This window comes from Ambystoma mexicanum, chromosome 2q (genome assembly GCF_040938575.1).
Source record: "Ambystoma mexicanum isolate Mex_15411 chromosome 2q, UKY_AmexF1_1, whole genome shotgun sequence".
NCBI lineage: Eukaryota > Metazoa > Chordata > Amphibia > Caudata > Ambystomatidae > Ambystoma > Ambystoma mexicanum.
In genome coordinates, this window is record NC_090924.1 from 899,295,137 (window position 1) to 899,367,225 (window position 72,089).

Genomic DNA, 72,089 nt, shown 5'->3' on the forward strand with positions numbered 1-72,089 from the left:
TGGAGGGGGGTGGGCTGAACATCCAACATATCTAGAATTCTCAAATCATCCCAATTTTTACTGTCCCAACTTCCCCAACACAGGCATTTAAGTGAGGGGGGGGTCTGAAAACAAACCACTAAATCACCCTGTTCTTATTTTAAAGCAAATGTCTGGGTGAAATCATAATTGCCGTATGCATTTGTACCAACCTGTGAACCAAACTGCTAGCCTTTTAAGCACGCAGGAAAACCGAAATTGCACAGCACTGCATATGTAAATTGCTATTGTTCATTGAACAGTGTTGATTATTTCTGAAGCAAAATCTGTAGAAAGTAAAGTATTGTGAATTGTGTTTTTTCCAACCAACTTGTGCGATTTATTCGTCTAACAAGAGGTTTAATTGTAAGACACAAAGAAAGTGGCGTGTGTCGTTTTAGTGTGATCTCTATTACCTATATTCCAAATAAATACAAATATATTTCCAATACCCTGGTTCTTGACTCGCTGTAGGCACAAGGGGGCAGGGGAATTTGTGGGACTCTATATGAGTCTTCAGTAAGGCCAGCGCTAAAAAATTGAAGCAAGTATTGCCGGACTCTTGAAGGCACTCCCCAGGTTAAGGGTGGTCTCAATATAAAGAAACACCCTGAATGAAACAGGTCAGGGGGTTGGGGGGTGTATACATTATTTCTGATCCAGAAACCTTCTAAGAATTATAAACCTGCCCTGGACCGCAATTGGGTCAGTTGTTATATGACATATTCCAAGTTGAAGAGGATATCATTGCAGGCCATCATTTGCCTGATGCATCTGCGGGAATGTCTGTTGTCCATAGACCACAGAGACCCCTCCCTTCAAGTAGCAATCAAGGCTCCTCATCAGCAGCTTTTGCTGCAAGGACAAACACCTTAGTTCTCCATTTTCCTTTTTGGCCTCTCATCTACCCTGAAGGCATTCACAAAAATTGTTGGCTCCACATTCCTGTTGCCTTTGGAGGGTGTCAGGGCCTTTCCATACCTGAATGTCTGGCTAATCATAGTTCCTTCTTTTTTAAGGCTACAAAAGAGGTCACAAAGGTTTGGGGTCTAATCCAGTCCCATGGATTTCTCACCAGGTGGGAGGAGTGCAGCTGATTCCCTCCCAATCTCAGACATTCATCGGGACGCAAATCTTGGCATCAGAATTCAGACTAGTCCTCAGGGAGGACAGGGCTGCCAGGTTACAGAAAAATGTGCTGTCACGTTTGGAAAAAGAACTCCCATCAGCTAGGGAATGGCTCAGGGTTAAAAGGAATATGGCAGCTGCAACACAAGTTGGTCCTGTGGGCACAATCACATCTAAAACCCATGGTATACCACCTACTGGGTCACTGGGTCAGCATGCCTACAGTACGAGATGAGGGTTTCTTGATCACTTGCCATCAGGGAAAGCCTACAGTGGTGACTGTCCCTAGTCCACCCCCCCGAGGGTCTCTCTACTCCTACTTACAAATGCAAGCCAAATGGGTGGGGCAGTGGAGGGTCCCGATTTAGTGAAAGCAAGATAGTCCAACTGCTGTTTTCTTTGGTGCCATCCCCAGAACCCTTCTCAATTAAACTCCCCAGCTAACGCATCTGGCAGTCTCAGTCAGGATAGACAACCAGGAGGCAAAGTCCTGTGTCAGTCACCAAGGAGGTAGGAGATGCAGCTATGATAGCTCAGGAGATTTGTCAATGGGTGGAGCAGAGTCTGCAGTCTCTGACAGAACCTTATCTTCTGGAGAGGAATAATATGCCTACCAATCAACTAAGCTAGAATGCCTCTGCCAAGTACATTGTTATCTGTTCTTCCCTGCTCCAACACTTGTGTCGTCTCTACAGACACCCCTAGTGGACCTATTCACCTTGGAGCAGGATCACTTGTGGTGAATGCTCCATCTTCTGGAGCATGACAGCTGCCCTGCTATATGCCTTCCCTCGGTTCCTCAAATTCCTAGTGCTTTACAGAAAATTGTGATGGAAGTGGCGCAGGTCCTGGCAGTCATTACCTTGGTTTCTCGCTTTCAGCATTAGTGCATGGAAATTTTACAGTCCTGCCTCTTCTTCCATCTCCCCTGCACTCCCTTTAATTGCACTTCACTGCATCCCCCAACCTCCATCTTTTGGCTTGCACTCAGGAGGCAAGAAAACCCTCCATATTGCAGATATTTCAGTTCCATTGATGCAGCTCCTCAACCTGGTGCACAGAGAATGGGTTGTGCCTACAGAGGTGGATCTCTTTTTGATACTGAATTTTTAAAGGGATGGATTTGGCAACTTTCACCCTGAGGTGCCAATGGGTGGCAGCCAGAGATCTTTGGGACAAATAGGGCCCTTAGTAGCACGATTATTCTATGGTTTGGACTCATCTGTGTAGTTACACACTAAGTGGTACTTCCTTGGGATTTGTCTTTGGTTCTCAGCGCTCTCCAATGCCACCCCTTCAAGCCTTAGACCAGATGCCTCTCAACCTCTTCTCAGTCAAGGTGGCGTTTCTGAAAGCTATAACCCGAGGTCGCAAAATGTGGGTGATCAGCACACTGATGTTCCATTAACCCAATCTTCAAATCGGAAAAGAGACGATGGTGCGGCATCTCCCGTTCTCCTTTCATCCAAAGGTGATGTAGCCCTTCCACCTCAAGCAGGACATTGTACTCCCAGTTCGAAGCGAACAGGGTCCTGGTGGGGAGCAGAAGGCCCCCACATGCACTCACTAGATGTCGCAAGAGCTCTTACTATGTATTTGCAACATACCACATAATTCAGACAGTCAGACTCCCTCTTCATCAGAATTTGAACTGCCAAGAGAGGCCATAAGCCCACCCCTTCCACCCTTAGTAGATGCATTAAGTTTGCCATCACAAAAGCTTACGGAGTGTCGGTCATTCCCTTGCCCATAGTCATTCAGGGTAGGTCCACACGAAAGTGTGGCTGCATCCTGTGCATAGTTTGGTGCACCCTCACTTGATGACATTTGCAGGGCAGCTACGTGAGCCACCCCCACAACAGGTATGCACCATTGCAAACTGCTGGTGGGGGAGCTCAACGTTTTCAGACGTTGGAACACCTGTTTTGGCTTCCGTGGCAAATTGTGTTGCAACATTAAAGCACAGTGTGTTCAGTGAAGATCATGTGTGACACTTTCTCTACTTACTGGGATACTGCTAGGTTACGTCTCGCATAATGAATGACCGTGATGAGGAAGATGGACAAGTGGGTAATGGACTGATTACTTGGGGGTTCTCTTCATTACAAAGAGTTCTGGACTCCCTCATACCAGACTTAGTAGGGAGAGTCTCTTTTGTGAGACTGTGCCTCATGTAAATAGGAACTGTGATGAGTAAGACCAGAAGTCTGTGTAATGATGTTTAACCGGTAAGTAATTAGGCAAGTTTTTAATGAATTATACATGTATGTCAAATCTCCCAACATTGATCTAATAATACATTTTTTCACTTGATTTCATTCTGAAATGTAACCAATATTGTCCTGTGTCATTTAATGTTTAAAATAAACATATCCTTTTTTTATAACCAAAAATAGAAAATGGCTGAAGAGAGAAAAAGAATGAATGCTCAAATTGAGAAGCTGCATAAAGTTGCTGAAGAACAGAGGGTGTTTATAGAAAGGTATCTTGTATAGTACACATATATAAACTCTTTCAAATCAACACATGATTCTATTGTTTTATAGTATACCTTCTTTTTTGCATTTTAGACTACAGAAGCAGCTCGAACAAAATATCAAAGCCTCTGATAAGAAAATAGGAATTATTAAGCAAAGGTATGGACATTCGATATGGTAGGGCGAGCTAAAGCAATGAGGCAAGCTATTATTTCCCTGTTGGTGCTATGAAGCAGAATGTAAATATGTAAATAATAATATTTTTGCTAGCTTTACCCAGTGATTAATACGCCGATCTAACTTTGTGAACAATCTCTCTTTCACATTCTCTCGCTCTCTCTTTCACTCTGCCCTCCTTTCTCTTTCTCCGTACTTCTCTCTTCCTCACTCTATGTCTATGAGCCTTCCTATATGGTTGAGAGTCAAGTTGTCAGGTGTGCGTTTGCTATGACCTGTTAAATAGCACCATAAAATCAATGAACATTTTTTGGAACATAATGGACAAAGATCCTGATATCTGGAAAGTGAATCTGTGATAAATGTCTGTCTGCTTTAATCACAAAATATATAATGATTTTAGTGCTATTTTGTGACAGCACTCCCCCTAAAATTAAAATGTTGGTAACCATGAACCATATATCTTGATTTGGGAAGCCGTATAGAGTAGGTGTGAGGATAAGGTTGGATTCTCATCTGTGTTTTCTCTCTGTATACGAACCCCCTGCTTCTATTTGGGTTTTACCCGCCTGTCCGTTTGTGTATTGTGAATGTTTCGTTTCGAAGCGCCCTTAAGCCCTAGGGTACCCAGTGCGCTATATAAATGGTAAACATAAAACATAAACATAAAACATAAAACGGTCACTCTATTGATGTTCAGGATGTCCTGCTCATACCTTCCGGAGAGAATGTTACCTTACCCAGCTCAGACATTTGGAAACGGAACGGCTGAGAGGGGAGTGTCTCAGGATAAAGATGACTATGCACATGCTCAGTGAACAAAGTACTTCTCCAGCACAGGGTCTGGCATCGGTTCACATGCTCATGCATATTCCCCATTGTCAGCCTGGGAATCCTTAGGAAAAGAAAAAACAGTTTAATTTTAGCTTTAAAACTGTATTTTTCCTCTAAACCAATCACTGTCCTCTGGGTCATACTGTCCCCATCCAATGACAGTCCTCTCCCTAAGCGCAAACCATGGTGGCCATCAAAAGACTTTTAGCACATGCTTCAGTTCTGGGCATCCTCTTGTTGCTCCCCGAGCTATTTCTTCATATTTTGACAAATTATGAGTACATTTGGACCAATTTATGTCTCATCGTTCGACCAGACGTCGACTACCGACAGCGGGTATCTGCTATCGGTGGAGATCATACTACATCGCAGATCTTTCATCTAGATTCAAGAAGGCCCGGGCTTGGGCCTACTTTGCGCCTTTTCACCATGACAGAAGAAAAGAGGTGCCTCTTTAAACTATGCGCGAAGAGTGGATTGAGGAATGTATTTTTTGAAGATCGACACCATAAGTGCCTGGATTTTATGCATCCGGACCATGATGAGGAGAGATGCGAGGTCTGTCGGGGATTTTTTAAAAAGGCAAAGAAAGACCGCTTCAGCAGGCTGCCAGCTTGGTTGAAGTAGAGTAAGGCTTCTGACTCCTCTTCAGGACACTGTCATGCTTCACCCAGGACCGGCAGGTACCAAGAACAAACGCCACCAGAAAAGAGGTTGAGGTCCTTTGAGGATGCCCAACTCCCGGGGGTCGAAACGAAGGCCAGGCTGCATGACGTTGCTTCCACTGGTTTTGCTACATTTGTGGGTCTCAGAGCGGGAAGGACAAGGGCGCCGTCACCAACTATTTCTACTGCAAGCCTACCAGTGAGGGCTGCTCCCTCTAAGAGAAAGTCCTTGACTCAGTCAAAACTCTGCTTACCATCGGCTGATAAAACATCGGGGTGGATGTCTTATCTGCCAATAGTTCCAAAGATCGAAAGATGGCCCTTCTCTACCACCACCGGCCACGCCATCATCATCGGCAGTTCAGCCATCAAGAACAACTTTGCCACCGGCGACCACAGCCACGTCGATGAGGCTCCAACCACCCTGTCGATGATCTCATCGACGGCCATCACCCCTTCGCCGAAAGCGGGGCTGGACACGACAGTGGTGTCCACGGTCACGACCACAGCTACTCCTAGAGTGTCACTGCTACCAAGACGTGAGTCAGCTTCTGCGGCTCCTGTGAAGGACCCCGGAAGGGAGGCAGCTCCCCTGGCCGCTCCTCCCCAAAAGTCTCTGGAGAGGGGAAGGGGTAAGGCTCCTTCTGATCTTAAGAAGGGTACAGGCTTGTGGGCTGCCCCAGAGAATCCGGTGCAGATTTATACCAGCTCAGATGAGGGTGAGGATGATCTGCCTGAAGATTATTATTCAGACCTAGAAGGCGTTCTGGGACCTGTTAGGCAGAATTATATGCAGTACCCTTGGGGAACACCACACACAATTAAGACTACAAGTGACAGCACAAATTCACCTTTGGTACAAGCCTTTACTACACAGTAAAGTGGTAGTGATGGCTGAGCAGACATACTTTTCTCAAGAGCAAGTGAGCAGTATCAATAGTTACACAAAGGACAGCAATTACTATGATTCAAACAAACACTGACTCAAGGTTTCTGAGTAAAAGAATATACATTTATGTATACGTCAGTTGTAAAACATTTCACTAAAGTAAAGCAGTTGAAAAGTCACACTCTTATTATACCACACCACTCCCAATAGATTCTAGACAAGTTAGACTCAAAATGAAGTATGAGCGAAATGGCACTCCAGTAATTTAAAAAAAAGGGAGGGAAAGACAAAGTTAGGTAGGAATTGAGCAGCACCACAGGTAAGTAAGCAGGGCAATCTAGAAAGAGGAACTGCAGTGAGGGAATCAAATCTAAAAGGCTTAGGGCCAAAATCAAGATCACACAATTCAGGGTAGTTCGCGGTTAAGTCGTTGCCAAGAGTTCTGGACAAAGTTGGTCGGCAGAAAAGTTAGTTTAAAGAGTAGCGAAGGACAAGCCCTCGGATTGGCGAAAGGTTTCACACACCACCGCGGCTGGACGAAACTAACAACCGGATTTGCACAGTACCTTTAAATGGAGAAGAAGCTGTAGCTGAGGCGGACGTTCCTGGCAGTTCCTGCAGGCTCACGGTTCCTGAAGCGACTGTCGGACTGACATGAAGTAGGAAGACTGGAGGGTCCTGCACTGCCCAGGGAAGAAACCAGCAGCAGAGCAAAGCAACGAATAAAAGGTGTGCTCTTTAAAACCCAGGCAGAGTCTGACTTTCCCGGCTATCCGGTTCACTGTAGCTCTGTACAGCAAATTCGACCAGAGGAGGGAGTCCTGCCTTGCAGTTTGGGTGAACTGGTTGGTCCCACCAGCTCAGGGAAAGAGGATTCCTGGTAGATCTTCTCTGTCGTTGGAGCTTGAAGATTCGGACCTGAGGCAGGGCTTCACTGGGCGGGTCAGTCATTGTAGGGGTCCTCTTCTGTCAGCTCCTCGTCGGTTCTTTCGTTCCAGTGGCGACTCTGCCTTTCCAGACCCAGAGACCTGCTTTTTATGCAGTTTTCCCCCATTCACACAGCCTGGCTGTCAATCACACAGCAGGGTGGCTGTCCTGGCAGGACAGTCACCTAGCCAATCAAACAGGAGTACGACTTGGGTTATCAAGGGAACCCATGGCAGGGGTCCTAAAACCCCTCCCTCACACCCTGCTACCCAGACATTTAGGCGCCCAAGGAAGGCTTCTGTGTAGAAGCCTGCGAAAAGACGTTGAACAAAGGAACCAAACCTAGTTTGGCGCGCGTAGTAAAACACGAGAAAGACATTGTCAAAAAGAAATGGCGAATAAGCCCAGCCGGAACCGTATACAAACGTATATGGTCTAGTGGGTTTAAGTTGGAGGCTACCAAGATAGCCTAAAACAATACCAAGGTTATTTAAGATAACTGCAGTAGGAAAAATAGATTAGTTACCACTGCCACCAGCCAAGTCTTGATGAAAAGGGAGCGAAACAATTCTCCAAGAGAGGCAAACAAAAAGGGATAAGTATTAACCCTTTCCAGTACACTATGGGCCTCATTACGAGGTTTGCCCGTAAGGCAAAATGATGCTGGTATGGTAATACCGGCATCGTTTACTGTCCCATCGCATTCCGACCTGCAAACCCGGTATTAGCGGCACCCTAAATAACGGTGCTGCTAATAGCGGCATAGGCGCATACACGCGCCCCTTCAGGGAGCAAATACCGGCATGCCGGTAATAGGGGGTAATTCCAACCCAAGCATACATGCAAATACCGGCATCGTGAAGCCGGTAATCGCGGGCTGCACGATGCCGGTCATAACAACCCGCAAACAGCAAGCAGGATACAAGGCAGCTGCCACAGGTGCACACAATCCCCACAGGTGGAGTCAATGGAGGCTGTGCCAGTATAAACTGAGCACACCCACACACCACAACCCCCCCCCCACAGGTGTAGGCAATGTTGAGTGGCCCAGTACAAAAGGAGCACACCTACACACCACCCCCCCTTCCTACACCAAAATGCTACCACTAGCAGTTGCAATCATGGCGCTGGAGGACATGCCTATACTGCTACAACTACAGCAACAACAGCAACAACAGCAACAGCAACTACAGCAGCAACAACAGGCAGCACAGATAAGACGCAGGAGGAGAAGGAGGGTGAGACAGGCCCAGCAATTACCACCAGCGCAGCCACCAGTGCCTCGTAGGCAGCCAACAATCCCTCGCACCAGACCCAGCCCATTCAACCTAACCCCTGAGCAGATCCACACCCTGTACCGGTTGGACCGTGACACCATCACCACCATAGTGGACATGATACAGAACGACATTGCCAGCCACATAGAAATACGCACTGCCATCCCCCCACTACTAAAGGTGCTGTCTGTGCTACACTTCCTGGCCACAGGCACCTACCAACACACAGTGGGCCAGCTGCATGGCATTTCACAACCACTATTCTCACGCATGCTGGACCAAGTGCCTGGCTGCTCGGTGACTTGCACAACAGGCCCATGGCCATGCTGTGGGGTACTGATGTGTGCAGATGCAGACAGGGGGGGGCCTACTGTGCCCGGGTGGGAAAGGGGGGGATAGTGCACCTGGGTGGCAATAGGCAGTGATTGGGGAATGCATGCAGATCTAAACACACCTCACCTGAACCAGCCAAACAGAACATGACACATTACTGGGCCACATATTACAAATAATGCATATGGATGACAACAAGTAAGTGGCACAACCAGGGCACCATGGTGATGGAAAGCAATGCATGACTGAAAAGGATGGCAACTGTGGCAATGCGGTTAGTGTGACCATGCATAGTAAAGAATATACAGCATGAATTGGAGGCTAAACATTGTTGCACTACCACAGCACATCTGCCTCAGCATGCATGATTACACCCTCCATCATCTATTGAACCCCATCCAGTGTACAGCACCTCTTTACAGTATACATTGCATATAGGTGACTATTTTGTACACGTACTGGGACATGTGCATGCCCTCACCAAATAGCTGCTGCCATGACTGTGCTCCCTGAAGGTGGCAGTTCAGAGTGACACACACCTATTTGTATCTGCTTGCAGGTGATGGAGGATATCCCTTGAGGCTGTGGCTACTTACCCCTGTGCGGAACCCGCAGAACAGCCATGAAGAGAAGTACAATCGTGTGCACACTCATACCCGTGTTGTGAATGAGCAGACCTTTGGCCTGTTGAAGGCGCGGTTCCGCTGCCTAAGCAGGTCTGGTGGGGTACTCCTATATAGGCCTGAAAAGGTGGCAAAGATCACCATGGCCTGTGTCATGCTGCACAACATGTGCGTCCAAAGGAATGTACCACTGCCACCTGACATTGACATGCATGGGCCGAGTGAGGATGAATGGGATGGAGACGGAGGCGAAGGAGCCCCTCTGCCAGTACGTGATGCATGGGATGAGGATGCTGTATGCCAAGCACTAATTGACGAATACTTTTGAAATGCAGGGACCATGAAAGTAATGTGCCTGTGACACACTGGCTGCATGTGGACATGCACACTTGTTTTGTCAGAAGTGCCCCACTGTACACCATCACACATCAAATGTACATGCACAAAAAGAAATATGTCCAGCCAATGATTTTCTTGCACACAACGGGTGTATTTTCCAGACACGTGATAATGTGAACATAATCCCCTCACAACCCCCAGTAAACTCCCTCACCCACCCTACAAACCCCAAAAATACCCAAGTAAACTCCCTCACCCGCCCTAAAAACCCCAAATGTCCCCATATGTACAACAAACACTGGTCCCTTGACCAACGTACATTTTCCAAATGTCATTGTCTGCCCACTCTATTTCTTTGCTATTTTGGGATCTGGGGGTGCCATGGTCAAGCGCTGTGCACTCCTCCGCGGCAACCGCACCCGGCTCGATTGGGCCAAGGTAGAAGGGGTTGTGGCAGTGGAAGTGTCGATGGTCAGTCCCATGCCTGCCCCAAGGTGTGGGCGCTGCATATGAGGCAGGTTTGCAAGCAGGGCCTGCGTAAGTGCCCCCAGACACTCCCTCATGGCACTTGTGGATGCCTCAACAGCAGCAGTGTTGGCTGCGATGGCTGTGGCAATGGCCCTCATGGAGTCATTTCCATCTGATATTTGTTGCCGCATCAGTTGGAGCATCGACTCCTGTCGTGCCTCAACCCTTGACAGGCAAGCCTCGAAGGAGTTGTTGGCTGCAGGAGTGCTGGTGACCGGGATGGTGGTAGGCAGGGTGCTGGTAGGCAGGGTGCTGGTAGGCAGGGTGGTGGTCAGCAGGGTGGTGGTCGGCAGGTTGGTGGTCGGCAGGGTGGTGGATGGCAGGGTGGTGGATGGCACCTGTGTGGGGCCCACGACCAGGGCACAGTCCTCCTCAAAGAGGCCTATGTCTGAGTCTCCAAGGTCCGAGTTGTGGAGGCAGGGATCGTCAATGCTCTCTGCCTCTGTAGGGGGGGGGAGTAGGCTGGTAATGGGGCTTGGGGTGGGTGTGCCGGACATGATGTCACCCTCATTCTCCACCTCTGTATCCACAACGTCCGCGGTGGCTAGCAGAGCGGGAATGGAAACGCCTCCCACGGTTGTGGGTGGCTGCTGCTGGACTGTGGCTGCAGGTGTTTCCTGCAGGGTTACTGCCCGGTTTGGCACACTGCCTGTTGCTCTGGGCAGTTTCTTGGGCCCGGGGGTGGCGGTGGCCCTGGTCCCTTGCTGTGCAGTGGATGAACTTGCACCCCTGTCCTGCATTCCATCTTCCTCATCGGTGCCTGGGGGATAGAAGAGATGCAGGTCATCAGTGATAGTGTCACATGGCAGCTATAACGTATTGCGCTGTGATATGTTCATATATTCATGCATCAATTTATTCCAGGGGTGTGGCATTTGGTGTTCTGACGGGGCATGTAGGCAATCAATGCATGGCTGGTGGCATGGCATTGGTATGGTGCCTGTGTGGTGAGTTCCATGGGCAGGGTTGGGTCATGTTGCACTTGTGTTGGTATTGGGATTGGCACTCAGCATGCGTGTGTTGCAGGGTGTGGCACACATTCTTGACTGGATATGTTGATGTGGGCCTGGGACATGCATTGCCTTGCCCAGTCTCACTTCCACATCACTTGTGCCACATCATGGTTTGGCCTACATGGATGTGATGGGTCACTCACCTTCTTCTATGGATGATGCGGCGCCCACCTCCTGGTCTCCGATTCCCTCTATGGATTCAGGATCTATAAAGGTACTGGCGGTCTCCTCCCATGCTGTCAACTTCACTGGGTAGTGTGGACCACCGCCTGTCGCCATTGCAGCCCTCCTGTTTTCCACCAGGATCTTCCTCACCCTGAGGCGGAGGTCATCCCACCGCTTCCGACAGTCGCGCACACTCCTTGAGGTGGTTCCCACTGCCGACACTCTCTGTGCGACCTCCTGCCAGACTTCTTTTTTCTTGGTTTGGGCCGCATGCTTCATGTCGGTGCTCCTGATCGTGTCCGCATGCTGGGCCAGGGTGTCTGCGAGCATACTTAGCTCAGCGTCTGAAAAACGCTGTTTTCGCTTCCTGGGGGTCGCCTTCCTGGTAGCCTTGGACATCCTGCTTCTAATCTGCCACAGAACAACACAAAAGAACTGGTGGTTGTGGAGGATGGCAATGGATTGTGTTTTTAAAGATGGCCGCCGGCCCATTTCCCGTTCCTGCGAGATGACGTAATTTCCGGGTCTGTTTTTTGCAAGCACAGTAATACCGTGCCGGTATTTTGGGGTTGGTATGAGGCTGTAACGCTATGGGCGGGCCACGCAATGCCGGTATAGGGGGGTTGGTGGCCCTTTACCGGCATGGCGGTATTGCCACTACCGGCAGGAGGGAACGCGCCTGCTCGCGCACTCGTAATCACCCACTGTTAGCAGGTTCATACGAGCACGGACCCGCTCATTCCGGCATGCCGGTAATGAACCCGCTTTTACCGGGCAACTCGTAATGAGGGCCTATGTAAGATAGTTTGTACTGGGTCTGTGGTTTTAAAGGACTAATAACGTCAATGGCAAATTTACATGTTCTGGGAGACAGTAGTCAGTCCCAGAAAATGGAGTCTGAGTTGGGAAATCTGAAAGACAACCCTGTGTCACTGCTCTGAGGGTGCTGTGTAACACACAGTAAAGAGATGATGCCTATGGAGTAGATGAGGCTCCACAGTCTATGAACACAAAAAAAGTTAAACACACACTGCAAAACACATGTAAGAGTGGGAAAAAAGGCTCACACTCTTACCAGGTGAAAAAAATAAATCCTAGAAATCCAGCAAAGCTGCTGAGGGACTCAGTAGGTAAGGGAAATTAGCCACTCTGGAGAATTCTCCCTAACACTCGCCCCTCCAGACTAAGGGACAGGAGGATTTAATCCACCCCGGGATGAATCTCTACCTCTAGTCGGTTAAAAACATCCTAGAGAGACCCTCAGCATTTTGGTGGTGACATCCTGCTCTGCTCAATGGTAAAATCAAACCCTTGCAGGCAGATTGACCATCTCAGACATTTTGGGTTTTCCCCTTTCATTTGCATTAACCATCCAGAGGGTTGGTGGTCTCTCTGAATCACAAAAGTAGATCCGTACAAATATGGTCTAAACTTCTTCAGAGACTACACAATGGCAAAACATTCACGCTCTATGGTTGCCCACCTTGTTTCTGGTCCTTCAGTTACCTACTGATGAAGCAAATGGGGTCCTCCCTACATTTCTCATCCAGTTGACTAAGGACTGCACCTATAACTGTATTGGAGGCATCTGTCTGCACCACAATTAAGGTTTGGTGATAATCAGGAGCTCTTAGGACTGGAGCTTCACAAAGGGCTTTCTTTAGGTTTTCAAAGGCTTGAGTGCACTCCTCATTCCATTTAACCTTTTTATGGAATTTTGGAGAGGAGATCACATTGAAGGGAGAAGCTATGGTCCCAGAGTTCTCTATGAAATTCCTGTAGTACCCAGTGAGACCTAGGAAAGTTCTCACTTGGGTTTGAGTAGTAGGGGTGGCCCAGTTTTGCACAGCTTGTACTTTGCTGGGCAATGGCCTTATTTCACCTCCTCCTACCTCATGACCAAGGTAGATCACTTTGCTCTGACCAATTTGACATTTGCTTGCCTTTATGGTCAGATGGGCGTGCTCAAGAGCCTGCAAAACATATCCCAAGTGATCAATATGTTCTTTCCATGTAGGGCTGAGCACTGCAATGTCATCCAAGTATGCCATGCAGAAGTCCTCCATTCCATTTAGAACTTGATTGACCATCGTTTGGAATGTAACAGGTGCATTCTTTAATCCAAAATGCATAAACTTGAACTGGTAAGGCCTGCTGGGGTGGAGAATGCAGTTTTCTCCTTGGCATGGTCTGTCGGTTCCATGTCATTTCATCGCCTGTAATTTCATCCCCTGTCATTTTAACGTGCACGTTCCATTGAAAATGGTCACCATTTTTTTGGGGGGGGTTCCCAACCCAAGCTCCCTACCATACTTATTTTTGGCTATTGCCTACCCGCCCAAACACTTATCTGCCCTTTCCCAGCCCCCCTAAAATATTCGGTGAGCATTTTCAATGGAATGGGTATGTTAAAATTCCAGGGGATGAAAATGCAGGCGATGAAAGGACGCCGTACCGGCCTGTCAGGGCTATTTGCCAATAGCCTGACGTTAGATCAAATGTACTGAGGTATTTGGCTGAACCAAGTCTATCCACCAGTTCATCTGTCCATGGCAAAGGATGGGCCCGAAGGGGTCAAGCCTGGTGATAGTGAAAGCAGGAAGGCAAACTGATTTAACAGAACTTTGCACTCCTCCTCTATTGCTCAGAAGTCAGTTGAGGTCTGCCCAAGTCCACCAAAGAGTTCACCTCTCCAAGTTTGCCCACAACCTTGAAGGGTCCTATCCATTTGTCCTGCAAAGCCCTCTGCCTTGTTGGCACCATAACTAATACAAGCTGGTCTTGAGTAAACTCAACCATGCTGGCCTTCTGGTCATGCCAATGTTTGACCAGAGCCTGACCTGGTTTTAAGTTATCACTAGCTTCTGCTATCATGTGTGACATTCTCCTCCGGAGACCTATCAAATAGTCAGTCACTCTGAGTGGATGGGGGAAGGAGCACTCTCCAACCCCTCCTTATCAGGGCCAATGGACCTCTGACTGGATGGCCATAGAGACGTTCAAAGGGACGTTTCCAACTCCCTCCTCAGGGACTTCTCTATAAGCAAAGAAAAGGCATGGCAGTAGAAGGTCCCACTTTTTTTAAGGGGTTCTTCTAAAGCACCTATCATGCTCTTCATAGTAAAATTAAACCTCTCTACCTGTCCATTTATCTGTGAATGGTATGCTGTAGAGAACTTGTAAGGGACAACACAGTTTTTCCACATGGCTTGCATGTAGTAGGACACAAAATTGGATCCCCTGTTGGATATCACTTCCTTAGGAAACCCTACTCTGGTAAACAATACCAACTAGAGCCTTAGCCACAGCCTGAGCCGTAACAGCTTTCATAGGTATGTCTTCTGGGTATCTTGTAGCGTGGTCTACTACAACCAGGATAAACCTGTTCCCTGAAGATGTGAGAAGGTCAAGGGGACCAACAATGTTTATGCCCACCCTCTCAAATGGAGCTCCCGCCACTAGGAGAGGCACCAGGGGTGCCACATTCTTGGCTCCACTCTTGCCAGAGGTTTGACAAGTGTGAGAGCTCCTACAGAATTTGTAAACTTCTGAACACATTTGTGGCCAGTAGAAGTATAAGGAGAGCCTTTCCTTGGTCTTTTTGAAACTCAAATGACTAGCCAAAGGTATCTCATGGGCCAACTGTAGGAACTGGACTCTGTTGGCAACGGGCACTATAATTCTTTTGCAGTCCCCTGGGATAGACTCAGTCGGTTCACTGTAGAAGAGGCCATCTTCCCAGCTTAACCTATGCTTTCCAACTTCTTGCCCATCAAGTTGGTTAAAAGCCTATTGTCGAAGACCTTCGAGAGTAGGACACTCTCTTTGTCCTCTGCTGAAGTCTGCCCTGTTGGGTCCACCTTCTGCCAGTAAAGACTGCAGCTCAGGATGGTCAACAGGGTCAAGATCTCCAACTGAAACAGTGTCTTCTTCCAGATCTGATTCTTCAGAAACTGGCTCAACCACACAGGGTTGTACCTCAGACTCTGCCTCAGCAGGTGGAGGGATCGCAGGTGTGATCTTCGACAATCTTGGGGATGTCCTTGTTGGTAGCACAGGAGTGCTGCCTGACTTTTTCTTTGAGGTCTTGGGTTTCACCTGTGCTTCTGTCTTTCTAGAAATAGCAGTGAGCAACTCCTGTGGAGTGGCAGTGATAGTTTCTTCTATCAACTCCTCGGGAGAGCCTCTTAAGGTCCTCTCCCTTGCAGGCCTAGTGAGCAACTGTCTCCTTTTATTTGGAGGCCTGGGGGTACTTGACAAAACTCCAAGAGTTTTTAGGTCATTACCCAACAGAACTCTCCCAGGCATTTCACGCTGCACACTAACAGGTATCTTGACAGTCATATTATTACACTGGATGAGAGCTGGTAACTGGGGAAGCATTTGCACAGGGCCTCCAGCTAACTTGGTGAGGTGTTTGGGTGCCTTAGCAACATCCTCCACCTTGAAAAATGAGTCATGCACCACAGTTATACTGGCTCCAGTGTCTCTGATGGCAGGGGTCTCCTGCCATTTACAAGAACACTATCTTATGTTGTTCCCACAAGCCCAGGGACACTAAAGAAACACTAGCTGGACTCTCATGGGTTGCTCGGCTAGTAGGTGAATGTTTCCACTTGCCATAGGTACTTCTTCCTCTGGGGAGAAGGCTAAGGAGACAGTGTGGACCTCTGAAGGTTTACCCTTACAGCTGGAATCCCCTTTCACATGGTCAGTTGATCCACAAACATAACATCTCCCAAATGTTTTGATGAATGGGGGTTTGTTCTGACCTCCATCTGGTTTGGGTCCAGATGGTGCACTAGCCTGATTCGGTTTCCCTTGTGGTTTACCCTTATGTTGCTGTTTGTGGCCCTCTTTTGGATTGGAGGTATTAGAATTCTCCTTGTTATCTTTCTTTGGCTGCTTTCCCTCATCCTTCTTCTGAGTTGCCCCAGATTCCTTGTGAGTAGCCCTGTTGGCAACCCACAAGTCAGCAGCCTTAGCTAATTTCTTTGGATCTATCTCCTTAGAATCAGCCAAGTGCTGTCTGAGCTCAGGAGAGCAGGCATCATAAATTGACTCCAACATAACAAGATTCCTCATACGTTCATAAATGTTCACTCTGTAACCCTTAACCCAATCATTTACGTTTTTCAAACATTCACATACCCAGGTAGCCCAAGGCGTACCATCATGCTTTTTGAGGGTTCTAAACCTCTTAAGGTACTGGGAAGGGGTCTTCCCAAATCTAGCAATTAAAGCTAGCTTTGCACACTCATAATCCATCCTATCCACCTCCCCCAACTCCATTACAACATCAGATGCAACATTGGGTAGCCTGGGAAGCAACTGATTCCCTGTAAGACCTTGAATCCCATGGTTATATTCAAACATTGCCAACCAATCCAAAATATTAAGCTTAACCTCATACCTACCCACAATTTCTTTAGGCATACAGGGTCTCTTAGGACTGGAAGACCTAGAAGATTCTGGGAGAGAAACATTTTCAAGAGATAACTTTTTCATTTCGAGTTCATGATTCAACTTCATTTCTCTGAGCTTAAGTTCTTGGTGCTGTTGTTCAGTTTGAGCATTTAAACATTTGTATTCCAGTTCAAGCCTCATCTCTTCTAGAGCAATTAATTCAGGACTGAGTGTAGGACCTGATGGGTCCCAGTGGACAAGGCTTGAGGTTGTTGAGCAGGTGAGGGAGCAGTGAGGCCTACATTAGGAGACACATCTACTTCCTCTAACTCATCAATAACAGACACATTATCATCCTCATTATTTTCCACATTTGCTGGAGAGTCAGGCATTTCAGACCTACTCCCCAGACGTTGGTTCTTTAACAACTTGTCAATCAATTCAGACTTTTTGCCTTTGGCAGAGAGGTTCCTTTCTCTACACAGATGTTTTAAATAATCCACAGTGTAACTAAGGAGGGTCTCCTGACTGTAGCTTTCCATATCAGACATGATTAATATTGCTTTTTAGTGATGTTTAGCCTTGTGGTAAATTGATCCAAGGTAATAGCAGCACCCTAAGTGTAATTACTATACTTGATCCTCACCGCTGTACACCAGTGTTAGGCAGAATTATATGCAGTACCCTTGGGGAACACCACCCACAATTAAAACTAAACTACAAGTAACAGTACAAATTCACCTTTGGTACAAGCCTGTACTACACAGTAAAGTGGTAGCGATGGCTGAGCAGCCAGACTTATCTCAAGAGCAAATGAGCAGTTTCAATAGTTACACAAAGGAAGGCAATTACTATGATTCAAACAAACACTGACTCAAGGTTTCTGAGTAAAAGAATATACATTTATTTACATGTCAGTTGTAAAACATTTCACTAAAGTAAAGCAGTTGAAAAATCACACTCTTAACACAGCACACCACTCCCAATAGATCCTGGACAAGTTAGACTCAAAGGGAAGTATGAGCGAAATGGCACTCCAGTAATTTAAAAAAAAAGGGAGACAAAGACAAAGTTAGGTAGGAATTGAGCAGCACCAACAGGTAAGTAAGCAGGGCAATCTAGAAAGAGGACCTACAGTGAGGGAATCAAATCAAAAAGGCTTAGGGCCAAAGTCAATAGTACAAAAGTCTTTTGCTCAAGATCCCACAGTTCAGGGTAGTTCGCGGTTATGTCTTTGCCAAGAGTCCCAGACAAAGTTGGTCGGCATAAAAGTTACTTTAAAGAGTAGAGAAGGACAAGCCCTCGGATTGGCGAAAGGTTTCACACACCTTCACCGCGGCTGGACGAAATGAACAACCGGATTTGCACAGTACCTTTAAATGGAGAAGAAGCTGTAGCTGAGGCAGACGTTCCTGGCAGTTCCTGCAGGCTCATGGTACCTGAAGTGACTGTTGGACTGACATGAAGTAGGAAGACTGGAGGGTCCTGCACTGCCCAGGGAAGAAACCAGCAGCAGAGCTCCCACGCGTTGGCGAGCAAACACACGATGAGGACCTTTCGTCTGCTGACGGATCTGGGATTTCCATAAATTATCCGAAGTCCTGCTTGAAGCCATCACAGAACTCTCTGTTGCTGGGCGCCCGACTCAACACAGTAACGTGTCTGGCATCACCCTCAGAAGTGAGGGTGGTAGCCATCCTGGGAAAGATACAGCACCTGTCGGTGGCGTACTCAGTGATGGTGCGAGCAGTCAAGTCGCTGCAGATGAAACCTCTCCAGGAGTTTCTGGATGCAAGGGGGCTGCAGGTCTCAGCATCGTGGATGGGCAAGATCACCTTCAACAAGGAGTTCAATCAGGCGATACAGTGGTTGGGCATGTGCCCGCACCTCTCAGACAGGGTTTAGTTTCAAGTTCCACCGTACCAGGAGACAGTCACCATGGATGCTTCACTGGAAGGTTAGGGAGCCCACACCGGACAGTTGCACGCCAGAGGCCTCCTGCTGCCAGAAGAGAAGGCTCCTCATATCAACATCCTGGAGCTTTGAGCCATCTTCTGGGCCCTCAAGTCCTTCCTGCCTTACTGAAGGGCAAGGTGGTGAGGAACTTCACGGACAACACCACCACCATGTTCTACATCCGGAAGCAGGACGGGGCGCACTCTTCGGCTCTCTGCAAGGAGGCCCAGGAGCTGTGACGCTGGGCTGTTCGTCAGGAGATGTTTCCCGTCCCTTTCCATCTAGCAGGTCCCAAGAACACCATTGCAGACTCACTCATCAGGGAGCTATGTTCTTGCCGCAAGTGGGAGCTTCACCAGGACCAAGTGGATATTCTATTCCGTGAATGGGGTCAGCCCCAGATCGACCTCTTTGCGACGGCTACAAACTCCAAGTGTCAGAGGTTCGTCAGCAGGTTCCCGCAGCCGAAAAGTATGGGGGATGTTTTCTCATTCCCATGGGAGGGACTCTTCCGTTACACCTAGCCTCCATTCCCACTCCTGCTATGAGTGATCAACACACTCAGATAGTGTCACTGCAGGATGATACTTGTCACTCTTGCGTGGCCGAGACAGATATACAGCTGGTCAAGTGGCACAGCGAGTAGAGCGCTTGCTTTGACATCCATGCAGAGCCTGCTAACACAGGTTCGAATCCCGGCGGGGCCAAACTCAGCCTTACATCCTTCCGAGGTCGATAAATGAGCACCACACACCGTGGGTAATAATAAGCAGCGCTCAGTTAACTGAGGGTTTGTAGCGCTATATAAGTGCCAAATTATTATTTATATGGTATCCAGACCTGCTATGCCTGTCGAAGGTGCCACCCATCTGGCTGCAGCAACTTCTCGATCTTCTCGCCAGAGAAGGGGGAGCGATTCTACATCACGACCCAGCATCGCTGAACCTCAAGGCCTGGCTCCTGTCGCCGTAGAATTTGGACATTATTCTTTGCCAACGGAATGTAAGGACATCCTGGCCATAGCAGGGCCTTGTAAACGTTAAAGGTCTACAGCCATAAATGGAAGCGATACTCTGTATGGTGCCAGGTGCAGAAAATCACTCACCTGCAGCTCTTGCCATACCTACTTTTCTTGGCCAAGGCTGGACTGGCTCACGCTTCTAGCAAGGTGCACTTTGCCGCCATATCCCATTACACCAGAACACTGGGTAGGTCTTCTCTGTGGTCTCACAGACTTGTCAAGGAGTTCATCGGGAGCCTCTTCAGAACCTTTCCGCCGGTGAAGGCTCCGGCTTCAACTTGGGAACTCAATGTGGTAGTGACTAAACTCATGGGGGCACCATTTGAACCAATGCATCAGGTTCTTCCTCTTGTGGAACACGGCTTTTCTTGTGGCGATCCCCATGTGACCAAGCATTACACGTGCCAATCTAACCATCAGCATTCCAGTGCTCAATAAATCAAGACTTGAAACATATCCAGGTGTATTTAACCTTTTCAACCATTTATTACCAACAAGATGTGAATGTACTCCTGCGCCAATACAAAAAGTGTTTCCAAACCAACTTGTATAGCGGGATGAGACCAATCTCGTGTCTCACTACCTGTATCAGGGTTCCCTGGGGGAGCTTCAAAACTCTTCTCCAGAAGAGACCCTCCAACATAGGCTATTTGGTATATGGAGTTGAAAAACAAATTCTGCGCCATATGTCAATATGGCGACCACCTTCATCTTGTGGAAGGTCATCACTGTTGGTATGCAGTGATGTTATCAAATAGATAACAAAGAATTCAATTTTAGACAAACCCAAAACATGGAAACAAAAAATAACGAATTTTAGAAGACTAATTAAATGTGGTTGGGAATGTGAATATTACTTTTAGGGTTGGGGGAAAAGTATTTATTGTTAAATTATTAATCGTTATTCTTTTTAGATAGTTAAAAATTGATTCTTTGTTTTCTCATTCGAGAAAATCACATGTAACCACCACTGGTATCAGTGAGGATCGGCAAAAGCGTCTCAATAAAATTAAGCCCTGAGAGGCTACATTTTTAGCTTTCGCCCTTAAATGGACCACCCTTGGGATATCGTTCTGGCTGATATTTAATAACATACCCAAATAGGTAAAGGACTCCACTTTAGTAATTTCTTCTTGATTGAGACTCCGGGTCATGGTTTTAGCTCTTCTACCAAGTGGGCTACTATACATTTTGTTTTATCATGTTGATTCTTAGTTTGTTACTTTCAACATATAGCTGTAAAGCATTCAGTTGGTGATGTAGCCCAATTGATATCTGGTCAATGAGGGCTACATTGTCTGCGTAAAGGAGATGCCCCACAGGCTTGCCACTCGATCTCAGGGGAAATGTTTTAAACACTCCCAAAGTATTCTCCAAATCAGATATGAATAAAATAAAAAGGGCTGGGACTAGGCGGCATCCCTTTTTCAGACCTCTCCTGGTTGCTATAGATCTTGATAGGTGTCCGGGACTGTCGAATCATACTCTCAGCAAAGTATCTGTGTAAAGTGCTGTATCATTAATTTGGGCAATAAAAAGGTCCCTGTCTACTGAGTCAAACACCTGTTCGAGATCAACAAAAGCAAAATATGCTTTCCTTTATTCATAATGGATTGAGTCTTCAATATATTTAACAGGAAAACATTTAAGCTCATATCAACCGCTTTTACAAAACCTGATTGATATAAATCATATCGGCCAGAACTCAACACCCAGTTGGACAGCCTCTCTAGAAGCATGGAAGCTAACATCTTACCCACCACATCAAGAATGTTGATAGGGCAGGAGCCCTCGAGTTACTAACCCTTTTTATCAAGGCAATCAAATCTTCTTTATCAAGGCAAAATTACCAATCAGCCATACCACTGTCTCCCGGTGGCTCATAGTTCTCATTCCGATATACCAAACAAGGTTGAGAAATGTTTTATCAAAGCCTCTCCAGAGACTGCGTTTAGTTGTATAGTTTGTTGGGGTGTTCCAGTGGAGTTAATCAGTTGTCAAATTTCACCCAGATTCTTATCGCAAATTTTCAACAAAATGCTATCTGCATCTTCGTGTACGATTTTATGCTTGTGGGCCCTGACCCAATTATTATATATGTGTGTCTCCTTTTTAAGAGGCCTAACATCTCAGGTCCTAAAGCTAATTTTATCTTCCTCAGATCCGCTATAAGTGCCCCTTTTGCCATGTTTATAGGAACATTCTTTCCTGTTATCCATACCCACAGAAACGGTAAAGTCCACCAAGAACAGTTCATATTCAATGTAGGACAGTGAAATAACATTCTTTTGGTCGTTTAAACCTGCCAACAATTTATGGTGCAAGGAGGCTATGTTGTGTGAGTTCATCCTTAAGCGGTTATGCCCTCGGGTAACCTCAATCTACGCTGCGTAAACCAATCTAGCGACCACATTCCTCGTGGACCAGGTGATTTTTAGAATGTTGGGATCACTGCTATTTGAGTGTTGGACTTAAAATCTAGTTACTAGTGGTAAAAAGTTCCTACTTACGAAAATGAAGTTGATTATTGCACTCTGGGCTCCTCGCTTCCAAGTCGCACATACCGGTATGTCTCCTTCAACTAACCCATTTAGCATGTGCACATTTCTGCTGCCCACTTCACCCAACCACAGAGCCCTCCTTTTGTCAGCTTGGGTTGATATAATGTCATTCTCCCCCTTTACCTCATTTTGACCCATCAAGCATGACATATTTAGATCCTAAAAATTACAATATTATGGTCATACAATGGCTCACAATATTCATTTAGAGTGTCCACAAATGTTTCCATGAATTCTTGATTGGTGATACCGTTAGGGTTCCAATACTAATTGCATATTACGTACCAGGCACACTCATTAGGTACCCTTGAGTTTCTCCAATCACCAGTATCTGAATGATAGGGTTCTGATGGTGTATTGAAAGTACCTCCATTTCTAATCCCCACTTCAAAGCCATTAATAGATCACAACACGGCCAGCTCTTCAACCCTTTGATAGCAGGGTTCAGGAAGACGGAGTACCTGTCGAGAGACGGCAGTGCAAATAGCCAGGTCTCCTGAAAACACAAGAACTTCAAGTGAAACTCTCCACAAGCAAAAAGATACTTAAAGCCTATATTCCAATTGGCCCAGCTCACTATCTCTTGCTCAGGTAAGGCCTTCAGCTAATCTTTTTTTTGTTCAAGACCAAGGCCTGTGGTAGCCATGCCCATGACTCTTCAACTTTGAATTCGCATTGTTCTTCATCCCCCCACACCACCATTCTTTGGGCGCCTTCGTGCCCACCCACTGTTATTGTAAACAGTAGTCTTTGATTAGATGTGTCCGCATTTTTTATGTTCCCAGTCAGATCCGTATCCCCTGATGTTACAATTATGGGAACTCTGTCTTTACCTAAACAGTCTAGGGTTCTGTCCCACATCTTTTTCTGATCGTCATAACTCCCCTTCGTATCCAAAAGCCGATACAATTCTGTGCTTACCTCCATTAAATCAAAATCAACAGGGAGTAAACCTCCTGCCTCCTCTAAAAGCATTTTTTTCACCAGGTTAGAGGACAAAATTAGCAACACCCTATCCAAATGATTACCATTAGGAAATTCCACTAGCTCTATATCCATTGGACCTATTGATCTTAATTCAGGTACATGGTGAAAAAGCCTCAAGACATTTCCCCGATTCAATACTAAGGCATCATCAACATTGAACAGTCTTTCTAGCCAAACACAACAACATAGAGAGTTATACGATTTAGGTCTTGATATTTGTTGGACACTTGACTCTTTTGTGGTGCTAACACTTATTGAATTTCTTTACATTTGAGCACTCAATGTTTTTGTTATGGCCAGACGTTTTTGTTCTAATGTTTGAAATACCAAATTGGAATTGGCTATTATATCTTTTTCTTCCTTTAAGGCACTCAAAGTTTTTGTAACAACCAGTCGTTTTTGTTCCAATGTTTGGAATAGCATGTTAGAATCAGATGTTGCAACCTCTGATGTACTATCTTTTGACTGGTTATGTCCTTTAATTATTGGTCCCACCAGCTGGTCACAAGGATTGGCCGATACAACTTGTGACTCAGGCTCTTTCAAGACCACTGTTGATCCATCGTCAATTGAGTACGTTGATAAGTTCATTAAAGCTTTCATTGAAGCCGTTGGCAAAAGGACCGGCCTGTTCTCACTCCTAATATTAGGGGATAGGGTGTCCTCTTTGACCAACAAAGCCAGGCACTCAGCACCCTGAATCATTTTAGACATTTTCTCTTTACTCGTTGTTGGTTCATTTGTGCTTAAAGCAATCTATACATTTCTTTAAAATGTCCTTGAGTCGTTTGATTTACATTTTGTACCAAGACCCACATTTTTAGTTTTTGTGACTTGTTGTTGAGGTTGTTTCAACCCTTGTTTTATTTTCTTTTTCCTCACAAAAATGGGATAATATCTAGCTATGGATGTGGTGCTGTCATGATCCCTGCCCCTCATGTCCCCAGCCCTCCATGATGTCAGGCTGGAGCCAGACCACGATCACCTACATGGCCCTCAAGGGCCTCTCCATCCCTCCAAAGACCCACTTGGAGTCAGACTTGGCGCTTGTGGCACCAGACTCACTCACTCACATAGGATAACATTGGGGATTGGACTTGTAGTGCATTGATGGGGACAAGATGGATGCCCCCACATATTTCGGTTCCCAGAACTGCATGTGCGGTCTAGTCTTTTGGGTGTGGTTCAGCCCAGAGGCACCTGGGATACCCAGAGACTATTTGAGCCACACCCAGGCTGAGAAACATGCTTTGCGTTTTCTGCACCTGCAGCGTGACACTCACTGTGTTCGGATCAGTCTCCAGTAGGCCTGCATCTTTCTTCTGCGCTCAGCTCCTGCAAGAACAAGAACACCGTTAGGAACAGCCTTACCTTGCGGCGCTTCTGCCCATCAGTCATCGCTCCTTCTATTCTGCCGGCATCTTCGGTGGTGTCATTCCCATCCCGGCACGCCGCTTCCTAAGGAAAAGGGAAACAAACAGAACAAAAGCATTAGTAAGCATTCTGCAAATCTTCGCTTATTTTTAAATACTGTACGAATTTCAAACGCTTACTGGAATCCCAGCCACTCTGGGGGAACTCTGTTTCCGGAACTTCTCATCCATCTGCAAGAGGGAAAAGACACTCCAGGTTAGTGTGGAAACATCTAGAGGCACCGCATACAGCGCTTACCCGCCGTATTGGTTCTTCATAACCGGCATCCACGCTGAAAACGTTGCGGCACCTAAAAGACACAGAAAAATAACTCAGTTCAATGCAAATACGAAAGGGGTGCATCGCGCATCGTGCTCTCACTCACCTTCAGCGCTACTCATCTCAGCAGCACGCCGCCATCCCCGGACGCCCGCCATCATCTAAGGAAGGAAAGGAACAAAGTTAGAGAACTGTTCAAAAGACTCATTATACTTACCTGTCGGACTCTTGCCAGTGAAGTAACTAGGCAGCAACGAGCCCGCATCAATCAACGCGCCACTGCACTGAAGGCAGGACGGAGAGCACACTATCCAAGAAAACAAGGTGAGCTGCGGATCAAAGGGAAGGGTTGGACCCCGGGGAAGAAGGGGTTCAAGCACACATAGACAATAGGGAGTTAAAATCTACAAATCCAGGCCCAGTCTCCAGTCGAATAGCCTCCAGGGAAGGGTTCAAGGTCGTAAGAGGTCAAAACATGTTGAGTGACTTCCCCGTGGATACCAGGTGAGCGTTACAGGTGCTAGGCGAATCAATCATGATTAATTGATCCATTTCCTGGATTGATACATCACAAAAGGGGAGTTCTTGAAGTGTATGAATGGTTGGGACAGTCGGTACCCCTGTTGTTGCATCCAAGGCCCACCCAGAGTCTGTGGAATTTCTGTTATCCCTATTGTAAGATTGTTGTCTCTTTTGATCAACTTCCCATAAGTTGGTTGAGGTCTCACAATTAGTCACAGTTTTTAATACAGTACATTCAGCCAGTTTAGACTCCTCAGAGTGCAGTCTAAATTCTTTTCGATCATTATGCTCATGGATTCTTGTCTGAAGGGTTCTTTGAAACATGTGCAGGGTCTGTTCTGAATTTTGATCCAGATCTCCCTGCACTGCTGAAACAAAACCTTCTATGAAAATCACCTTAGTGTGGAGCATGGCCAGTATAGTGGAATGATCCTTCAAACTCTAATTCAATGATTCATACAGTTTAAGAAAGGGAGCCAATGTAATATTCAATGCTGACATAGTGCCTGCATCAAAACCTCCTCTAAAATTATCCGTCGTCTGGTGATCGACTGTTCTATGGGGGCACCTCAGTCTTAATTTCCTTCTTGTCTGTGACGATAGCCACCCAGGGTAAGAGTCAGAGGTTGTGGAACTATCCGATGATCTCCTCGCTCCGTTGGATCTACCTAAAGTGGGGTTACCGCTCAGCCTTGTTCGTTATTCGTCATTTCTTATTAAGGTATCAGGGTACTCAGTCCTTATTGTTGGTTTCAGTTCTATACTTATATTACCTCACAGTTGCTGAGAAACACCTTTAGATACATGTGCCTTGAACGCTAACTACTTTCTGCAAGATTCATCAGGAGACTCCTTAAGTGGAACGCATGGCTCTTTACCCTCACCCAAACAGGTTCTGTTGTTAAAAACTCACATTGGGCTTGGGTGTACCTCTATTATTTCTGTGATCCTAGCAATTTCTTCAATTAGTGAGGGTGTTAGTACACAATTGCCTGTTTTCCGCAAGTCATTAGCAGCCCTCCTCATTCATCCTGCAATCTTGTGGGGAGAGTTTGTTTTTGGATTTTCAGATAATGTTTTTTTGTGGTGAAATTGTGGATACCAATACCTTCGTCACAGAAGATGTTTCTAGCGGTTGCATACTTTCCTCTAGAACGGAATCTGATATTTCCCCTGCTATTGCAAATCCCGTTATGCACCTCATCTGCGATTCCATAGGGGTTACATTGTTAATTTTCATGTTAGTTCCTTTGTAGAAAAAACTTTTTAAAAGTGGCTCCTTTATTTTCTTGATCAGTGGTACATTTTGTTGTTGCAAATCAGCTGGCGTAGAAACACCCCCACAGTTGCTGTAATTAAATTCATGCACTTCCTTGTCAGCCTACTCCTCAAGTTCAAGAGGGTTAGTTGCAGTGTTAAGCATCACCAAAACCAGTGCAATTGAGCTGCTTATTGGATCCGCTGCCGTGTCAGTAATATGCTGGTAGTTAATGGCTGCCTCCTGTTCTTTAACACGGGGGTCTATCACACATGGCAGGAGCTTCAACAATGTCCCTTTTTGGTACAGCGTTAGTCATTTCCCCTTTCACTCTCATGATCGAGTCAGTATCAATATCAATATCGATTTGTTCCCCTGAAGCAATGTTGCCCGTGACACTGAAGTCATCATGGAAAGCGCCAGGACCCCGCAACGCTGAATCAATATTAGCCGTGTTACAAAACCAGCTTGTGTCAGGCTCAATTAATATTTCATTAGGTGTCACGCCAAGTTTACGGTTGCAGTTCGTTGAGAGGCAGCGAATCAAAGGCTCTACATCCCACTCTGTCGACTCCGTGCTGCACAACGATTGCTAGGATTTAATTTCTTTGAGAGAACTGTCAACAGAGTGCTGGAATCGGAATCAGAGGTAGCTGATGCTCAGTGCGCCTTGATTCCGTGAGTGCTACGTTCTGAGCGCGAGACGAGCGTATGCTGGGTGCTTTCCTCTAACCGCTTTTCCGGAGAGATGCGACAAGCTGCTACATTGTCAGCAGCGTTCTCAGTGTTCTCAGCGTTTTGGAGCATTCAGGGCCTTTTCCCCATTTGGGGTTATTGGATTATTCTTTTGGAGCAGCTTCTCGGGGCGGCAAGTGGGGCGGCAGATAGTTCACTAGGTTTCCAGACTTCCAGGTGGCTTCCGAGCGGCTTCCGAGTGCTGCAAGTGCCGTGAGTGACGGTGACGGTGCTGCGGTGATGGTGCTGTGCTGCGGTGTCGGTGCTGTGCCGCGGTGAAGGCCTTGGTGACAGGCTGGTCGAGCACAGCACTTGATCGGGGAGTGGGAACCCAAGAGCCAACTAACAAAGGTAATTCCATGTCCTGTCCCAAGCTTGGCCCAAGTTTGGCCCCTTCAATTAAGCATATCGCTTTCACCGCCTTGTTATTTATAGCAGTGTAAAACGCGATTGATGGTGATTGACGGTGTTGATTGGGAACACGCACTTTATTGACAGCACTAATGGGGTGCATGTATCTATTCTAGTTGGAAATCTGCCCCGGAAAAGTGCTTGGAAGAACTAAGGGCGGCAATGCTAGGCGGGAGACTGCAGAGCTTTGACTCTTTGATCCCGCATAGGTGGTGACTCGGTGATACACGATATACACGGGGCACAAGGGGAAAACAACTGTCCCGCAAGCTCTCCCCCTCCTTCTCCCTTTGGTATGTCTAAAACACAGTTGGTAGAAACATACAAGGTACAAAAAGGAAAATAGTTAAATATAAGATAACGCAGGGCTGTGCGGTAACTAGCAGCTCGATATTTAAAATGCAACTTTAAGAGTTCAAAAGAAAACAGGAAAAAGGAGTTGGCGGGGCACGCACTGGGAGAGAGGGAGAGGAGAGGGAACTGTGAGTATTAATTGATTCATTGGGAACCCCCCTAAATAAAAAAATAAAAAAACGAAAATACAGAGTACAGCACACCTGGACCTGATTAAGGCGCCAGAGTGGGATGGCTCCTATTTAGAACCAGTGGCACAATCCACTACAATGGGGTCTCCTTTAATGAGAGGCAAACTGGAAAACATACCAGCTTTCAATTGTGGCTCAGATCCACAATGTAAATCAAACACTGGAGGTAATGGATAAAGATAAAGAAATCCAGACAGACCGGATAAACCATTGGAAACGAGGATTAGAATATACAGTTACTACCAAAAATATTAAAAAAAAAAGATCAAAGAATATTTTGAGAAAAGAAGGAGTAGAAGTTTGGACGAATTAGTTGAACAATCAGTCACGAACTGGACAAATTCGCTAGAAAAAGATGGAAGGAGGGAAAATAATCAGAACGAAGCACAGCAGTTACAGGAAACTGTAATAGGTGAAATCGAAACCCAGGGAGATCGGGGAAGAACCAAGAGAGTCAGAAAGGAGAAATACCTCAACAGAAGACATTTACAACGGAAGTCAAGAGGAAGGGAAAAATGGAAAAACCCCGAGTGATGCAACATTGAGTGCTCTCAATTACGTCTTGAATTCACTGGTATCAGTTTTTGAGTTATTAAAGGATGAGGTCCTGTCCCAAGCAGGAATAGTTTTGGAACTAACAAATGAAGTGGCGAAATGTGAAGCCTCTATGGTTGGCCTTAGTAATGTGATCAACACCATAGTGATTTCATCAATAGAGGAAGCTAAAAAAGAATCTATAAGTGACAGAAAACAAATAGCCCTTCTTCAAACTCTCCTGATTGAATATGGGAAAGTAGAGGAGACCAGAAGGGACCAGATTCAGGAGATGCTACGAAACTGGAGGGGAAAAACACCATTAAAAGCTGTGGCGTGTCAGGCCGGAGAGTACAAACTGAAAGAGCCTGAAGATACACCCCTATCAGAATTGACTATAGAAGAACTGCTAAAGACAGCTCAAGCAGTAGAAGAGCAAGATGCCCTGGAAAAAGAGGATGGAAGTATAACAGAGTTAGAAACTGGAGACACTATAAGTGACTTAAATGTAAGCTGGACAGAAGCAAGTGATCAAAACTACAGGAGAAGAAGAAAGTCAAAGAAGAGACGAAAAGGGAGAAAAGATGAGCATGAAGTTATTCCTCACCTGACCAAGAAACAGGAAAAAAAAAAAACATTCAGAAAATGGAAATTGCAAATGGAAAAAAGTCAGGGCCGCAGGAAAACGAAAAAGCAGAACGAAAATTATACCAGAGATAAAGAGGTAGAAGAGGAACAAGAAAGGACAGAAGAAAGTTCAGAGATTCGGACTCGAAACCAGAAGGCTGTGAAAAAAGCAAATCAAGAAGATCAAACAAATACATAAAAAATTGTGGGAGTGAGTATTGGCCTGCAAACTGAAATGTCAACTAAGGCCATTGAAACACAGAAAATCAACAGTAGTAAACATCTGAAAATAGCCCCGATCTTCATTAAAATGAGCAAAAATGAACAGGAATTGGGGAATTCAAAAATAAAAGTTGCCCCAATATTTGAAAAGATGAAGAAAAATGAACGGACATTGCAGAATATTAGTCAGCAAGATCCCCCAATCCAGGTGACTGTGAATCTAGGTAATGGAAAATGTCAAACCATCCCGGAAACTGAAATAAAAGAGACCAGTCCAAGAAAAACGGGTCCTCAGGACTTCAAATCTGGGGTGGAAGGGGAGAGACAAAACAATGATCCAGAGAATCATGGGGCAATCTTTAATGGCTTTGAAATTCCAAAATTATGGATGAAGAAGTCCGCAAAAAAATCAAAAATTAAATCTCTCAGCAGAACGACGATACTATCCATATTTTTAAAAAGCAGATGTCTCTACCTATTTTCCTCAGAGGATATGGAGTACGTAAAATTCCCAGATCGGAACAATTTATTCTTGGTGGAAATTGGTTTAACCTCAAAAAGAGCACACACTGCAATTTTAAAAGCAAGTAAAGAACTTGAACAAGAAGGTTTAACAGTGTACACTTCTCCCCCTGCCCCCCTCAAGCCCAATTAAACCAACAGGAATGGCATAAGGAAAAAGACCAATGGAATGGAAGGGCTCCCCGGGGTATAGGAACGGAAGTGATCAAAACAACTACCCAAGAAGCATCATTGCAGGAAAAAACACTGGCAGCTCTACGGGACATACTGACACACGTTTTGAGGAGTATGGGCCTGGGCTCTCAGAGCCTTTAGTGGGAAGGGACTAAATATAGTCAGCTGGAACACAAAAGGCTCCAGCACATTTAGGGCAAAAGAAACAAAAGACTATCTTTTTGGGAAGATGGATATCCTGGCATTCCAAGAAACCTGGCTGGTAAACCCAATAGAGATAGAAGGTTTTACAACACTCTGTCTACCAGCTAGTCAAAAAGCAAAAGGAAGGCCAGCGGGGGGATTAATTATCTCGATTAGAAATTGCCACAGTAGCACATCACCCAAATCTGGAAAGATGAAATTGGAATATTGGCTTGCAAAATTTGTTTCACCAATGAATAAAAATAGAATATCCTAATTGTGATAAATGTTTATTGGAATCCCGCATCTTCCGCAATTCAGATTTTTTGTGGAAAACTATCAAAACTGTTGGGCAAGATCAGGTCAGAATGGCAAAGAGCAGATATTCTGCTGGCATTAGATTTAAATATGGAATGTGTGCATTACAAAAGAGGCCCTAAGGGGGGCGAGAAATGTACACCATCTAATTAAGGAAGGGCCTGGTTAGATTTTACAATGACTTGGGATTTGAAAATGCTAAATAGCAACAATCAAGAGGTGGAAGAACCTTGCATGACCTGGCACAGAGCCAAATCATCCTCAGTGCTAGATTATATCTTTGTCAGCGAGTGATTATTCTCCCGGAAATCGGAATTAGAAATAAAACGAGAAGGCAGCAGTGATCATTCGAGATTAGAACTATCCTTCTTAGATGGCCCTGAATCACCCAAGTTATGCCATAAACAAGGGATAAAAGGGAAAATAAGTTTGTTGAAATACAACCAAGAAGGAAAAGATTTAAACAAAAAAGCTAAAAGAAATCTCGGAAGAGATGACTCAAGAGCTATCGCAGCCAAGAAAATTTGTGAATATGATATGGTCACTAGCTGCGCCTAAAACTCCATCAAATAATGCAAAGCAAACACATCTTCACAGCTTTGACGAAGAAGTCAGAGAAAGAAAGAGAAACTTGAGAAGAAATATTAGAAGAACTAAGATCCAAAAACTGGATCAAGAATCCTATTCTCATAAAATAAAAATAATTAAGCAGAACTATAAGTCTTGGATAAAGAATCATAAAGCCCTCCTTCATCAAAGAGACGGGGAGCATATGTTAAAACTAGTCTCTGACACAACCTCAAGAAGCTTTTGGTCGGCAATACGAGAGCTCGATTCCCAGGCTAATAGTACACTATGCAATCTGGTGCCTGAGAAAAGATGGGTAGAACATGTTACAAACAGCTTTAGGAAAAAATCAAAAAAAATAGATTGCGAGCCATTAGACAAAGGATGGAAACTGCGAGTAGAAGAGAATGAGATCATGGAAGTAATATCTAGGGCCTCAACATCAAGAACCGCAGGCCCCTGGCCTTACTTACCATGTTCTCAGAAAAAACCCAACACTTTGGGCAAAAATATTGAAAAGTCTCTTCTCTGAGATCTTACAGCAAAAGAGCTTACCCCCGTCCGGGAAAACAGCAGTGATAATACCATTCTTTAAGGAGGGGGATAGACTAAACCCTTTGAACTACCGTCCTATCACCCACATTGATATCAAGAGTAAAATATTCATGAGGCTTCTGTTAAATGAACTCTCGATATGGGTAGAAAAAGAGGAGGTATTGTCCCGAAACCAAACTGGGTTTAGAAAGGGCCTATCAACGGCATTGAATGGGATTATGTTAAACTTACTGAGTGAAAAATCAATGGACAAGGGAGGGTCACCATTATTCGGGGCCTGGATTGATTTGTCCAAAGCTTTTGACCAAATTGATAGATCCAGGCTTTGGCACAAATTGAGGAAAAAAGGGATCCCAGAAACACTCCTGTCAATGATAATGGAACTTCACAGGGGAACCAGTGTAAGGGTACGCCTGGACAATAAGGGTCATTTATCAGATCCAGTCTCAGTAGAAAGAGGGTAAGACAGGGTTGTTTAGGGGCACCTAAATTCTTTAATCTATTCCTAGCCGATGCAGGGGAGTATTTGAAGCCGGCTGTGTTGGCCAGTCCAGAAGTTGGAGGTGAAAAAGTATTCTGGCTGGCCTACGCAGACGACATTGTTCTGCTCGATAGAACTGCTATTGGCTTGCAGAGATTGTTGAACTGCTTGAGTAAATATGCAGAGGAAAATGGGCTAACAATAAACCCCAAGAAGTCCAGAATATTGGTATTTAAGCACCCAAGAAAAACAATCAACTTCAAGCATTGGGTACTAGATGAGCAGAACATTCCACAAGTAGAAGATCTGACATACCTATGATATAGGATCTATGCAAGTCCAGCTATCAACAAAATAGAAAAAGACCTACTCTCCGAAACATCCTCCTTAATTCCCCATCTAATTAAAATGAGAAATAAATACTGTAAATTCTCAGTGGTCCCAATGATAAAATATTACTTGGCTAAGATAGTACCAATTTTAATGTATGGCCTAGAAGCCAAACCTCAATTGTGGGACTGGAATTGGGCCACAGTGGAGGGTAGAATTTGGAAAAGAGCCCTAAATCTACCATGGAGCACATCAGCAGGACAGCTGAGATTTGAACTAGCACTAAAATCCCTAAATTGCTTAGCAGAATGGAAGCTGTTATCATTCTACAGGCATATTGCATATCCTAAAAGTGGCGCTCTTTATGAGGAGATCAAGAAACATCATAATCAACTGAAATCTGGGATCTTGCAGGGATTGGAACAAAAAACAAAAAAGCACTAATTACAGTGGGCCAAAACCTGGAAATGCTGGAGAAAAATCCCCTGAAGGTAAAAAAAAGATCTGGAAACATTAGATTGGATAGAAACAATTAGGAATCTAAGATCTTCATCCCCAAAGAATACCTTTCCGGTCTTCGACAAGAAACTGGGAACACTCCCTAGGTATTTAGAAAAATTCCTGGATGAGAAAATCAGGAGCAACTTTCTCAGAGCGAGACTAAACTTATTACCTACGGGAGAAATATTGGAAAGGCGAAATCAACCTGACCGGGCAGTGCAATACTGCGGGAGATGTGTGATCCCAAGAAACCAGTCCCTGAGACATCTACTACTCGAATGTAAAGGAACATGGGATCAAAGAGTAAAAATACTAGGAAGATTTGTGGAAAGAACTGATTGGTTATCATCAGAGAACACTTGGCATAGAATAATAGCAGGACATGAAACACAGCTTACAATAGCAGTGGTAAGATTCCTCCAATCAATCAATACACTTGATGGACTATAACATTCTAATCAAAAAGAAAGACTGAAGAAGTAAATGTAGACTTGCACCAAGTAAAAGTTTAGTTAGAGAGATGGATCTCAAAATAACAAGGGAACTGTACTTTGAATACCTGTTATTTTGAGGGAGAGGAGTTATTTAATCAGAAATGAGTGATATTGAGATCCTTATAAACCTTTAACAAACATATGACTTAAATGAACTGTGAAACAGAACGGATGAAAGTTTGGATCCCAGAAGAGCTTTAAGTAATTTCTTTACGATGCTATTCTTTCCTTTCCCCATTTTCTCTTTCTGTCTTTTACTTTTTCTGATCTTTTACTTTTTTTGTCTTTTTTTGCTCTTTCTTTTCCTTTTTATTTCTATTTTATCTTCAAAAACGAATATAACTGAACTGTAAAATTTTATTGTAGAAGTTTGAATATTAAATTGTAAAGGTTTTTTTACTTAATCTATTGTAAATAGACTGTAAACTAAATACAATAAAAAAAAGAAACTTCTTTGATAGAGTAGTTCCACTTCTATGACAAGACTGGAGGTGAGCATTATGCTTCAAATTCTTTTATTACTACTCCTCAGCAGTTTCAACAAATCAATAACAAAAACACTATAAAATGTCCCAAAGTGACTTTTCCTTGGAAAGCCCTGTGGCAGAAGGGCTGTGCGAATCTGTTTAGCTGTGGCGGCAGTGTGACCTATTTATTCATTCTACTGTGCTTCACTTATTGGATTGTTTGGCGAGCGAACGGAGTGTAAGTGGGGAGTAAGAGGCAGCCTCCTTTGCTCCACCCTGCAGCCGGCAGTTACTTCAGAACTTCAGAAAAAGTAAAAGGTGAAAAGGACGCCTTTACTTTTAGAAAGCACACAAACATTTTCATTTTTTTTTTTTTCTTCCAGTGACTCGCATGTCACGTGTGTAGCAGCTGAGCTCATTAGGACACCTGGTGCACCCTTGCAGCGAAAGCCCTGTGGCAGAAGGGCTGTGCGAATCTGTTTAGCTGTGGCGGCAGTGTGACCTATTTATTCATTCTACTGTGCTTCACTTATTGGATTGTTTGGTGAGCGAACGGAGAGTAAGTGGGGAGTAAGAGGCAGTCTCCTTTGCTCCACCCTGCAGCCGGCAGTTACTTCAGAACTTCAGAAAAAGTAAAAGGTGAAAAGGACGCCTTTACTTTTAAAAAGCACACAAACTTTTTCATTTTTTTTTTTTCTTCCAGTGACTCGCATGTCACGTGTGTAGCAGCTGAGCTCATTAGGACACCTGGTGCACCCTTGCGGCGAAAGCCCTGTGGCAGAAGGGCTGTGCGAATCTGTTTAGCTGTTTGGCGGCTTTGGCGTGCGTGCCAGAACTTACATCATGAAAGGAAAGCTCGAGTGTGAGAAGGGCAAGTGATTTATTTTTATTTTTTTTATTTTTTTATTTTTTTAATTTTCTTTTCACTGTTTGGCGGTTTGCTGCTTTGTTGCCTGGCTGTCTGGCCGGATTGCTTCCCCTGGGTAACTTGTGGCTATCCGAGAATAACATAAAGCACAAGAAAGTACTGTTTGCTGTTTGCTGGGACTGAATGCTCCTGCATTAAGGATTGTGTTTTGAACTCTGCCGCCTTTGTAGAACAGCTGAGTCCTCGCCGAGCGGACGTTTTTTTTGTATCAATCTTATTTAAGTGTGTTGGGATTCTTGTGGCAAACTACGAAAAGAGAAAGTTAAAATCCTTTTGCGAATTGCACAAGTGAATTGCTAAGTGCTTTCCTGTCTCGCTGTGTCTCGCCGGGTTGCCAGAGGATTCTTGTCGGACAAACACATTGCTGGACACGCTTTCCTGCTTTTGAAGGACTGATCCTATTGGGTTTTACTTTATAATATACCTGTGTTCTTATTTGAAGAATTATACAATCTTTCTTTATGTCAGGTCAAATCAACTCGCTAAAAGCAGGAATGCCTGAGTCTGTAGCTAATACGTATAATCTAGTGCCACCGTTACCTAAAAAGACCTTGATCACTAAAAGAATTAAAGAAAATAAAGAGAGGAAACGAGCAACTTCTCTTAATGTGGATATTCGTTCCTATTGCATCACAGATGTTGTAGGATCAGAAAAAACTTCAGCAATGCCCTTACAAATGGAAAAAACTCTGTCGTCAATAACTGTTTCCTCGGTGCCAGAGCTAGCTATGGCCAATCAGGTGATTTGTCCTAATGTGTTTGAGACGGCCATTATTCAGCACTTGGTCTGTCCTAACACTACAGTTCTGTGCGGAGTCTCGCCGCCCATAATTCCTGTCTCTGAAGAGTCTGTAATAAATTCAGTGCCTTTAAGTACTAACTTAGAGATGGATGTGATTGCCTCAAAAACATGTATTACTAGTGTTCAACTTCAACAAGCAAGAACAGAAGTAGCGGATGCCTCAATTGCATTAGCCTGTACATCAGGTGAAATATGCACATCACAAGCAGTTACTACTGTAGCGGCTAAACCTTATGCACCCCCCCTGTACCTTTATGCTCTGTTGAAGCTCAGCAGTTACTACGAACTGAATATGCTAAATTGACAGCGGTTGGTTAATTTGGAGATGATACATTAGCATCTATTTTAGCATCCAGTCCTCATGAATCTGCAACACCTGACATAATGTATATTTGCTCAAACACGGGTGATCTGATTCAATTGGCTGATCACTCACACATCCATACAAGCGAGTGTATAGATCATGCTCAAAAGCTAAATACCACCCCACCAGTTGAGACTGAGAATCCTGATTTATACAAATCTCTGGTCTTATTCGACAAATCTCCATCATCAATCTCAAATACATCTTTTGTGGCCCCAACACCTAGACGTACCAGGTTCATAGAACCTGATACTAGTCATCCTTATTTTATTCGTGATAGTCAGATGCCATTTAAAGAAAATAGGTTCTCTTTTCCTGAAGCACCAGCTTTAAACAACACGTTGAGTGCCATGAATACCGCCCTATTGTCATTGGCTAAGCTTTACGAATCATTAGATGAAAAGATGCATTGCCAGAATAGCGAACTACATGTGTTACACATGCTTCTTAAAAAAGAACAGAAGGCACGCGTTCTGACATCTCGCTCTACTATACTCAAGATGACAAATCAATCTATGCAAACAAATACAAGTGATGGACTAGATGTGATGGTAGGCTTGCCGTTAAATTCAATACCAAATATAAAGTCAGTCTCAAGTATCACCCTTGATGCTGGAGCTCATTTAGTGCCCATCAATCCTTCTGAGGTAATGACAAAAGAACAGAGTATTTTGCCTCCAATTCCACACGTTTCTATCCAGTCAGCACCTCTTATGCAGATTGGGATAATCCCAAAAGTACAAGGTGTATCATTTGCTACAATATTCAGTACCTTGAAAGCTCTTCCTGTGTCCATCTTAGGTCAAACTCTACTTGAACCGGAACCAAAAAAGCGTCTACCATTTGTCAATACAAGTTCTAAGTTAAAAGTAAAGAAAGCTGTTAGACTTGTGACATCAGTCAGGAAAAAACGAAAATTGAGCATAGACATTGAAAAACAGACTACACAAGATGCTTTAGAATATCAACCACTTGATGATTTGCTTGATAGTGTAACAACATTATCTCTAAATCCATTAGATCAGAGTATTCAGACTCAAAATGGGGCAACTATATCCCAGTCTGCAATTTCAGGGGGTCCTCAACCACCATCCGTTGAAGAAAGGACATTGGCTAAGAGCTTATGTGCTGATCGAGTTCAATCCTCTGCTGTTTTTGAAAATGCTTCAAGTACTACTGATGACATCTTACACGATTTACGAGCTGAACTACGAGCCTCTTTTGACAAACAGATTAAAGTCAATGAAGCTCTTGTACAGTGTTACATTGCGCCAACTAATGAGAATAAGATTAAACAAACGAATATTACCCGCCTGCAAGATGATAAAATGCAAGCGCTTCGTGCTGATGGGATCCTACAAGATTTGCGTGAGGAGATACGAGCTTCTTTCGCAAGATACACTAGAGAAAATGAAGCATTTACACAAACTGTTAGGTCAGTTAACCAGGGCTCACTGGGTAAAATTGATTTAACTGCCCAGGATTATCAAAGGGCTATACCCAGTACTGAACCCTTGTTAGTTGGACCTCCAAAACTTCAAAAAATAACTGCACAGGACACTGTGGATGTGGGAATTAGGGGTTCATCATCTTCTATCATGCTACCTATGAGCAAACAGAGTGAGCATATCCCAGGGTCATCTAGACTTGTCGGTAAATCGCAATTTAAAAATCACCATCGCCTTCTTATAAAATGTCGTGGTCACCCATTCCCCACTTATGACCTTAATCGAGCCAGCTTTTTGAATATCTGTGCTGATATCGCTGCTCTCGAAGATTTAACATCAGCAGATATTAGCTTGGTTGAATTTACTAGTGACCAAGATCTAACAGAAGCACGTTTATATGTACAATCAAGAGCGGTTTTAAACACGCTCTGGCTGGCTCGGACTGCCTTTTATAATTTGGGCTTTCTACTATCACAAGATGTGCTCCATAATGATCTGAAACAATCCAATAATCAACATCCGAAAAGTCGAATGTATGGTGACAACATAGCCTCCACGAGATCGGGGGCAGGAGCTGCACATAATGTATGGACCCGTGACAGTGACAATTTGAGATTGTAACCATCCCAGAAGATGGAATCTGTTAGTCTACTCTCTTGGAACACTAGAGGTCATAGACATTTTATTAATAATGGAAACAACAACCTCTTCCAGTTTGATATACTAGTGTTTCAGGAGACAAGGCTTTGCGATACACCAACATGGGATCAATATAATATCTTTGTGGTACCAGCCATAGAGCCGGTGAAGGGACGACCTATGGTCGGGCTCCTCATGGCCTTCCGAAAGAATAAGAACATTGAAATTATTTGGCACAGATCACCGTCACCCTGCTTTCAGTATGTAAAGCTTCATGTTGGAGAAAGCTTTTATGCCATGATAAACATCTATTGGGGGAAAAACCATATATCCTCGAAGGTTTTCTTTGAAACTTTGATCATGATCCTTGATCAATTATTATTAGATGTTACCATTACCAACACGTTTATAATGGGGGATCTGAATCTTCACCTCTTAGCTCCTAATCTCTCGAGTCCCATGTCTGATGAACGTCGCTGGTTAACTCTAATGGCTGATCGCAATTTTGTAATGGTTAATGGATCTATACCTGGGGATGTACCTCCTAAACCTACATGGCACAATGTTAATAACCATGTAACGTTGGATTACATCTTTGTTAATACTCTTTTTTTGAATAATATAACTATGTTCTCCATTAAACCAACTATTCTGAGTGATCATAGTTTACTACATCTAAAATATGATTGGGCTGAAACGAAGAAACTCCCTCAGAATATGAATGTGACTAATCTATACATTAATAATGCTGGTAAACAATTAAAATGGACTCACAGAAAATTATGTCAGCTCAGAGATACCTTGTGGGAACAGTATACTGGTAATAATGAATGTCTTAGTGGTTGTTATGTACATGCCATACAGCGCTTTTCAATACAGAGGGCGTGTCCTAAACGCTCCACCCAGGTTCATCGTCATGCCTTCGATTTAGAAGTAAAATATAGAAAGAGTGAATTTAGAAAGCTTGTTAGGAGGCTATCAAATGGGTACACTCTTGTTCCGGGCTCTAAACAAGATCAGACCAAACAATTACAAAAGGAGTATAAAAGTTGGCTTAGACATCGCCGTGCCTCCTAATACCAACTTGATGGGGAGGCGATGTTGAAACAAATCACCCCCAATCATCGGCAGGAATATGGGCTCTGTTAAATAACACCGCGGTTAAAAACCAACATTCATTACAGGCGAATTCCATCCCCCAAGAATCTTGGAATGATTTTTATGGCAATATATACACCTCGCCTTTCCTAGATCTTGATATAACCTGGGATAACATTACAGCTAATCATACTGTTAATTTTGGCCGCGAGGATATACTGTTTTTTATATCTAAATTGAGTGTATCCAGAGCTGCCGGACCAGATGGGCTACATAATGCCATGATAAAGCAAAATAAACATTTGTGGTCAGACATTCTATTTCATATGTTTCAACACATTATGTTAACAGGTTTAGTGCCCGCAAATTGGAAAACATCAATTATTCTCCCCATATAAAAATTTTTGCCCGTTTGATCCTAGGTGAGTTTAACCATTGGTTAAATCAACTCAATTACAGAGATCCTTTTCAAACTGGGTTTGTTCCAGGGTTAGGCACTGCCATCAATTTGATCACTTTAAAGGCTATTATTCACCTGAACAACCAACGCAACCAGCCAATTTATATGGCTTTTGTTGATTTTAGGGCAGCTTTTCATTTGGTCCCAAGGGAATTGTTATTTAAAAATTTGATGGATTTAAAGTGCCCTTGGCATATCCTAAACTGGATAATTCAATTACATTCAAACACCTCAATTTCTATTCGCCTGAACAACGAGGGCCTCTTGTCCGAACCCATAGAGACTACTCGGGGTCTGAAACAAGGATGCCTGTTAGCGTCCGCCTTGTTTAAATACTTTCTTTTGGATTTTGGCACTAGTATTGAGGGGCTGATTGTTGATTCTCCGAAATTACAAGGTGTATCAATTAAGTGGCTCTTGTACGCCGATGACATGGTGTTACTGTCCAAAACGCCCATTGGCCTATGTAATCTGCTAAATGCATTAGATATATATGCTAAACGTAATTGTATTAGCATTAATACTAAAAAAAATTCAAGTAATGCAATTTGGAGTTAATAGAGGTCAGAAAACATGTCGCTGGCAACTTCAAGGCACTGATTTGCTGCTTGTAAGATCATACATCTATTTGGGGGTCTGTGTGGCTAGCAAATTGTCCAATAAAATGCAGGAACATCGTCTGCAACTAAAACATTCGAGTGCATTATCTCAACTACGTATAATCCGGGCAAAACATTGCAAATTTTCTATTGACCCTATGGTTATATTTTACAAGCAAAAATATGTGCCTACCATTTTGTATGGTTCTGAAGCCGAGATATGCCAAACATACACATATTGGGTTAAATATGAAAGCAAGTTTTGGAAAAGATCGCTCATGCTTCCAAATTCTGAATCTATTTCTATCATTAGATACGAACTGGGGCTTATTTCCCTTTACGCTGTGTATAAATGGAAGGTTTGTTTATTATATCGAAAATGTATCATGAAAGATAGCACTAATGGGCTACTTGACATCATAGCTAGCTACTTATTGTTATCAGATGAAATCTTTCCAATGAAATGGCGTACTTCTGCTAGAAAATTCTTGAAAGGAGCTGATGTCTCTGAAATCTTGCTTATCGAAAATCCCAATAAAGCCATGTTAGGGAGAATTCTCTGTTTAGGCTGAATTTCCCTACCTAGTGAGTCCCCCAGCAGCTTTGCTGGATTTCTGGGGTTTCTTTTTTTCTCCTGCCAAGAGTGAGACTCTTTTACCCTCACTCTTGGACATGTTGAAGTGTGTTTTCTTGGTTAAACCTTGTGTTGAATGGGCTATGGGGTCTTTTACTCCATAGGGCCTCATGTATTTTTGTGATGTGGGTTACACAGCACCCTCTGTGCCGTGACCCAGGGGTGTCCTAGGGACTCCCCAACATAGACTCCATACCCTGGGACTGACTACTGTCTCCCAGGGCATGTAAAGTCACCAGAGACTTTGCTAGTCTTGGATCCTGAACAGAACCAGTACAAACCATCATATTGTGGACGTACTGGCTGGGGCAATTCGATTGCCCCAGGGTCTGTTAGTCGAGGGGGCACGTCTCCGTCCCCCCTGATCGAGTTTTGGCTGGTGGCAGTGGAAACTACTTTTTATATTCGACCGCGAATATTTCCCTATGGGATTTCCCATTGTTTTAGGCTAACACATTTAATTATTTATTTACGGTAGCCTTAAACATACCGCCGGTTTATATATTTATTATTATAACTCCGGTTGGGACTTTTTGCCAAAACTTGATTCTAAAATGGCGTTGGCGTTCGCCTCTGTAACTCTGACCCAAAGTGGAGCCCTTTGTTCCACTTTTGGCGGGCTTCTCCACAGAAGCCCTCCAAAGTGGTGCCACTCTGTCTGGGGTACTTAGGAGGGGTGGAGGGGGATTTAGGCACCCTGGACTGAGTTACCTTGGTAACTCAAGTCGCACTCCGTCCTGATTGGCCCAAGTGGTGAGCCGGCCGGCTCACCACTTAGCATGTTTGAGTGACAGCTAGGCTGGGTGAATGGGGGTTTGCTGCATAAAAGCAGGGCTTTGGGGACTGGAACTTCAGAAGTTGCCACAGGACCAAGAATCCGACGAGGGAAGAGCTGAGCCGACCTGCTTCGACGACACCACCCGGTGGAGCCCTGCTGAACCGTCTCACCACTTTTCCCGACGACCGAGGAGAACTCTTAACGGAGTGGCTCCTTCCCTTGACTGGTGGGGACAACCAGTTTTCGCCTTCTTTTCGCTTCTCGAGGTATCTCGTGGCCGCCTTGCCAGTGCCAAGCACCCCGGCAACCGGAACCCCACCACTTTTACCCCAACCACGAAAGTCGGTACAACCCTTTAACCGGAGGACTCCGCGGCTGGTTTCTTCCCGGGCAGTGCAACGACCTTCTTCTTCTGCTCTTCAGCGAGAACTTCTTCTCCCCTGACCGACGTCGAGCCTTGCTGCCACTGCCTGGAACAACTGCCACCGCTGGAGGATCCTTTCCGCTTAAGGTACCGTGTTCCGCCTGGCTTCCCTTGCTACCGACTGTACGGGGTAGATTTAGCCCCCGGCTTTCGACCCTGGGAGTGCCTGGGACACCCTGGCTAAACTTTCTAAGCCACTCTAAACTCTTTCTAACTCTTTGCAAGACTTTGAATCCCTAATAACAGTGTGATCTTGGGCACATTTTCGCTCCGGCTACTCTAAGAGTGGGCTCTGCCTAGTGACCCTTGCTCACTTGTGACTTTGTGCTTCTTTGAGCCTATTGCAAGTGTTCTGGACCTTAGAGTGGTGTGTTTAACCCATTTCTGTTCTTTTTATCCCTTTCTTGAACCTACTAGAGTGTCATCTAACGTTAAGCGCTCACCTCTGTTTTAATTATGTGGTGTTAACTTAGAGTTGTCTAGATAGGAGTAAGGGTCGGAACTGCTTTCATTATAACTGTGTTTGAAGTGTTTTTTTACTATACTTTGCTAGAGTGTTTTCAACTTATGTGTTCTTAAAAAATAAATAACTATATACTTTTGAAACCAAGCTCTGGTCAGTGTTTGCTTGTGCTATTGTGTCTGGGTACATATTGTGTATACTTTACATACTGCCTAACTCTTCTTGAGGGGAGTCTGACTGCTCAGCCACAGCTACCAGGTAAATCTGGGTGGTGCGGACTGCTACCAAGTCGGTTTACTGCTATACCTGTAGTCTTAAATCTTTTGCATTGTTCCCCAAGGGAACTGCACAGGTTTCTGCTTAACAAGCCAAAACTAAGTTGTGGGAATCCGACTTGATCAAAACCCGTGATGCATGCATGAAAATAATTAAATTCGGGTCGAATCCTTTTGCCTTAAAAGCACAAGGCCATATAGAAACTTATTTAAGACAATCTCCAAATCCGAGACATCGTGCAGATTTCATGCGCTTTAGATTGAACATTTGGCCTACAAGAGAGATCCTGTTTAGATGGAAGAAGACATCTGCTCAAACTTGTCGATTCTGTCATAAACAGATAGAAACGATGAAACACTTAGTGGTAGAATGTGTTAGTCTTTTATCATCAAGAATAAATTATTTTAAGCACTTGATCAACAAGACGGTGGTTATGCATGATGAATTAATGTTAATATTATTTAGAGGACACTCAAAACAATTAAGGTATGCGCTTGTGAATTATCTAAATTCATTGAAAATGAGGTTACTAGAGATTAATGCTGTTCAAGAAGAAGAGATGTAACAACTATATGTATCTCAAGTTATTTAACTCTGAGAGTGAATCAGGTCCAAATCATGTGCAAAATCTGAAGGTGAATTATTTAAAAATTATTAAATTAAAAAGTGAAATTTAAGTTATCAGAGATTAACGATGTTAAAGAAAGAGCGATGTGATAAATCTTTTAATTTTATGTTATAATTTCGAAAAGTGATGTATGTAATAACTGCATAAAGATTCAACGGTTGTTTTATTATGAAATATTGTAAAATTGAATGTAATATATATTTAACTTTATATATTTTTCTTTTTTCTTTTTTAAAATTTGTAATGATATGTTGAAAGGTCAGGTTTTAATGATCAAAACAACAATAAAAAAAAAAAAAGACTTTTCCTTTTTTAGAACTACCATCCCCATAGTCTCTGTAGTCCATCTCCATCCATTCTCAGCTTTGATCACTTTCTGTCCCTGAGCTCCTCCTCTTCTTTTACTGCTCTTCAAGCAGATAAGTACTATTTTGTACCACCTCTTATGATATGATATTAAATGACAATGGGCCTCATTACGACCCAGGCGGTAAGGGGTTTACGCCAGCGTAAACAGCGCCGACCCTTACCGCCTGAGTACGAGGTCCCTTAGCGCCATGGCGGATTTAACACCTGCTTTTAGCAGGTGTTAAAATCCATGGCGCTAAGGGACCATGGAGTTAATTACGCCACCGTAATTTACGGTGGCGTAATTAACGCCTTCCCCACTCCCATTATGCCCTATGGGGCAAAAATGGGAATGGGGAAGGGTAAATGGGGATTGGGGACTTACCGCCCCGCCAAGGTCGGAATGGGGCGGTAAGTCCGCCAACCACCATGGCGGAATTGCAACCTTAGCGCCATGGACCATGGTCCTCTGCCAAGGTCGTAATGAGGGCCAATGTGTAAGGATATTAGCGCAAGAAAGGGTTGCAGAGCGATAAGCATGAGTACAGGCGCAGCGCAGCGTGTGTTATACACTGTTTAGCAATTATGCGGATACATTTAGATTGACAGCGCTTCGCCAGCTACTAGCGTAGATGCGACCTAGCATAGCGGAACCGCGTGTTTAATGAGTACGTTTCTCCACAGTTGGAGACTAAGGCCGCAGCGGGCAGCCCGTGCCGTATTACAGGCACATTAGGGGTTCAGCACCGCCGCGGGCCACGGCAGAAGCCGCGTTACAGAGACCGGCTTCGCAAGCAAGAGGGATCCAGCCCCCACCCTTGCCCTTGGGGAGGCAGAGCCGGAGCCTCTAAGGAGCTGCGAGGGCCCTGGCCGCACGATAAAGAGCTCTCCGGCACCCACCCTTGGGGAGGTGGAGCCAGAGTCGCTTACATGCCGTAAACTCATTTCACATGCGACCCAGCGAGATAAAGGAGCTGGGTCCGGCAGACATTTCTCTCGTTTAGGAACAGTATATGAAAGGATTTTAATCCTTAAAGATCGACGCCTTAGCAGCAGAGTCTCTAACTAGAAGCTCCTGTGAAGCGGAGCAGACCGTGAGACAGAAACATTTACCTCTTTTCAGCAGCTGAACCAATTCAGCCTTTTTAGGCACAAGAAGCCTCTCGTCAGAGGCATACTGATGACATACAGCCTATTCTGGGCAGTGAAGAGACAATAGACCAGTGCAGACACAGATTACCAAAAAACAATAATAATAATCTGTGATAATAATTATAATAATCTGAGTATAAAAAGAGTATACAGACATCAGACCAGCGACGTGGCCGTGCCCAGACACCGTCACCGGTAACAGGCACTCAGCATTCTCCCAAGCATGTCGGAGTTCGAATGTAGCGAGGATGAGGAATCCCTAGATCTCGCTGCCAGCTTTAAGGAGGTGCTAGGAAATTCACTGGTCGATGCGGTGGCTCAAGGGGTGAGACCCTTGCAAGAGAGACTGGAGACGCTGGAAGCAATGCTGAGCCAGCCCTCAGATAACACCATAAGGACAGAGCACACGCCCACCGAACCCTCTGAAACAGGGTTTAAGGGGAGTAGTCAGGCCCAAAAGAGGAAACCCTTTTACGACCCACAGGGCCCATCGGATGGGGCGAAAGAAAAGGCCCTGGGGGTTGCCGACACCTTCGCAAAGCTCAGAGAAGCCTACTTGCAGCGCCAGGCAGTACCAAGTCTCATGACCCCTACTCCAGGGGAAGACATTGGTGGAGGAGAGGACCCAGGCTCAGAAGAAGAGCCGACAGAAGGAAATCTGTCCTCACACGAGGGTGAAGAGGCAGCTGAGGAAGATTGGGCTAGGCCCAGCGGGGGGAAGAAAGCCTGCAAGGAGAAACACCTCGAGAAAGATCAAGAAGACATGTTCGATCCGGACAGCATCCGGAACCCGAGGTCTTCTGACTGACAACCGTTCCCCAGGGTTGCAAAATACATGACCGCAAGATTGAGGAAAGCCTTCGACAAGGAGGTTAGACAGAGCCTTCACGCAGAGTGCCCAAGGCCAGACCTTCCAGGTAAGGTGGCTGAAACCCCTGAGCTAGACCCCAAAATGTTAACTTTTGTATCCAAGACCAGTAAAGACCCCCGGAAAGGTATCGATAGATCATGGAGGAGCTGCCAGGAAAAAGTGCTGTGCTTCGCGGGCCACTAGCAAAGATCATGGACCTAGCTGAGAGGGCCAAAGATACGGGGGAAGAAGTAGATCCCGACGCCCTTGCAGGCTGGGCACAGAGAGCAGTCTGCCTACTGGGAAACGCCAACTGTGCAATCACCTCAGAAAGGAGCAGAGGTTTGCTGAAAATAGATTCCAAGCTTAGCGACCTTACTTCATACGAGGCAGGGGAGGCAGCGCAAGGTCTCCTGTTCGGTGAGACATTTGGGAAGGAGATGTGCCATTTTGTTGGTACCTACACTTCGTTGACGAAAGCTCAAGCTTCAGTCCGAAAAATCTTCCCTAACAGAGTTTTTACCAGGACTGGTCGCCCCAGGGGTCGCACAGCTGGTCGAAATCAAGGCGGAAGAAGACCCCTTAATCCCAGAGCACATTACTGGGAGAACAGGCAGGAGGATTCCTTCTTCCCGGCCAGGGGACATTTCTCTAGGGGACGCAGAGGAAGAGGATCCGGCCGAGGCCAAGGGTTCACACAAGGTGAGATTGTTTCATTACCCTCCGGTGGGAGGCAGGACTGCTATGTTTTGGGAAAATTGGCGCGCGTTTTACAGCAATGCTTGGATATTGTAAACCGTGATGGGTCTGCATCTAGAATTCATAGAGCTGCCCGTACAAGCACCCAGGCCGCATCACCAACACCTAGCACGTGCAGAGCACAGCTGTTTGGACCGCGAGCTGCTGCAGCTCGCCCTAAAGGATGCCATAGAGAGATGCCAGGGGACACCCATTTTCGTGAGCAACATGTTCCTAGTACACAGGAAAGAGAAGGTCCGTCCCGTAATAATCCTGAAGGAACTAAACGACTGTGTAGTTTACCGCCATTTCAAGATGGAAGGCATACACCAGCTCAGAGACTCCCTCAGGGAAGGAGGCTTGCTGACGACGCTAGACCTGAAGGACGCTTACCTGACTGTCCCAGTATTAGAAGAATACAGGACATTCCTGGCTTTTCATTGGAAAGGGCAGTGTTGGCAATTCAAGACGATGCCCTTCGGTCTTGCATCAGCTCCCTGGGCTTTTATCAAGCTGATGAACCCAGTTGCAGCAGCCATCAAAGAGAAGGGCATAAGGTTGATCATATACCTGAACGACCTGCTGCTGCTAGCCGAAGACCGAGAGACGCTGGTTTACCAGACGAAATGGGTGCAGGATCTGCTCTTGTCTCTGGGATTTCTGGTGAACATGGAGAAGTCAGACACCACTCCAGCACAGACACTAGATTTCCTGGGATTTATCCTAGACACCAGGAAAGCCACGCTAGAGCTTCCGGCGCAGAAGATACGAGACATCAAAAGAGAGATCTGAGGATGTCTGCAGAAGCAGGTAGTTTCTCTCAGAGTGCTAGCGAGGATTGTGGGGCTACTGGCGGCCTCCATTCAGGCCATATTTCCAGACCCTTTGCACTATTGTGCGCTGCAGAGACTTAAGAAAAGCCACTTGCAGCTGGGCTTGAGATATCATCAATTAGTACCTTTGGATCGAGAATCCGTGACAGAACTGGAATGGTGGTTGAAGAATATGGACGCCTGGAATGGGTGAGTCATTTTTGGAGATCGGCCAGACCTGATCATAGAGTCAGATGCCAGTTGCCTGGGCTGGGGAGCGCAATGTGGGGAACTGCAGACAATAGGGAAGTGGAGCGAAGAAGAGCTTCGTCTTCACATAAACTGTCTGGAGCTGTTAGCAGAGTGCTTCGCGATCAAAGCCTTCATGAAGGGGAAGATGAAGTCATGCGTGTTACTGATGATGGACAACATCTCAGCGGTTCATTACATAAACCACCTAGGCGGCACAAAGTCCAGGATGCTAGCTGAGCTGGATTTTTGGCATTTTTGCCTTCAGTCAGAGACATCAGTGATGACAGAGTATCTGCCTGGAGCGCTGAACGTAGTGGCGGACTGGAATTCTCGCTACCTCACGGACTCCAGTGATTGGAAGCTGGATCCAACAGTGTTTTTGGACGCTTAATCGGAGGTGGGGTCCATTGCACATAGACCTCTTTGCATCTCGCCTCAACGCACAAACAGCCGATTATTTCAGCTGGAGGTTAGACCCGAACGTGCGAGGAACGGATGCCTTTCTTCAGGAATGGACAGGCGGGCCGCACTACGCTTTTCCCCCCTTCATGATGCTCAACAGAGTTCTAGCCAAGTGTCAGAGGGAGAGAGCAGAACTGCTGTTAGTCGCACCACTGTGGAAGTCACAAGTATGGTTCCCGAGTCTAATGGAGCTAGCGGTGGACCTGCCGAGAGTCCTACCAGAAGGAGTCAGGACCCAGTTGGGTCGTGTCATCCTCTGAGAGTGAGAGGGACACTCCTGCTCATTGCGTGCAGGATATCAGGAGACACTGGGCGCTGTCAGGCATTTTGACGCAGGCTGCGGAGCTTGTCGCACAATCCTGGGCTCTTTCCACTAGAAGGAGCTACGACACGGCTTGGGCCAAATGGACTAGCTGGTGCAAAGGGAGAGGTATTTATCCCATTTCAGCCCCTGTAGTAGTGATCCTGAACTTCCTAGCACAATTGCAGGACGGAAGAGCGTTCCACACGATAGGAGTGTACAGATCAGCGATCTCAGCGGGACATGTGCCGATCGAGGGCGTGCCAGCTGGTGAACACCCAGCAGTGGTTAGGCTCATTCGGGGTTTTTATGTGGAAAATGTACGTGGAATTAATATGGTTATTACTGCACTTTTGTAACATTAATTCATTGACTGCGGCCAAATATGGTCATTCGAATATTGTTTTACTTTGGTGATTTTTAATTTGTGTTATGATTATTGAAACCAGATTAATAAGGCCTTGATGAAGGAAGTTAATTCCGAAATGCATTGGCTTTCCTTATGACACCTGCATGAATAGAGATTTACAATCTCAGACTACTAAGAATAAATATTCAGTAAAAGCAGATCAAACTGACTGAGCATATGATTCTTCTTCCTTTGGATATATACTTACCATAAACTACTTACCATAAACTAAAAGAAACCTCATAGTAGTGGACAAGGGAGTGCAGCCCGCACCACTGCCCGCACCTTAAACCACGAATGATAGGCTCATTCGTGGTTTAAGGTATAATACACTTTGGGACGTGACGGGGGTCCTCTGGCTTTTGGAATGCTGGCCTTCAGACAGATACTTGTCACTTAAAAAGCTGTCGGGTAAGCTGGCAATGCTGTTATGCCTAGTGTCTTGTCAGATGTCAGAGCGCTAGAAATAAATAGGAGATCCTTTGGTCCGGAAGGAGTCACTTTCTCGATAGTTAGAAGGACTAAGACAGGGACCTCTTCCGTCCACTATCTGTATTTTCCAAACAAGAACCAGTGGTGCGTAGCGAGCTGCATCAAAGAGTATGAATGCAGGACAGCAGAATGTAGAGCAGTTGGTAACACGCAATTGCTCATAGCTCGTAGGAAACCTTTCCAGGCTGTAGCGACAGCCACCATTGCTAGATAGGTTAGAGAAATTATGCAAGCAGCAAATATTGATCTGGGGAGGAACGGAACACATTCAGTACGTGGGGCAATGGCATCTAAGGCCTTTACGACAGGAGTGTCATTAAGAGAGATTATGCTAGCAGCAGATTGGGCTAGTGATCGTACCTTTAAGGAGTTTCACTTCAAGCCTACCGAGAGCCTAGCAGTTACTGTGTTGGGGAAGCTTTGAAAAAGCATAATGCTCGCCTCCAGTCTTGTCATAGAATGAAGATTACCCCTGCTAACTGCACAGGGAGTATTAATTCTATTAAAGACTAGAGGCAAGCATTAATTTCCCGCCCATTCAGGTATTGTTGATGATAATGTTTTCGTATGATGATTGCAATACATGGACGCCACCCTGATTCCTCTGCTTTGTATCATCCATAGGGGAGGAGCAGAAGAACAATTGAGAAGGGAGACTAGTAGCAGTAGTAGTTTGAAGTCGAGGAGGATCAACGTTCCAGTTTGAAGGGTTTAAGCCTTCGCTCTGTTGGCAGGACATAGTGTGGAGTTTGCGAATGACAGTTCAGAGCATGTAAAAGAGATGAGGAGCTCATGGACAGGAAGTGGTCATAGCTGAGCATGGATGGAGATTGACTACAGAGACTATGGGGATGGTAGTTCTAAAAAAAGGAAAAGTCACTTTGAGGCATTTTACAGTGTTTTAGTTATTGATTTGTTGAAACTGCCGAGGAGTAGTAATAAAAGAAGTTGAAGCATAATGCTCGCCTCCTAGTCTTTAATAGAATGCATACTCCCTGCGCAGTTAGAAGGGGTAATCTTTATTAACATACGGAACTTCCCCTGAGTTCGGCGGGCCAGAGCGGCATCCATTGTTCTTCCTCCCAGCACAACAGCAGCACTTCAGACTGCTAGGCAGCCTTTTTCACAGAGATTTTGTAAGAAGATTCAATTCAACACTACAGCTAAGTCAATGCCTAGTCTGGGATACTAAATGGAAACCCTTATTGATATATCTTTATGTCCAGTTCATGAGTTCTGGATGACTACCCCTATATAACACCCCTCTCTTAGAATCCCCCTGACCCCACTGAGCCAAGAAGTAGTTCTGTTTTGCAAGTTTAAAAGGTTTATTTGAGAAATAAGACAAAATATAGATACCACGCTTTTATAATAAATTAATAATCGATATCGCCCTTATAAATATAATGTTAATTAACAATGGGTAATCTGACACTAGCACACTTCTTTATAATCAATGAGGAGTTAGTATAGGATGGATCAAGTAGCAAAAATACTTTTATGATTTCAAGGGAAAAGCAATGAGGAATAAAATGCAGTACAGAAATACTTGAGATGATTTTAGCAAAAGATAATATAATCACTTTTTCTCTGGCAATTCACCCCCCTCCCCTATGCAATGTAAGACATGGAAGTAGATGGAAAGAGGAGCACACAGTTCCCAGGAATGCAATCAAATACAATACGAAATTCAGTTCCCCCCCAGCAAGCTTAGAGAAAACCGGTATGAGTTTTAAAACACAGGCCCAAGTGCTTTGAATGTGGTGGCAATGAAGTGAGAAATATGCTGAAAATGCTTTTAATTCCCTTTAGGAGGTTCAGGGTGAGTGAGAGATACTTGGGATGAGTTCAGGCTCACTTTAGCAATGATTCAGAGATGGTGATTAAGAGGCAAACGAATTTTTAGCAAGGAAAGAAATGACTGCTGATGATTACACGTGGCTGGATTTTTAACCAAATCGCAAATCGCGGTAAAATTCGCGTGAATCGTGATTATGGCAAAGGTATAAGGAGGTTCTAGGTTCTTTGGAAAGCTGGGATTCTAAGCGTTTGTTCCTATCCCAAACGGTTCCAGAGATACGGACGATTAAATAAAGGTAGTTTTTCGGATTTAAAGTAAACTCAAAATGACAGGTGACAGCTTGCAGCTTCAGAATTGACAGGTGACAGTTGTGCAGCTTTACAAATGACAGATGACACGATTTCTAGGAGGCTGTTCTACTTAGTTAAAATAGTTTGTATTAGATTATTTTAACTAAGAGATTGGTTCTGAACAGTTCTGCTAGGTACTCACAATATAAATTTGAAATAGGCCTCGCCACGGATCTGGTCAGGTTTTGGACTGGACTCCGGTTCTGGTCTCGGTACTTCACAGTGATCTGGGTCAGCTCTCTGGTTCTGCTCACAGCGGTCTGGGTCACTCTGGATCTCTGGTCTGGTCTGTCCGGATACAGCGGTCTCTGCACGGCTCCTGGATCTCTGCACTGGTCCTGGCAAAAGTTCTTGGCAAGGGATTCAAGCAGCTGGCCCGGCTGTGAGTAGCTTGCAATGATTTGAGGCCTGCTGCAGAGAACTCAGCTTGTGGTTTTAGGCCTCTGATTTAGGTTCTAAAGTATAAGTTCTAGGTTCTGGAGTATGTAGCTGGAGTCAGTCTGGAACTGGTATCTTCTGGATGTTGTGTGGTCCGGCAAAACGCTCCGCAGCAACTGGATTTGAATGTCTCTACCTGTCCCAGCAGTCTCTTTTTATGTGTTTTGAAAATGGGTGTGTGCCTGGACCTAGCTAAGCCTGCCCCTCTCTACTTGTCATTGGCCCAATTCTCCCCTCTCCCATGATTGGGGGAAGGAAATGTGAGTCAGAGTGATGCTGTAGGTTTTATGGGTCAGAGGATTCTCCCCTGGTCAGTTTGCCCACAAATCTATATTTGATTCAAATACATCCTTCCCAGATATACAATTTGTTGAAATTACATGTGCACATTATATATTCCTTATGGTCCATGCTTGTCCGCCTCTGATCTTCCTGGGGGCTTGCATTCAAAAATGACAACATTTTGTGCTTTTTAACTGGTTTTGCAATATCGGACATTTACCCAAATTTACACACATGTGCGCAAGGAGTATGGATATTAATTGATGAAGTGTCAGATTTTTAACATGCAGACATTTGGAGTGATACCCTATTTTCCGCTAGCAACCCCCCAGAATACACCACAGGGTCCTAACGCATCTCAAAATGTTCACAGAAAAATCACAAAAATAATGATATTACTTATATATTTCTGACAAGTCCGCACTTTGAGTTATCTATCTTTTTAAAATTATGCCCTGGTCAAAAAGGGGTGTGGCTTCCCACATCACAGGGTGAAATAACTGGTTTATCCACTTCCCCCAAGCTCAGCTGCTAGCAGAGGCACTGCCCCTCCCAGTTTCCCCTAAGAGGAAGCCACTTTACGGCCCCCCAATATAACATTTGCCTGAGTCCAGGACAGGCTTTTGTTCAACTCCCTGTAGTCCCCAGCTGCTCCACCCCTAATCTAATCAACAGGGCCATGTGACCTCAGGATGCAGCCAGGCCCGGCAGCCAGCCTGGGAACACAGCTGTTGATCCAGTATCAACTCCTGTCGGGGGTAGTTGTCAGGCAGAATTCAGTTTCATTAAGCCAGGCTTCAGCTAAATGTCACTTTTTGTTCCCAGTTTTCTACATTCAAATCAAACTGACAATTTTTACATATACATTAAATCATTACTTCCTTCAAGTCATTTCAGAATATAGTTTTACATTGTATCCACCTCTTAGCAAGTCTTTCCTTGGTCTGGTTTTGTTTCATTTGCTCCGTTTTACACACAAGTCTGGTGGTTTTAAAACGCCGGCTTTCTGATAGTGGTAAGTACTGGTAATGCAACCATTTTTGGGATTAAGAAAATGAATTCCCCACAAGAAGGTTGTATCTTTGGAGTGGTCTTGTGCCAACTGCGCAGTTCTCCTATTCTGGCGTGAATGTGGGCGGCGATTGCTCATCCCCACATCCACCCAGTCTATTGATTTAGTTTGTTCTGGGATAGAATAATGGGCGGCGACAGCTCATCCCCACATCTACCCAGTCTATTGATTCAACATGGGTCAAAACCCATGACAAATCCCCCCGCCCGACTGCGCTTTGATTCAAGTCGAGGGGAAGTCGGGTGCAAAGGAGGTTTTGAGCCCTTGCGCTGGTATGTCCCCATTATCTTCTTCCAATCCTGTAGGTGGCACAGTTCAGCATCTTTTCCTCCCTCCAGTCGATCAATCAGTTCTCCTTGCTGGTCCTGATGGGAGGATTGGGCGGTACCCTGGCCCCCTCGGGTCTCGGCTCCCGGTCCCCGGTCGTCCTCCTTGGTCAGTCTCCAGGTTTTGTTTCTCCTAGGACGACAAAGGAAAAGCGGCAATACCTATTCGTAGACATTTTTCCACCACTATTAATGGTGTGGCAGACATATACCTTTTATACTTTAACATACCTAACATTTTACTTTTGAGATACAAGTTATCATTCGAAGACAGTGGCTTACAAGAGTATAATATTTTAGAGATTATATGTGGGATATTTTAGGGTTGGAACTGAATTAATCTGGAGCGGTCCCCTCTGGTATTGCAGAGGACTCCTCCAGTTGCTGCAGAGTGTGCCTGGGATGGCAACACTTTAGCTGATTTATATGTACCCACTTGTCTTCCCCCTCTGCCAAACCGCCTTTGGGGATGCGGATCTTGTAGGCCACAGGGGAGATCTTGTCTATAATTTCAAACGGTCCCTTCCATGTAGGCAAAAATGTTCTCTGTTTGGCCTGGTTTCTTTGGAAATTGTATAAATAGACCCGATCACCCACCTTATATTCCTTTCGGGTAGTTTTTAAATCATAGTGGGTCTTCATGCTCTCGGCTGATCTTTCTAGATTCCGCTGAGCATAGGCAAAAGCATGCTGAAGGTGTTTCCTTAAATTCTCCACATACTCATGAGTTGTGGAGGCATTTATCAACGTTTGCTCTTGGGTTCTGTAGAGTAAATGCTGGGGAAGCACCATCTTGCGTCCAGTCATCAACTCAAATGGCGACATTTTGGTTGCAGATGAAGGGGTAGATCTGATGGCCATTAGGACCAGAGGTAATCGGATATCCCAACTTGGCCCAGAATCTGCCACAAACTTTTTTTAAGATGCTCACAATGGTTCGATTATATCTCTCCACTGCTCCAGAAGAAGCTGGCCGGTAAGGAATATGTAGCTTTCTTTTGACCCCCAGTATCTCCCACATCTTTGTCATTACTTCACTGGTGAAGTGGCTACCCCTGTCTGACTCAATCCTTTGAGGTAGACCAAAACGGGAAAAGAGGTGGTTACTCATCAGGGCAGCTGCAGTTTCTGCCTTGTAATTTGGGGCTGGGAGACATTCCACCCACTTGGTAAACAAGCATGTCACCGTCAACATGTACTTATTCCCCCTAGCAGAGCGAATCACGGGGCCTACAAAGTCAATTTGCAAATCTGACCATGGGAGTGTCATTCCCCTCTTTTGGAGAGGTGCCCGGTGTGTGAGGGATGTTGGCTGAAATTGTGCACACACAAGACAACCCTTCAAATATTGGTTGAGGTCCTGGCCCATGTGTGGCCAGTATGCAACCTCTCTTAAGATTTCCAGTGTTGTGTGAAAGCCCCTATGCCCGGCGGTGGTCGCATCATGGGCGTGACTTAACATCACGCTTCGGAATGAGGTAGGAACCACCCACTGATCATGGCCAGCTTGGGATTTCCTTACCAACAAACCGTCTTGGATTCAGAACATTTTTGGACATTTCATCAACACTCTTAGGTCCTCTTTCCCAATGTAATCAGTATCTGTCAGGGGAAAGTTCTCAGGGTCCTCAAGGTGTTGGTAAAACTTAACAATAATTGGATCCCCCTTCTGAGCTGTAATCAAATCAGCATCAGGGGTCTCCTTGCTCCATTGGGCAGTTGAAAGATCATTGTGAGCATTTGTCTGGGACCTAGTGATAGCAGTGACCTGGATTTCCCCCAACAGGGACTCTATTTCGATTAGATCCCCTTGGATGGCCTGGTTTTGGCCAGCTGATCAGCTAAGTCATTTCCAGTTTTGTCTGGTCCCTCTACTTTGGAATGACCCTTGATCTTTTTCCAGTAGATGGTCATCCCATTTGATGTGACCAGATCATCAATGTTTTGGATTAACTTCCCATGTTTCAAGGGTTTGTTATTAGCACATAACATGCCTCTGGTTTTCCAATTAACCAGGTGCTCCACGAACCCGTTCCGTACATAATCCGAATCGGTGATTATGACCAGTTCGTGGAGTTGATGTTGGACAGCAGTGAGGATGGCCTGATGCACAGCCATCAACTCTGCCACCTAACTACGTCGGGGACCAATTTTGTATCCAGCGGAGGGTTCTGGAAACTCCTTCACCCAGGCATTCCCTACGCCGGCCACCAGTTCTTCAAAGACTTTGTGTGGGGAATTAAGGTATGCCTCCATGCTGTCCTTGATTTTTAGACTTTCGTCCTCGAGACAGCTTTCTCTGGCACAATCATGCAAGTCAGCCAGACATTGCGCGAGGGGACTCTTCTTGTTTTGGCCATATCTGACCTCCACAGGAAAGCCTTGCATTGACAGAATCCAGGAAGTAATTCGGGAATTACTCACATTTCCGGCCCGGATTCTGTCACTTTGGAGATATTGCAGAGGCTGGTGTGGAGTCTCCACTACGATGTGTTCCCCCCTGATAAACGGGCGGTAATTCTTCAATGCCCACAGCGTTGCCAGGAGTGCCTTCTCACAATCGTTGAAATTTTCCTCCACAGAGGATAAAGTTTTGCTCGCATAGGAGATTACTTTATTGACCTTGTCATGCTTTTGGTATAATACTGCCGTCAAGCACGTATTAGAGAACCCCGTCTCCAGGAAGAACTCCTTGTTTCTGACAGGGTAAGCTAGGCAAGGCACTTGTTAGAGGCTTCTTTTGAGTTGTCTTACCGCCTCGGATTGTTCTGGACCCCATTCCCACTTGACCCCCCCCCTTCAAGAGATGAATCAGGGGTCTAGTGATCTCTGCGTAGCCTTCAATGAACTTTCTGCTGTAATTAGTCAATCCAAGGAGGCTCCTTAGTTCCCGCAGAGTGGTGGGGTCTTTCAGTTTCTGGAGTGCTTCCACTTTCTTTTCTTGGGGACAGAGACCCTGAGGAGTAATCTCATGCCCCAAGAAATTAACACGGGTTCTACACCACTGTGCTTTCTGAAAGGAAAGTTTTGCTCCGGCGGCCCTCAACTGTGTCAGAACATAATGGATCTCCGCTATGTGTTCCTCCACAGATGAACTTTTGATGAGGACATCATCTACATAAGCCAGGTTACCCCTCGCACCCAGGTCGGGCATGGCCTTATGCAGGAAAATGTTGAATTCATTGCCGGAGTTGAGGTATCCGAAGGGAGTCCGGGTCCAGGTGTACTGCTGGCCCCCAAAGGTAAAAGCCAGTTTGTATTGGTCCTCCCTACTGACAGGCACGGTCCAGTATCCATTGGTCAGGTCTATTGCAGTGAATACTTGTGACCCTTGAATCTGGGCCAGCCCTTGGTCAATGTAGGGCCTAGGCCATCGGGAAGTATGGACCCATTTGTTGAGCTCCCTGAGGTCGGCGCAGAGTCTCCACTGGCCGTTTGGCTTCAATATTCCCAGCACCGGATTATTGAAGGTGCTGTGTACTGGACATATTATTCCCCGGGACTCAAGGTTCTTAATTATTTCAGTAAGGGACTCCATGGAGGCAAGAGGCAAACGATATTGCTTCACAAACACTGGAGTCATTCCAGGGTCCGTGGGAATTGTTGTTGTGTGGATGTCAGTGCGGCCACAGTCATATGAGTCTACCGCAAAGAGATCTTGGAAATCCAAGAAAACTTGTTTCAACTTTTGCTTTTGTTCCAGAGTCACACAGGCATCAGCTAGGTTGACTCTCTCTTCCACCATCTGCCTGAAGCCTGGAAAGACTTCTGGTTTGGCTATCTCAGCGGCCTCCTCCAGCTGGGTGGAGAAGTCCCTGGTCAGAGTGCTGATTTGGACTGGAGGCCTCAGGTGGGAAAGGCAACCCTCATGGACCTGGAAAATCACCTCATCCCTCCTGAAGTCACAAGTCACATCTTCCTTACCATAGGGGCAGGAAGTGTACACCAGGAAGTTCCCCCCATGCCGGGTAAAAATCCTGTCTGGTGTTGTATTGTCATCACTGTCACTGTCAAAACAGTCCTTGGGGATTGGTCCTAACAGTTCATTTCCTAAATCGATGGAAAAATGTCGGTCATCAACTGCCATTCCAATAATGGTGCCTGCGGCTAGAGTAATACTCTTTAAGTCGCTGTTATCCACCTCTATTAGAATGGTGTCATGTTCTTTGTTGACTAATGGAGTTGGGTTTACCCCCAACCCTTGCTGTTGGAGAGAAGCGTTTAGATGTATGTAAGCATCAGGGTTTTTCAAATGTTGTCCTCTTTTAACTTTCACTTCCAGGGAGAATTGTCGGGTCCTTTCTGGGATGGTGACTTCCTCTTTGATCTGAATTTCAACTGCATAAGGTAGCAATTGAGCTGACCTAAATGCTTTTTCTGGATCATCAAAGCCCATGGGATTATCCGCTAATCGGGACCAAGCTTTGAAGTTTATTAGGTCCAAACTAATGGCAAAGCGATTGAGAATGTCACTGCCTAAGTAAAAGGTGGCAGTGACGTCTCGCACGACCCAACAATTATGGACTATGCTCTTGTTGCCAATGGAGATTTTTAGCATACACCTGCTTGGCAGAAGATGTTTGGAATTAGGTGCTTCCAGGTCCATTTCCCATTTGTCTATCAGTTTGAATGTGGGAATGGCTGGATCTTTTAGGGAGTTGGCGGAACATGGCTTCGCTGATGAAGCTCTTACTGTTGTTCACGCACACTCGAGCGAGAACAGAGTCCTTCCCATCATTTAACTGAACAGGGATGAACAACTGCTCTCCAATTTGCTGAATATCAGCCAGGCTCTGAGCTGATTTCACATCTTTCTGGACTATAGGAGTGGGAGTTTCTGATTGTGGATTAGTAAAGAATTTCAGGGTGTTTCCTTCCAGTGTGGAATACCACCTTAAACTGGAAGGAAGGTTGATTTTCAGAAATAGTGAGGACCCCCCATCACCAGTCTGTTGTCCTACTGCTATTACTGTCACGTCTGGAATTTGGTTGTTCTGGAAGTGAAATTCTACTTGGTCAGATTTTTGTTCAACCATGTGGCAGGTGCCGTTTAAACTAACATGGTTGACACTCTGTTTTAATTTTATTGGTCGGCTAGTCTGGGTCCAGAGGACCTTGTTTACGCAATCTATTAGGGGTGACAACCTTCTCAGGAGGTCATTCCCTAGTAAACAAGGGGTGCCCTCTGGAGTCACTACTATGACCGGGTGTTTCACCTTGTGTCGTCCAATTTTAATGTCCAAGTCTGCAGTCCCCTCAACGGGAATTTCCTTCCCGTCAAAGTTCTGCAGTTGTCCAGGAAGAGAGGTGAGAGGAATTCGGTAATTCGCCCCCCTTCCTGCATTTAGTTCCTAAAAGGCCCTTTTGGACAGAAGGGTAGCTTGGGATCCAGTGTCCACCAGTGCCAAAATTGTACCCTGCCCCTGTACTTGTACCGGGGCATAGTATCTTCCCTCCTTCTCCTCAAGGGGACACAGATAATGCACATTTTTGGACAACTGGTGGGCTAACTTTCTGGTTTTGGACATTGCTAGAGAAGAGATTTGGGCAGAATTCTGTGGAGAGTCTTGGGAATCTGAAAGAAAAAGTTGGCAACTGGAGATCAGAGCCATTGTGGGTTCCCCTGGTTCCGGTTCTGGGCCGCCCCCCCGCCTTTTTGGAGGCAGTCACCAGGATGGGTTTGAACCAGGGGATTTCGGTATTGTGGGTTCTGGGATGAGATGATTTGCGGTGGTAGCTCAGTCTCCATATCTCCCCAGTCTGGATTGGAATCCGTTGGGACCCATTTTTCTTTGGGAGGAGTTCCCCCATCTCTGAAGGAGAAGATCCTTTTCCCAGGATCTTCTGAGGATCCCTCTCCCTCAAATTGGAAGACCTGTACCTCCTCCACAAAGGGGGTCTGTTTGGGTCCTTTGTTTCTCCTACCCCCCCTCTGCTCCTTGGGAGGCAGGCTTTCAGGGGCAGGAGATTTTGTTTCCGGTTCCTGATTTTCCAGGGGCTGTTTACAAGTTGGGAAGGAAGCTTCCTCCAAGGCTTTACACCCCCCTTCCCCTTGTGCCTCCTCCCTGGGAACCGGTGGGTTATCGGGGTGCTGCCCCCGTCATTGTTCTGGAGCACCAGGTCCCGAGTTTTGGGCATTCTGCGGTGGCATGCTCATCTGAGGGTTCTGTTGAGCCCTCAGTATGTGACCCAGATCTCGTGCCATATTTTGGACCTGGCGCTCAAGTTGTGAAACCCGCTCAGGCTGATACGGGGCTCTATTTTCTCCCCTGGGCTGATCCCGGGAAGGGTAGTTATCCCTCCTCTGGTAGTACCCCTGGTTGGGAAGATTTTGGCACCCCTCCACCCTTGGCCTCCCCTCTCCCGGATTAGGTTGTCTGGGCTCAGGGAATTGGGGAAAGAAGGATGGATGGTTTTGGGGTTGGAAATTGGGTGGATACCTGGGAAAGAAGTTCTGCCCAGGATTTGGAGAATTTCTGCCCTCCTGTGGGAAGTTGGGAGGGAAGTTCCCTGGGTTAGGTGCTTGGCTGGATCCCCCCCTTGGGCTGGAGGAGTCCACACATAACCCAGGATTGGTCGGTTTCCCTTATAGCGGGGACTTACATAGTCAGGGGAGCGGGGGACCCCATTTGTGGGACTACCTCCTCGACTCCCTGTCTGTGACTGGCCCGAGGGCCTTCTGGGCTGTGAATTATTTGGTGCAGGCAGGTTTTTAGGCCTCCCCATCTCCAAATCTAAATCGGGGGCAACCTTTACCTCTGCCACCTTGGCAGCAGCAGGGGTGCTGTTGGTTTTGGGGTTTTTCGGCACGTTATTTTTATTTTCGATAGGCTTCTGCACCTCATAGATCCGGGTAGCCTGTTCAATGACCCAGTCTAAAGATCTTTTCTCATGAAAATCTCTCACGAGCTGGGTCATTATATATTTAGGGAGAGCATGGAAAAATGTATTGACAAACTCTTTGCTGTCTGTGCGAACCCTTCTGGTGGTCTGCGCAAAAGCAAGCTTTAATTCTTGCACAAACTCTTGTGGGGCCTGATCCTCCCCACATTGCAAATTGTAGGCTGCCTTGCGAGTCTCTTGGGGATTTCTGTGCACAGAAAAATGTTTCAAGATGGCCGCCCTGTATGTGGACCACCTTGAATGATTTTGGTCCTCCAGCCCCGCAAAGAAACTGGAGTACTCTGGTGAGAAGGTCCACTTTACATATTGAATACAGCTTTGGCTGTCCTTCAAATGAAAAGTCTCCATCATTTGCTCAAACAGCTTTAAGTGCCCCCAAACAGAATACTTGGCGTTCTTATGATAAGGCGTGATAACACTCCTTATTGCCTTTATTTGCTTCAATGGGTCCTTAAGCAAGGCCCTTTTTGCCTTATTGGCCTTTTTGGTTCGGGTAACCCTGGTCCATTCATCCTCTGACTCAGAGGCACTGCTCCCAAAGGTTCCTGTCTGATCTTCCAGGTTTTCCCGGATTCTGCGAGCCTGGGAATGGCTGGCAGAATGTGGGGACCTGGTCTCCTGTGTCCTGCGCCGTTCAGAGGAGTCTTCAGATTCCTCCTTGCTGCCAGGATTTGATGGGTACCCCCCCCACTGACCTAACTGGGCAGAAGTTTTCAGGATGCCTTTTTATGGGCCTACTCTCCTGGGGTTCCCCACTAAATTGCACTGTGCTTGGGTGCCCATACCCGGATGCCTGCCCCTCCATTCCTGGGAGGTACTGGCCTATGAGCCCCATACTTCTGGTTGGATAGTAATCTGCCATCCCTGTGGCCCGGCGCTCATGTGCGCCAGGGGACATGGGGTTGGCAGAGTCCAGGGACTGAGAGATATGAAGGCCTCTGGTACTAGGGCTCCTGAGTTTATGCTCAGGAGTCTCCCTCTCCCAGTGAACCTGGTCTCTATCCCCCCCTGCTCCCTGTTGCAATACAAGAGCCTGCGCTTTCAGTTCCTCAGTTAAGGCCTTACTAGACTCTATCAGTCTCTCCTGCATCGCTACCTGTTGCTGGAGCCTATCATTGTGCTGACAGAGAGCCTCATTTTCTCTCTGTGCCTCCTGATTGGTCCTGGAGTACTGGGCCAGTCTCTGCTGCAGGAGGGTTACCTCCTGAGCTGTGTCCCTATTGGCCTGCTCCTTTCTTGCCAGAGCATCCTCCACCCTCCTGGTGTGCTCTAACAAGTTCTGGTGTTCTTTTGGAGGTCGCCCAGTCCCTGGAGGGCCAGGTGATTTTCTTCCATTTTCCTTTTTAAGTGGCAGACTTCCTGGCCTAAGGTATCCCTTTCCTGACTAAGAGTCTGCATCTGTGCCGCCAGGTCATCCCTTTGCCTTTGGAAGGCACCAGCTTTCTCGTGTTCTTCATCAAACTCTGCCTGGGTATCCAGGTCTTTCAAAATCAATTTATTGCTTTCCTCTTTCTCTCTGTCTAGTTGGATTTGCAGAGTGGCTACCTGCTCTGTGCATGCCCTGTTGAAATTGATCTGTTGCTCGAGCTTTTTCTGGCTCTGTAGTAAGGAGTCCAAACTGTCTTGGTGCTCCTTCTGCAAAGCCAGAATTCTGGTATCCTGGTCCGTCTTTTCCTGTTGCAGGATATCCATATCCTTCTTTATTTTAATGATGTACTGTCTACTCTCATTTTCGGACTCCTGGCTTCTGTGCAGCCTCTGCTCAGAAGAGTCTAGATCAGATTGGGCCTTCTGTAATGCCAGCAGTTGCCTACTCGCCAGATCTTGGCCTTCAGCACATTTGTCCTGCATGGCTCCCATATGTAAATATAAATATGCCGCTACCCTGGCAATCTTGTTGTGCTCATCCTTGGCTTAGGGGCCATATATAGTTCACTCAGGGCCACATGTAAGGGACCCTGGTCTCTCTATATATCTGGCCCTGTTTCAGTGATCTGGGGTGCGATTGCCTGCAACCAGACCGTCTGGTCCTGATGAGTCCACTCACCTCTCACAAATAGCTTATGTAAGAAGTGCTCTCTGGCTATTTTCATATCTACCAAGGTCGTCATTCTGGAATTTGAGTTCCTTCCTGACTTACAGAAGTTTGTATTTTATTTTTGCAAAACAGACTTTTCCCTTAGAGCGTCCTTTTGAGGAGTGCTTTACAGCTTAACACAGCGTGGTGATCCGACCGGATGTATGTATCTTGTCAGTTAGCACACTGTATTAATCTGCACAAGTGATAGATCTAATCCGGAATCCCCGGCCACGAGCCCCCAATTTGTAAGAAGATTCAATTCAACACTACAGCTAAGTCAATGCCTAGTCTGGGATACTGAATAGAAACCCTTATTGATATATCTTTATTTCCAGTTCATGAGTTCTGGATGACTACCCCTATATAACACCCCTCTCTTAGAATCCCCCTGACCCCAGTGAGCCAAGAAGTAGTTCTGTTTTGCAAGTTTAAAAGGTTTATTTGAGAAATAAGACAAAATATAGATACCACGCTTTTATAATAAATTAATACTCGATATCGCCCTTATAAATATAATGTTAATCAACAATGGGTAATCTGACACTAGCACACTTCTTTATAATCAATGAGGAGTTAGTATAGGATGGATCAAGTAGCAAAAATACTTTTATAATTTCAAGGGAAAAGCAATGAGGAATAAAATGCAGTACAGAAATACTTGAGATGATTTTAGCAAAAGATAATATAATCACTTTTTCTCTGGCAATTCACCCCCCTCCCCTATGCAATGTAAGACATGGAAGTAGATGGAAAGAGGAGCACACAGTTCTCAGGAATGCAATCAAATACAATACGAAATTCAGTTCCCCCCCAGCAAGCTTAGAGAAAACCGGTATGAGTTTTAAAACACAGGCCCAAGTGCTTTGAATGTGGTGGCAATGAAGTGAGAAATATGCTGAAAATGCTTTTAATTCCCTTTAGGAGGTTCAGGGTGAGTGAGAGATACTTGGGATGAGTTCAGGCTCACTTTAGCAATGATTCAGAGATGGTGATTAAGAGGCAAACGAATTTTTAGCAAGGAAAGAAATGACTGCTGATGGTTACACGTGGCTGGATTTTTAACCAAATCGCAAATCGCGGTAAAACTTGCGAGTGCGTGAATCGTGATTACGGCAAACGTATAAGGAGTAGCAAGTCGGTTCTAGGTTCGTTGGAAAGCTGAGATTCTAAGCTTTCAGAGGAAAGTTAAATTTCCTATCCCAAACGGTTCCAGAGATACGGACGATTAAATAAAGGTAGTATTTCGGATTTAAAGTAAACTCAAAATGACAGGTGACAGCTTGCAGCTTCTGAATTGACAGGTGACAGTTGTGCAGCTTTACAAATGACAGATGACACGATTTCTACGAGGCTGTTCTACTTAGGTTAAAATAGTTTGGATTAGATTATTTTAACTAAGAGATTGGTTCTGCACAGTTCTGCTAGGTACTCACAATATAAATTTGAAATAGGCCTCGCCACGGATCTGGTCAGGTTTTGGACTGGACTCCGGTTCTGGTCTCGGCACTTCACAGTGATCTGGGTCAGCTCTCTGGTTCTGCTCACAGCGGTCTGGGTCACTCTGGATCTCTGGTCTGGTCTGTCCGGATACAGCGGTCTCTGCACGGCTCCTGGATCTCTGCACTGGTCCTGGCAAAAGTTCTTGGCAAGGGATTCAAGCAGCTCGCCCGGCTGTAAGTAGCTTGCAATGATTTGAGGCCTGCTGCAGAGAACTCAGCTTGTGGTTTTAGGCCTCTGATTTAGGTTCTAAAGTATAAGTTCTAGGTTCTGGAGTATGTAGCTGGAGTCAGTCTGGAACTGGTATCTTCTGGATGTTGTGTGGTCCGGCAAAACGCTCCGCAGCAACTGGATTTGAATGTCTCTACCTGTCCCAGCAGTCTCTTTTTATGTGTTTTGAAAATGGGTGTGTGCCTGGGCCTAGCTAAGCCTGCCCCTCTCTACTTGTCATTGGCCCAATTCTCCCCTCTCCCATGATTGGGGGAAGGAAATGTGAGTCAGAGTGATGCTGTAGGTTTTATGGGTCAGAGGATTCTCCCCTGGTCAGTTTGCCCACAAATCTATATTTGATTCAAATACATCCTTCCCAGATATACAATTTGTTGAAATTACATGTGCACATTATATATTCCTTATGGTCCATGCTTGTCCGCCTCTGATCTTCCTGGGGGCTTGCATTCAAAAATGACAACATTTTGCGCTTTTTACTGGTTTTGCAATATCGGACATTTACCCAAATTTACTCACACGTGCGCAAGGAGTATGGACATTAATTGATGAAGTGTCAGATTTTTAACATGCAGACATTTGGAGTGAGACCCTATTTTCCGCTAGCAACCCCCCAGAATACACCACAGGGTCCTAACGCATCTCAAAATGTTCACAGAAAAATCACAAAAATAATGATATTACTTATATATTTCTGACAAGTCCGCACTTTGAGTTATCTATCTTTTTAAAATTATGCCCTGGTCAAAAAGGGGTGTGGCTTCCCACATCACAGGGTGAAATAACTGGTTTATCCACTTCCCCCAAGCTCAGCTGCTAGCAGAGGCACTGCCCCTCCCAGTTTCCCCTAAGAGGAAGCCACTTTACGGCCCCCCAATATAACATTTGCCTGAGTCCAGGACAGGCCTTTGTTCAACTCCCTGTAGTCCCCAGCTGCTCCACCCCTAATCTAATCAACAGGGCCATGTGACCTCAGGATGCAGCCAGGCCTGGCAGCAAGGCCTGGGAACACAGCTGTTGATCCAGTATCAACTCCTGTCGGGGGTAGTTGTCAGGCAGAATTCAGTTTCATTAAGCCAGGTTTCAGCTAAATGTCACTTTTTGTTCCCAGTTTTCTACATTCAAATCAAACTGACAATTTTTACATATACATTAAATAATGACTTCCTTCAAGTCATTTCAGAATATAGTTTTACATTGTATCCACCTCTTAGCACGTCTTTCCTTGGTCTGGTTTTGTTTCAATTGTTCAGTTTTACACAAAAGTCTGGTGGTTTTAAAACGCCGGCTTTCTAATAGTGGTGAGTACTGGTAATGCAACCATTTTTGGGATTAAGAAAATGAATTCCCCACAAGAAGGTTGTATCTTTGGAGTGGTCTCGTACCAACTGCGCAGTTCTCCTATTCTGGCATGAATGTGGGCGGCGATAGCTCATCCCCACATCCACCCAGTCTATTGATTTAGTTTGTTCTGGGATAGAATAATGGGTGGCGACAGCTCATCCCCACATCTACCCAGTCTATTGATTCAACATGGGTCAAAACCCATGACAATTTACAGTACATTGAAGCGCAGGAGCGTGGACAAAAATGTTAATGCTACGGTGGTGCAGACAAACTAACAGGCGTCTGCTGGCCTCTAGACCCTCAGTGGAGCACAGCATACCAGTTGCTATCGATGCCAGAGTTGTGATTAAATAGCTGGATGAAAAAGACTGCCTGAATCTAGTAAACAGTGAATAAACACTGTTTTATCAGTAACTGGTAGCTGGATATACTGGATACACCACAGCATACTACACACTGCACCACACTCTGACAAGTAATTTGGACACAGGGGACTGATGGACTTGGGTTTGGTGTTGTTCTGAGTGGGATACCATTAGAGATTAGGAGGAGTGTTAAAAATTTGGAAGGTGGAATGTGGATGTTGGAGATTTGGTAGGTGTTTGTTTTCTATTGTTGAGGATGGAGGTCGGTGTTAGGCTTTCGGGAGGGGGAAGATGGGTGTTGGGAATTTGAGGGGTGGGAGGCACATGTTGGGTTTTTGTGAAGTCTGAGGTGGGTGTGTGTGATTGAGTAAGTCTTAAGTGGCTGTTAACTGTTGTTTCTATAGTAAATTTCACAAGGTTGAACACTGTTGTCCATGGTTGTAGTTGCAGAAGGTGAGAGGGCAGGTGGGATTAAAGAAAACCAGGACTTTCTCATCTAGTTTGTCCAAGTGTGCTTAATATAAATGTTCACTAATTCTTACTGCATAATATTCCCTTTTTGCACAGCAGGCTGCCAGGTTAATCCACCGCCTCCTCCTTATTTTGGTTACTGGCTTTATGCTGCTGCTCCAGGTCAGGCAAGGGGACAGGCAACTGATCACTATATTGTGCAAAATGTAGCGGAGCATGACATGATCATCTTGCACGTCTTGCCTGGTCTATACCGCAGTACGCCGCCTGCACAATGCAGGCACCAGGAATTTAGGAGCACATGTTCCTTCTGTGAGAAACCTGAAGGTGTCTCACCCGCTAGTCCTCTGGGATCTGTCATCTATTTGGCCAGGACACGACCATCGATATTGGATCCAGTTCCTGGAGGTGGACCAGTGCGTGAGGATCACCTGGATGGGGGTTTCTCGGGGAGTGGAAGTGGGATACCGACGGGTGAGATGCAGTACCCCCTTCCCAATAACACTTTTTCCCCATCCCACACCGTAGGGTGTTCAGAAGTTCTACTCGCCCTTTTTCAACACAAACACTTTTCTACATGTGACAGACAATGGACTAACACCAGAGCCGTTTACCTGAATTATCCCAACACAAGGGATAATTCAGGTAAACACAAGGGTCCGGCAGAGTCAGGCACTTGACAATGACGACGCACGCCTGGCGGACCTTTTCCTTCCCCACAGGGATAAAAGGTGGAGCACGGGAGCACACTTCGAGCAAGGCCGAACGCATGAGGAAGCTGCAATTCCGGACCGGCAGTTCAAACAGAGGAGAAAGGCAGAGAGACCTGGAGGGACGACAAGAACGAAATTGCCCTTGCCCTTTTCAACTCAGACCTGCAAAGATCCAAAAGGGAAATCATAAGACCGGGAAGCCCAGCTGGCGTGAAGTGTGGCAGGTGTCAACGGCACATGGGGCCCTCCCGCGCTGATGGTCAAAGCCAGGAGAAGCACTTGCTGCTGCGGTGCCTTCCTTGACTCTCGAGACAAGAAACTCCAACAGTTCAGCACAGCCAGTGAGTCTGAGAAAAAGGATAGAAAAAACGAACTGTGCTGGGCCCAAGGTTGCAGGCAGCAACTTTGTTGAACAAAGAACTTGTGTAATTGAACATTAAAGAAACCCTCATAAAAGGTTGAGAAGCAGAGTGGTCAGGCTTTGCGGGGCGCTCATTAGAAGGACTCTGTCTGAAACCCCTTTGAGTTATGTTGTTTTTTAAACATTGAAAACCAAGAGGCCTTAGGAGAAGCTAGTATGGAGTGTTAAAGTGGTCCTACGAGGGTCGAGCAAAACCCTTCGTACATTCGAAAGTCTTTGACACATTGGAGAAAGCTGATTGAACTGTGAAACTGGCAATTGTGAACCCGGCCAAGGGATGCCTGCGAGTAGAGGGTAAATAGTGATGTACCCGTGAACATTGTGATGACAAGTGTGAACCCGGCTGAGGGATGTCCACAATGAGTAGTTGGTGAATAATTATATGTTTCTTGAGTGAAAGGCCATAGTGAACCCGACTGAGAGAAGCTAACGTTGCAAGAAGGGTCAGAACCCAGCTGAGGGGGACCCAAGGGGTGAAGAGCAATTGCCCAATGTTAAAGGATTACAAAAGGAACTTTTTATTTGTTTATGGTTTACGATACAGCAGGCCTTCTAAGGCAAGAGCCTTTTGCAGGAAAGAGACTTGACTCTAGAAGGTCCTGGCATCGTTGACAAGAACTGTAATCTTGTGCTGGTGAGGCCCAGGAGTGTGCTTTGCTCAAAGGTACTTCCTTGTCCCGTGGTAAAACCGTGGGGAAGGGAGACCCCTGCCATTGCAACCTTACTTATCATTTGGTGAACAGTTCTTTCTTTTCTTGAGAACATTATGCCACACTCTTTTGTAACTTAGTTGTAAGGATTTGCAATAGTCCTTTTCAGTATATGCCCTTTTTTATTTGACAAGAAGCCACTGGGTCTGCCTTATTATTATTTGATGTTTGTAGCTTGCTCCCATCTTAAATTTCGGTTTAGATTTGGCATTTATTCTCACCCATTAAACAGTTTAGTAAACACCCTTGAACTGTGACACAACACTTGTGTCTGTCTTTACTGTTGCCACCATGAGTTCCTTACACTGCTATATGAGGCCACAGGTTGTACTTTTCATCTTGTTGGGATCAGGGCACTTGGATAGGGATAAGAAGCTGCAATGTATGATTTATTGAAAAAGGTCATAGTGAAGCAATAAATAGACATGGTGTCATAATCACGATTATTCAGCAAGCAGAGACAGTTAATATGGTATGCCTTCTAATAACGGCTCCCTGTGCATGGGTACAACATCACTGTGATAAATGCACACCATAGTAGGGTATATGGGGATGCAAAGAAGGAGGCACGGGTAAGGTTACCTGATTACTCCTTATCATTGGAACGCCAAACCCCAGTCGTAGGTTTTAAGCCTTTGGTCACATCAATTGAATATAAGGAACGAAGGTGCACATGGAATGAAAAAGAAGCCCTGGAGTGGTTCATGGCATCCCCAGTGACATGGAGACCTATGACTATCATAAAAGTGTGGAGGAAGCCTGAATCACAGAAATGTGCTTCTGCCAAACACATAGCAGCAAGGCATTGTTTGCCTGCAGGGTACATTTCCAAATGACCATGGAGTTATGGGTTGATGCATGCAAGAGAGTTCAGCAGTATGTGATGCTGGGGGTGCCATTGCAGGGCAACTTCACATCGATGGTGTGCAGCGGATTCAGGTCCTAAAAAGAAAGTCTCCCGAGTGGGAAGGGGCAAAGGTATATATGAGCAATCCAGTACCCAAGCACATTAGGGAATACATTTGCTGGCAAATAAACTGGCTTTAGCTTTTTTTATATTCTGCTGTGTTATAGGGAGGGACATGTGGTGATGGGTGTGGGGCATCCAAGACCTGAATTAGTACCATGGATAAAGTTGTCTAGGACATTGTCATGGCCACAGACCCCAGAACACAAACCACACCATCTAGTGATGGGGGCAATGGGTCATTTGACTCAGTTATGTCCCTTTGGGACCCATAAACATAGGGGCGCTGGCTGGACTCAGCCTTTGGCACCAGGCTCACATAGAGATGTGAGCAGGAACACTTTATTTCAGTGCAGGAGTGCTTTTACTTTATTTCACTGCAGGAGTGCTTTTATTGTACAAGAACTTTCCAGGAGCTGAAAGCCTTTATTCCAGAGAGCATCCTCATGTGCTGACTCATTGATTGTGGCTCCTAGGCTTGGTTATCATGTGCTGAGTCATCGGGTTTGGCAGGGTGTGGCAGGCAGGCTGAACCTGGTGGGCATGGCTTCTGAAGCTCAGCTATATAAGCTGCTCCATCCTTAAGGCAGGTGCTTCGCTGCAGCTTTGTTCCTCATTCCCTCCGGCTGCCGCCTCGAGTTCTACAGCTTCTGCCGGGCCAGCAACATCGCCTGCAAGGGAAGAAAGCAAAAGAGCAAACATCAAAGGTGGAACGGACAGCAATACAAGGCAACGAACTTTACAATACAACAAAAACAGACGAGGAAAGACAAAGGCAAACAGGAACACTTACCTGAAGTATAGTGGCTTAGTCGCCGCAGGACTGCACTACCACGTGCAAGGGACCAGTGAAGGAACTCTGTCCAGATCATACAAGCGCCCCTGCCAGAAGCAGCAGGAAGGAGTGCTTGCCAAAACTAATCAACAGGTGAGCTTTCCAGGGACAGCGCATCCCACGTGTACCACAGTTTGGGAGAAGGGGTCTGGAAGGGGATCAGGCACACAAGCTGGCATTCTCACACCCCCCTATTCTCCACGCAGGAGCAGTCCCTAGCAGCATCACCTATTACCACCAGTCAGCACATAACCGCAGAGGGCGAAGTCGGACCCGAGCGACCTCACCCCCGGGAGGGCTGCAACCGTGCCCCAAGGCCTCCACAGAGACCAGGTGAGCGTAACAGACATTCCATTGAGTTGTCAGCTGGTATATTGGAATGTCACTGTCGCACAGAAGTACCAGCAGCTTTCGTGGGGGAGGATGGAATGGCAGTCTGTATAAAAATATTACTATGTTCTCCTAAAAACTCCAAAGGATGGAAGCGATGGGCTCCATATCCCGCCTGTATTTGTTCACTACTAAGCTGTCAGGGAGAAGGACATGGCCTTGGGACCGGGGCCACCTACTCTTCTTCTTATTCCAACTCTGGACCAACTGTCTCCTCTCGTCCTCTCTCTGATATTCCACATCTCTCTCATAGATCAGTTACAGCTCATAAACAGGTCTATTGATGAGACCATCCCAGGTATGTTGCTTGATGGACTATGCTATTTTGTACTCTTTCATGTTATCGCATGCACCCGGGATTTCTTTGTTTCCCGGCCCATCAGTGCCTTCAGATGTTTCTTGTTGTTATGTGCATCAGTCTTTGTTCATGTTCAGCAGTATGCCATTTGTGTGTATGTGTGTTATGTGGGTGTTCTATAGTGACCCCAATTTGTGGTTTGCCATTGTGATTGTCTTCAGTTATAGGGTGCTTCAGTTTATAAAGATGCATTTGTAAATGTCATCTATTTTGCATCACAGGGAAGTCATTGCCAACTCTTTTGAGCTCGAGTTCTAAATGGGAGGTCTTTTTTCAACTCATTATTAGCCAGAAAATGCTTCATGAAGATTTGTCTGAAAATCTGTATCTAGCATTTTTAACTTGCACAGTATTCGAAATACAGCATGCAGATTTGTATATAATAATGCATGCAGAACTACACATGCAGAAAAGTATGCATGTGTAGTTCTGCTTGTAATCAGGCGGCCAGAAAAAGACTGTATATCTTTACTGACACTACAAACTCATAATGAGGGACATAAAGAGTTGTGAAATACCTTGAAATATGTACTTTAACCAAAGGGTGGTGGTAATAGCTAAAAGGTGAAGCAAAATGTATTTGTATTTATTTGTTTACTTATTTATATAGCGCACCTAGCCCAAGGGTATCTGGGCACTTATTTCATGTCATCAGTTACAGAAGCATTGCAGTGAGAATATACAATACATATATGGTACATTAGAGTATTTAAGTC